Genomic DNA, 72,089 nt, shown 5'->3' on the forward strand with positions numbered 1-72,089 from the left:
TCAAATTCTATTTCTTCCTGCTCTGACACACTTTCTGTGTCAGAGCAACGAGTTATCTGCACCTGGCTATCTCCCTCGTGAGCCTTTCTCTGTGAGTTCCTAGTGTCTCCTGGACTTCGGTGTACTGACCCGGCTAGTCTCCTGATTACCCTCCAGCTTCTCTCCTGGCACCTCTGTTTGGATTATACTGTGTACCGACCCGGCTTGTTTCCTGGCTATTCTTTAGTGTCTCCTCTGGTACCGCTATTGGACTGATTACTGTGCACCGACCCGGCCTGTTTCCTGACTACTCTCTTGTACATCCCTGGTACGGCGAAGCGGAGAGATTCCTGCCTATCGACCCGGAGTTACCTCTCTGAATCATGGTTAGTGTGTTACTGCTTACATTGTGTGTGCTACTGTTACGGCTGTCCATCTCATAGAACCTTATCCTTACGTTGGTAGGCTAACCTGGGGGCCGCGATCTGCAGTTCTCTGGCAGCAAAACCCATCCTGCCTTGCGGCGGTTCTTGGAGAAGACCAGGAGGGCCGTTAGACTCCGCACCCTGGAGAGGCCGGCACAAATACCAGCGAAGGTAATTCCCGAATTGTAACAGCTCCAATGCGGAACATCTGTGGTCCTGGGTGTGGTCGGTATGGAAAGTGGATTTCCCCGAGCTCAGAGAAACAGCTAAAGTACTAGCCCATGCTGAGAAAACCATGAACCAGGAAGGGGGGGCAGTATGGCACAGTGATGAAGGAGCAGGGAGGCAGGATGGCACAGTGATGAAGGAGAAGGGTGGCAGGATGGCACAGTGATGAAGGAGATGGGGGGAGCAGCATGGCACAGTGATGAAGAAGAGGGGGGGGGACTGGTCAGTGATGAAGGGGAGGAGCAGTATGGCACAGTGATGAAGGAGAGGGGGGCTGAATGGCACAGTGTGATGAAGGGGAGCCAGGTGAAGAGGGGAAAAGCAGCATGGGGATGTAGTGTGATCGTAAGGGGGCACAACGTGGTGATGAAGGGACACAGTAATGTGTGTGTGATGACACAGGGGGCTTGTAGTATTGTTTGTGTGTGATGGCACAGGGGCTTGTTGCAATGTAGTGTGAGGCAGGTGGTGGCTAATTAATGGGTGCAATTCTGTTTGTGGGGTGATGGTGGGGTAATTTAATAGTGGGGACTATTAATTTAAGATGGGGTGGTTTGGGGGCTATTGAATATTGGGGTGAGTTTGGGGAGAATAAGGTCTCTTTATTAAATGTGACTATGAATTATTTAATGGCAGTAATGGTTGCGGGAAATAGGTATATTTCTGAAATATAAATACTGTTAATTTATTGCTGGGGCTGTTTGGAGGGAGGGAAATAGGTTTATTTATTAAATGTGAATACTATTATTTTATTGTTGGAGCTGGTGTAATTATTAATCGTGGATGCTATTGATTTAACGCCGGGGGTGGTTGTAATTTTCAAATTGTACCCATTTTCTTTCCAAATAGGGCCCACATTCCAGGATCCAGACGAGCCACAACTAAAGAAACTTGCAGCCTCAGGTGGTGAAAGTGACAAGAACAGGTAGGAGAGAGCAGGAGAGTCTGTTAAATGTTGTGATTCTAGTGGACCACTCCCAATTTTTGGTGACTGTTCAACGGTGTACACAACAATGCAGGTTTTCTTTCTGTAAGAGGGTGGCCTAATGCTTCTCACCTGGTAGCCACGTCCAATTATGTATAGCCACACCCACAATTGTATGAACACACCCACTAGCACTTCGAGGCTGCGCAATTTTTTTTTCCATTCTCAACTATGAAGTTGTTGTACCGGGGCCCTGAATTCCTCTTGGCAGCCCTACTCATGGTAAGTCAATACACTAACAGTGTATCATACATATGTGGCCAATCTATCCGATGACTTAAGAAAGAAATTAAACTTTTTATTGTATAATCACTTATGACTGAAGAAGAGTTAATTATACATTTTCATACTTTGTATTTTCAGTGAAATACATTTTACTCTGCTGTCCAAAAGCTGTAGAATGCTGATAACTCTTCTGTAATACAGATTTTTATTTTAGCAATTTTGCTTTTGGTTTTGTTAATTGATTTACAAGTGCTCTTATAAAAGAGAGGTATAAACTGCTATCGTTCATGCCAAAATACAAGTCAGCAATATTTCTGACAGTGCACTAAGCAGCATTGTTGAAGCAAAAACTAAACAAATTGGCTTTTGTTCCACAACAAGTTTAAAGCCTTTGATGTAGCACAGTAGTGTGTGATTAACACTGTTGGTGGGCGGTAGAAGGCAATCATGAGGATATAAAAGAGCAATATTCTAGAACTATAGTATTCCAAACCAAAGCCTCTGGCTTTGAATACAAAGGAGTAACTACATTTATCAGCTATTGTAGGAGGCTCTTATTAGCCTTCCTTGGTATGTTGAATCGCTAGGATAAAAATAGACCACCAACTGACTGGCCAGTAGCTCTTTCTTCCACCCTTAATAATGTGGGGACTTTATCAGACTGGAAGGAAGATCTACTATGTAGTCAAGAACAAATCTCTTCATCATCATCATCATCATCATCATCAGTTATTTATATAGTACCACTAATTCCGCAGCGCTGTACAGAGAACTCATTCACATCAGTCCCTGCCCCATTGGAGCTTACAGTCTAAATTCCCTAATATATACACACTCACAGACAGAGAGGCTAAGGTCAATTTTGATAGCAGCCAATTAACCTACTAGTATGTTTTCATCTCTTTGATTTGTTAAATTAATGTGTTAAAGTCTTGCCGATTATCCTTCTTGGACAACCCCTTTAATCATTTAGGATGTATAGTTTTACCTTTTAAAATTCTGTTTGTGGGAGCCTCATTTATATCTTATGAGTCATGAGCATTAGATGATGGGGGACAGTGTATTTCATGTGCTAATTGTACATACATTCTAATGTTTTAATTATATAATTTCTTTTATGATAATGTCAGATACTTGAATAGTACCTTGCCACGGGATGGGGTCAATCTGTCGATGCTGACTGTCGACAAATTCAGTGTGTCTATGCAGTTAAAATGGCAACATTGTGACTGTCTGTCAGGCGTACATGAAAAAAACAGACAGTATTTAACTTATGCAAAACAGAAAACTAAGTTTCACCCTTTTCATTTTAACATGGTTTTGTCCAGGAGACTTAAGTAAGAAATATCTTGCCTAAGTTCCTTAATGAATCAGGCCCATTGAGTTCATTTTACCACAGTTATTTTCTTATTTTGTCCTTATTAGAGTAAGTGTTATGCTTTTATAATGTGTGTTGATTACACATTTTTATAATTCTAATTCATAGTGAGACACTGCCCAAAATCCCTATTTGTGCTGTTTATCTTATTGTTTGATTTTCCTTTTTGTGGCATTAAGACACTCCCTCTTCAGCTGCATTGGGGACTTCTAGGAGTGCAATTAGAATTTTATTATCAATTTCTTTATATAGCGCCTGATTATTGCTTTTGTGCTATTTGTTATCCTTGCCTTGGGTGTCAAAGATCTTTGTCGGTCACTGGACTCACCCATACAAAAATAGGCGCATGATGTCATGAAAAAAAGTAACAGGGTCATTTGCACTGTAAACCCTTTTTTATTTGGTGTTCCTGGATGGTCCCTTTATATAGTAAAAATATGTGTAAATTTTCAGTATTGTAGACAATTGATCTTCAGGAAAGATGTCCCCATACTTTCGCTATCATCACGTCTTTTTAAAATATACATTTTTTTGTATTAGTTGTCAATAATATTTTATCGGCCAGCCATCACAATGTTTCTAGTTTACTAAAGGATTGCACATAAACAAAAATTTAAAAAAACATATAGTATTCTTTCAATACAACAAAAATGCTTACAGTGTAAAGAGAATGTAGAGTTCACAGTGTTACATTGAGAACAGCATAATTGGTGTCATAAAATCTATTGAACAGATCAGCAATTTAAAATAACCTTTTCAAGCCAGATTTAAATATTTGTGTAATTGAGCGTAAACTGACATTTGAAGTAGAATCCTGTGCCAGTGAAATAATTTCTTATGATGATTTTTAGAAATACAAACTTAATAAAACTAAGTGATGTACTACAGCAAGAATTTGAAATATACTGTACATTTAAGTGACAACTTTTATTTAGACTCAGATACACACATTAAAAGGCAAAACTATTTAGTTCTAAACACAAACATCCGTAACATTCCAATTTTTGTCATTGGGATGAGTGTGTGGATACTTCATGGTGGGGTCATGGCTGTGCCTCTAAAGAGTTAGGCCTTTCCTACTCCTTTTCCTCACCCTAGCACTGCCTCATACACCAGCAGCAAGTGTGTGGGGCTTCAGCTCACTGCTGCTCTGTGCCGATCAGAGGGGAATGGGACATATCTCCCAGCAATTGGGACAAACATTTTTGCTGGATGGTGTCAGGATGGTGTGACAGTCCCCAAGAATTTGGACTATCCTGTCTAAATCAGAATAGTTGGAAATCTTATATTATGATATTTTAAAGATTCTTCTATAACAATATAGCACCCCTTTCCCTAGCACACCGAAAGGGTGGTGAAATGTTCTCTCTAGCTTCAGTGCCTCCCCTTGTACCCGACCACACTAACCCTCTAAATAATAATTTACTGCACACTGCGTTTGCAAACAATCAACTGGGTGTTTATTTTGAGAAAAAATGGGAAAGACGAATTTAAATAGGGGGAAATTATAAACAGTATAAATGGGACAGCAGGTAAGATATTAATTAAAGACAACAGTAAAGTAATAACTAAAGAACAAGATGTCCGCCACACATACATTCACTGGCGCCCCAAGCTATCCCATAACGCACCCAGAGTGTGAATATATAAATCAACAATAATTACAATCCTGCCAATATTAAATAGTTTGTAAGATTAACTAATTAACTTTGGTGCACTTGGTGAAACATTGGCAACTTTCATTATATCTTTGACAGGTAACACAGTCTCTGATATATGCGCAGAATTAATAATTTCACAGTGTTTGGTGTGTTTTTGTTACTTATCTCTCTCATTTGAAGATGAGGGTCTTAACCACTGTTTGGTCATGAAGTAACTACAAGCCTGATCTTGCTAGCAGTCCCTCTCTGCTGACATGCAATTCGCTAATAGTGGGAGTCTCCCTCTATGCACATAGGCTCGCTTTACTGTGTAATCTCCCTCAGGCTGCTTAGGCGACTTGATAGTGGATTTTCTGCAATGATCCAGCTACAAGACCTATCTGTGAAAATCTACACCCAGCTTCTCTTTGCATAGCTTGGGTATCCCTCTGTTCCTCTATTCACTTCACTCCTTCTCATGTTGCTGTGGCACACTTCACACACCCAGCACCTCTTCCTGTCAGCTTTTTCATTCCTGCCTCTTGCTCTTCTCCTCACAGACTCTCTGGTATGGCTAACCACTGCTTCACCCTGCGTTTTCATAGCAACCACAGGTCTTGGCTGCTTAGTACAAGCCAGTCTGGTTACAACAATAAAATAATAATTTCATAGTAAACTTGAAGGGGGTGCAGATTAAGAAAGTGCTAATTTTAAGCAGTTCTTTCTTTAACAACTGTTTATTTTATACCTTAGCTTGATAGCAATTGGAACTCATGAGAGGTGGCTGATATACTGCAGCCCTTTGGGACAGATGTTATGAAAATACACCATTCACTTGACCTAGTTACCACCCACGAAGAGTGAGCTAGAGTCAGGATAATTTTATATATATATATATATATATATATATATATATATATATATATATATATATAGTATGTGTGTCAGGGTGTTGTGAATTCTACATTGTAATTGTACAGGAAAGGTTATCAGTTGTGTTCAATTGCAAACTGGTTTACTCACTCAGTAGATTCTTTTATCAGGGCCATCTACTTTTTATTCTCTAATTACTGTAGATTCATGTAGATTATTGTTCGGTGAAAGTGAAAATGACCACACTGTGCTTTAAAAGCTACTTATGTAAAAAAAATATCTGTTTATTTTCAACAACAGCAAATAAGATGACAATGTAGCAGAGATAACGTCGTAACATATATTCAAAACAATAAATAACACACGTATGTTGTAGTATTGCTGGAAATGGGCATTTTGCCATGGGAAGATTGAGGTAGGGTTGTACCATTTATTATTGGGTTTTTTCTATATAAGTGATTTGTGCTCGCTGTATAGCCATAGGACCTGGACCTGCCGGACCCGACGGCTTTGCTTGTTTAACCTTGTGATTGTCAATATTACTACTGATTTATGGGTCTTCAAGGTTTTCATCATCATCATCATTTATTTATATAGCGCCAACATATTCCGTAGCGCTTTACAATTGGGGACAAACATAGTAAACTAATAAACAAACTGGGTAAAACAGACAAAGAGGTGAGAAGGCCCTGCTCGCAAGCTTACAATCAATAGGACAGTGGGAGTTTGACACATGAGGTTAAGTCTACATTTGCAGTCGGCCCAGCCAGACTGCAAAGGTAAAAGTGACTCATAAGTTAAATGATCCTGTCACACAACAATGTTGGTCAAGGGGTAGTTGCATAACAGGTGGTAATAGGGTAGTGTAGTGAGGTTAAGAGGGTGGTTGAGGAATATTATAAGCTTGTCTGAAGAGGTGGGTTTTCAGAGAACGCTTGAAAGCTTGTAGACTAGAGAATCTTATTGTGCAAGGGAGAGAATTACATAGAGTGGGTGCAGCCCGGAAAAAGTCCTGTAACCGGGAATAGGAGGATGTAATGAGTGTGGATGAGAGACGCAGGTCTTGAGCAGAATGGAGTTGCCGAGTTGGGAGATATTTTATGACAAGAGAGGAAATGTATGTTGTGCAGCTTTGTTGATGGCCTTGTACTCAAGACAACAGTGACAATTACTGATACTGACAATACCTATGAAATTTGCAATACTAATGCACATACTGCAACCTAAAGACCACCTACAGACTGGTGTTAAATCTCTGAATATAAAATACATTAGCTGCATGTAAATGGATATGAAAATAAAAATATTTTACAAAATGAGACAGTATTATTTGCATTTTCACATGCATTTAACTGCTGCTACATTTCAGTACAACTTTTAAATGCTTGTTCCATTTCAGTGTTTCTAACACACATCAACACAGCTGAAAACTTATATTCACCTCCAAGGGAGTATTGTAAGTGCAATCAGATGCAGTTAAAAATAATTTATATGTTTCTACATGTGTTTGATATGAACAAGCTAATAACTATCTGTTGGTCACTAACTCATGCTTAAAATTGCAGATTGAACACTTTTTGCAAAAGCATTATCACATACATAAGGTAATATGGTTTATATGCATCTTTCATTTTTATTTGCTAAAAAAAATACATTACAAATACCACTCTGTACTTAAACTTAAAGAGCACACACTTGTTTAAAACAATTTAAAACATCCCTTCTGTAATGATAAACATTAATTCATTTGTGATGCAGGTCTACTCTTAAAGGGTGAGGTTAGGAATTTCAAATACTCAAAAGCATCTGGTATGCTATGTGTTGGTTTTTCTCCACCAACAGATAGCATTCGCAACATAATAAACCCTCCCTGCTATGCATGGTATGTGCATGTGTGTATCTAAAGTACTGTAAATTACAGAAGTTATGATATGAATTTTCAAAATCATGAATATATACTCTGAACTTAGGGCCTAATGCTGAGTTGGACCTACAGTGGATATAATAAGTATACATACCCTTATTGATATTGCAGGTGTTGTGTTGTATAGCCTGGAATTAAGATACATCATGTCAGACATGTTCAACCTTCAATGTGACCTTGCAGCCAACACAATTCAAGTGCAAACAAATAGACATTTTAGGAATAAGAAGTAATAATAAAAACCCAACCTCTTGAGTCACAGATATCTTAATATATATTTACGCCTGTGTTTTAGATGTTTAAACCCAGCATGAACGCCTTAATCTGTAACTATAATTCCCGTATTTCAGGAAGTACTCCCAGACTCCAGAAAGAGTAGGCACCCTCCCAGATCCTGGCGGAGTTGGGTCTTAATGACACAAATCACATCATTGGGCACAGTCCCCCGCTATGTGATGCCATGATTCTTGGCATTACATAGCAGTGGGCCACAGTGAGGTGATGGTGTCACTGGTTGCCATGGTTGCGCAGGGCAAAATGCGTCAGTCAAGGGTTCACTGCACATCCGCTTCATTTCCCTATTGAATCCAATAACACTGCGGTTAAAGCGGAACTAATCTATTATCTCCCCGTTTCCCACCAGACACGTATCGAGGAAGCACACAAACACATGCAACCAGCACAAGTGGAAAGATAACACACTCCCGTACAGGCGGTAATGCTTTTAACTACATCTTAAGATCAAAAAGATGTCTCTCTGCGCGATCAGTCCCAAAGCAGTCTCTTATCTTAAAATGTACAATCCCTTCTATGTACTCATACATCTATATAAAAACCTCAAATAATAAGAAAAGTTGGCGCTTAGGATTTAACATATAGAATACCCACATAGGTCCTAAAATAAATAAAGTCACTATTTCTTGATAACAGTATTCACAAGGAGCATGAGAATTCCTCTTCTTTAATTCTCTTCGTTGTGGATATTCCTTCAATGGACATATATAAAAAAATATAAAATTGACATAGTATAGCCTGTTTATGCCATTCAAATATTCACACGAAAAGACCTTTTAGTGACCCGTGTTTTCTATTATACAACAACACCACGTGATGGAAAAGATCCTCCTTTAACCCCTCATGGGTATGCACTTACTAGAGGATAGTAGGAGACTAGCGATGTAAATCTGGCATGTATATTCGTCTGTCTTCGTTCCTGATCTTTATCCCATAGAATAAACCTCCACTCCGTCACAATTATAAAAAAGAGAAGATTCCATAGTGTAAAATCCTCACAACATTTATTAATAAAAAACGCTCATGGACAACTTCATGAACGATGATAAACAGACACCGCTACACAAGGAGAGGGTGGACCCTTACCCTGCAATCTTCCAAACAAGCGTGATAGATCTTATTACAGCCGCCGTAGATGTCCCGGATAACACTTCAGCGCTGCAGGCCGTTCGAAGAGGGCTAGGGTTTCCACTTCCAAATTCCCCCGTCTAGCGTCTTACGTCACTCACTGACGTCCGCCGACGCGTTTCGATTCAACAATCTTTATCCATTGAAACTACATCTTGTTTGAATGCTGGTCCTCCATCCGGAAGGTGGAAATAAACTTTGAATACCAGTAGGAAGGTTTGATTAATTTTTTTATACTCTAGAACCAGGATTATTTCCTATTACTTTGATGAGAAGGAGAGGAACGGAATGGAGTGACTTTTATTAATATGCCAGTTTGAAATGCTAATCAGGAATATTGTTTTCTCTCCAAATTCAGAAGTGGGATCTATCATCCAGCACTAACCATATTTGATGTGGGGATATTTACATCCCTAAAGTGCTGGTGAAGGATTTCTTAGGAGAGTTTTACTGGATTTGTGTTCCATGTGAGTTCCTGCAGTGATGGAATTATTTTAGATATTAATAATTTTAGTATTTATTTTCTGGTGAAGCATTGTGATTTTTTTTATATGTTTAGTGATGTTGACAATTTATTTATTTCTATACTTTGTTATTAGTTTTCTATTCAATTTGTAGCAGAGACCAAACCCTTTAATTTTGATATTTTATATGGAATTGCTATCTAATTGGTATAGAAATCTTCACAGCACTATTCTTTTGAGCATTTGTATCTTTTTTCTATCTTTAGGGTTTACAATAGGCCCTGAATTAGCTGCAGTGCTTGAATACTATTCCATATATATATATATATATATATATATATATATATATATATCATTTGTGATGTATGTGTTCATTTAGGCTACTTTTTGACACACAGAGAATTCCATCATTATCATTAGCCACGGAGTTTGTCCCTCCCTTGCGGAAGGTTGCTGTGATGGTGTCACTGCGCTGCCTCCAGCAATTGCCACCTGACCTGACCTTGCCTCTGGGATCTCCAGGAGAGGAGGTTATAAGGGTTGGCAAATATGTCTGTAAGTGATGTCAGCGAAATCTATTTTAGTTTTTGTGCACTATACATGCACTAACATATCGATTCCTAGTAGCCTACACTTACCAAAAATATATTGTACATATGTCTAATGCATACCCAAAGTAAAGTGTTTAGAAACAGCAATTGAACTGAAAAAAAAGAGCTCTCTATCTTTATGTGTATTCCTTATTACTCTCCACAGGTGCAAGCAGTCGACATCCATACAAAGCTCTTGAGGAATTCTGTTATTTAGCTTAAATTCAATTTTTGCTTTACAGGTTTAAACACCTTCAAAGTGATCCATGAATGCATGTTTAGACCATAAAATTGTAAATGCTTTACATCTGCATTCTGGTTGAGCACAATTTAAAATACAGCAGCTGGCAGAAGCCTATATCTAACTGTGCCTGCCAAGAATTCCAGTCACTGGTGTGTTTCAGACAGCATATTATTGCAGCAGTAAGTAAAGAATGCATGTTGGTTCCATACTTCTAGCTGATTGGTTTTCTCTTGACTGAACTTATGTTTATTTCACTCATATCTTTGTTATATTTATTTGACAAGTTCTTGAACAACATCTCCTTTGAGGCACATCAAGCTGTTTTCATGGGCTAAGCTGTACTTGTATGTGTTTAATACAGCAGGGTTTATATAGGTTATGTACAGTACATATATTCAAATCTAAAGTGATTATGTTGGTAATCATATGAATAATCATAATTATTTTGCTTTGTATTAAATAGATTAAGAGGCTCTAACTCTAGAAATTACAATATGTATGTATTCAAGGATTTGCATCAATCCGGACACCCCTAGGAGTCTGCAAACTATTAAAGGAGAATTGGACTAATGTATGTATGTATGTATGTATGTATGTGTATGTATGTATGTATGTATGTATGTATGTGTGAGTGTTTGTAATTTATTTTAGTTAATGAAATCCCCTATCCCCAGTAGCAGAGCCAGTACTCTGTGAAAGAATGTTAATGCAGCTAATTAGATGACTGCTGTGGCCCATCCATAGAATGCCTGGGAAATTCCTGGATTAGGGGGAGACCTCCAGGATTTTCAAAATAGTAGCAAATTCTTCTGCAAGGTCACTTACTTGCCTGACTCAAGCTACTTCCACCTCAGTAAAAGACATGTTTATGCAATTAGGGCCACTATGCACAATGTCTCTCCCACTTGATGGTACAAATGACATCATCAAGTCACACTCTTCTCTTTGTTTCATACCCCCTATCTGCATATCCTGAAGGACAGTTGGGTCCTAGATATGTGGCCTAGAGGTAATGGTTCAAAATCTTTTTCTTGACTTTTTTTTTTTTTACTAATTCTGAGTGAACCTGATACTGAATGTTTCTTCATCCAGTCAATTGTGATTGCTGCTCAAATTAATGCTGCTGAATCTTTAATATATTTGACTGCCGAGATGGAGCCTCCGAATTTCAGAGGGTCCAGTAATGTTGCAGAGTGTCAGGAGTGTTAAGACCAAGTCTTAGGTAAGGGCAGGATAATGATAAGCTGTCTTGCATGTGAGAGGAGTGGTATGAGCATAGGTGCTCACTCTGAGAGCAACATAGGAGTTTCAAGTGTTGACAAGCCAGTACCTGAAGCCATGTGAGTATGCTGATGTGACTCACTGCATAGTGTAGAAAGAGAGAAGTGAGAAAGAGTGACAAACTTACAATGAGAGCATGTCAAGTGACTCTCTGCTGGAGGGTATAGCTTGAAGATGCAAATAAATGAATGCAAATAAACTACAAAATGTATTTAATCAAAATTAAATGGCATGTTACCCATTCATATTATCACTGGTAACTGTACAACAACACACACCTGCTACATCTGCTCCACTGTTGATCCACTTGCATGTGCAGGGACACCTGTTTGTCAACATTTGACTCACATGAGCCTGAGGTGAGAGGGACTGAGCTACAGCTGGGTGGCTAACTAGCAGGTGTCTAGCCTAAACTCCCCTCCCATGCAGACAGGGGTTACATTTAAACCTATTGTAACAGCAAGGGCAACATTTCCATTTCCAAAATTGGCATAGTGGTGACTCACCTCCCATAAATGATCCAGATAATGAGCTGAAGGTTCTATGAAGTGTTGTCAGTCTAATACTTAAAGCTAATATCTGAATGGTTGCAATATGTTAAAGCAGTTGTCCTACTTACAATATTTTATTTGATCAGCTCTCATATGATGCCCTGTGCTGCTATAGACACTTCTCTGAAATTATAGCGCTCTAGAATACTATAGCGAAAGATATATTTTGCAAAATAAAGGTATTAAAAACAAGTAGTTATTATATTTGAATGTCCAATTAATTATGAATTTGGCAGGTATAGTACAGTAACTGCTGAAATTACTGAATGGGGTTATTATTATTGTTATTTATTTAAAAGATGACACAAAGAATCCGCAGCACCGTATAAAGAGTGTACAGTAAAACAATACATTACGACACATTACACTATGAGATACAGCAAACGATTAACAGAATAAAACAGCAGTGAAGTACAAAGTAGGGGGTTGCCAGATATTACACATAATAGTGACCACATAAGCATTACCCATTCTGTATGGCTGAATTCCAATTATTTCAGAGAAATTTAGCATGCTAGCAATTTTTACGGCACAGACATACTGCATACATCTGATCTGAAATGTAGCATGTGTCTATTATATGTAGCCAATGTTACATGAGCCAATGTTACATGAATGATCTGAGAACACAATTACTGACATTGAGAGAGAGGGGAAATATGCAACCTTTGTAACCTGAAACCATATGGCAAACCATGTTAGGTTTATTTTCTATTTGAAAGAATGTGACAATTTCACTGTGTGTACAATCTAGCAGAATAAACTGCTTTTTGTCTAATTCCATGTGAACCAAGCAATGGACCTGGGCAGCTGTGGGTGAGAATGCAGACAGCATATTACAAAGTGTAGAAAGCCAGATATCTATGGTATTTCAGTAGGGCAAACAGTTCACAAGCTCCCTGCATTCACAGACAACATATTATTTTACTTAACAAAGCTCTTAGTATAACTCTGCCATCATATGAAGGTGTACTGATATATGACAACCAGTCTAAACAAAAGATCAACTTTTCTAGATCAGACGCATTAAACCTGACCCTCCCAGCCTCCACACGAGCCCTGTGTAAGTTTCTTTCAGGTGGAAACTTCTTGAAATATCTGGGCACACATTTTCCTCTTCTCTGTCTTTTCCATGGAGTTCATACTGGTACTTAACAATATAGGGCCTTACATAGAGTTGGGCACAATTTATACTTACAATGTAAGTGTAAATTGTGTCCCATCATTTGCTATATATTCAGAGCCACACATGTCTTGAGCAATTTATGCTTACAATGTAAGAGTATACTGTGTCCCATAGTTTACTATATATCCAGAGCCACACGTATCTTGAGATACATGCGACTCGGAATAGTACACAAAATTTTTGTAAGACATACTTAAAGCACATTATAAGCAAGGCCCGATAGGCCAAAATAATACATTTTAGAAAAAACATAACTAAACCAAGTGCTGCTAGGCTGGTACTGACAACATTGGGGGCTGGCTTTGCCAACACTGAAAGAAGTGTGGAGTAACCACACATTTATACTTATTTCATATTAGCAATGTTAACTCAAAAATGGCATAATTACCTGATGCCTTTCAAATCACATAAGGTTTGCAAGCCCCTAGAACATGCCTCAACACCTGTTAGATTGAAGGATTCCCCTGGCTCCCTAAAGCTTATTATCATCTATGCATTGCCTCCCACTTGCTGTATTCTCCAACCCTAAATGCTTTTACATATTTACTGGTTCCCAAGGGAATATCTTCCAATGTCTCTTTTCTCCTCCCCTCTCCTACTTATTGTAGGAACTTACCCCATGACATCCAGACATACTATTTAGAGGGTGGAAGGTTTTCATCCGTCCTAGGACCATGCATCTGAATAATCAGGGCTCTACTCTCTCTTTCTACAATAAAATCCTCTGCTACAAACCACCAACTAGACCAACGGCTATATTTGAAATTAAAAATGAATAAAATTAAAACCCAATTTCACCGCTCACCACAAGAGGATTGACATTTTTTACTTATTGATACTTGAAAATGATATTGAGGTGTTTCCATCCAATGGCTGCCAAATTCAACATGTCACATACTGCTTGTTGCTGTGCCAGACAGTGATGCTCAACTGAGACTGTCATATTTGCTTTTCATTGTGTGAAATGGTGGATTCATACACGGGCAGTTATGCCACAGTAACTGATGTCTGCATTCTCAGTGATTTTGCCTGCATGTGATCCTATTCGCATGTTGCCCTAAACTAGTGGGAACTGCTTTAGCTGTCTATTATAGAGTTACAAGTTAATAAATTACTACTTAACAGAGCTGCATTATAATGTATGGTTAACATCCAACAATATATTTTACCTTGATAGCTTGTATCTAAAACTTTTAAATGTGAGGCATAGCGCTTTAAAAAACAATATTCTAAAGGAGGTGGAGCTAAAAATCTTGATATGTGAATGAACTTGCCTTGTGTTTTGTAAATGTCAGATCAGCTCTGATTGGTTCCATGTTACAGTATATACAGGTAAATCACAAGAATATCTACAAAGACAAGGAAGGGAGCAATACGTAGACTAAATATATATTGTGGATTGAACAACAGATTCCTAAAGGCAAATTTCACTAAAAACGGAAAAATCAGTTTAGACTAGAATATTCTGATTCCATAAATTTACTTAATGGCCTTCCATTGTTTATTCAGTCTAGCAGGTCCCTGTATGTCTGGATTCTCCCACTGGCAGTGTGTTTTTGTTGTTGCTATTGTTGTTGTTTAGCATGTGGCTTGTATGCAGAAAGAGTTGGGGAGCAGAAGTAAGGGGAGCGTGACTTTGAGGGACTCTCCTTTTTCATATTAAGTCTTCATGACAGTGTGCTGACCACTGACAACATGCTGCCAGCGAGAGTGAGAAAGCAGTGACGGAAGCCATAGGAAGGTACATTTTTTAGCTCAAAACTTTATTTTCACTATAGACAGAGCATCCTTTAATACAGTCCTCTACAGTGGAGTTTACATCAAATTAAGTGTATAATCCTATGAAATCCAGAATGCAGCTTAAATGTAAGAGTGTAAGACAGAAGGATATCCTGCTGTTTGTGTCCTTGATGTGCGCTTTCCATTTCTGTTAATGAGGTAGTGGTATTGTCCATTTGTTTTTTGTGGTCCACTGACATTCTGAATTGGCACATGCTAAGGGGCATTGGACAAGCAGGTAAAGCAGGTAAGTGATATTAATATCAAGGTGTGGTGTGCAGTAGTATAAGGCAGAGTGGAAGTTGATTTTGGAGAGAGTGGGAATGGTTCAGTAGTGGCAATTTTAGACAAAAGTATTGGCTTTTCAGTTGCAAATGTAAATGAGTCTCCCAATGAAAACATACTAGTGTTGACACATTTGCCACCCACTGGCCCTTCTGAAGGTCAAGGACAGGCTGGGCTGGTGGGCAAGACAGTCCCATAATGGGCTACCTTGGGCTGGGTCACTGGACCACCTGCATTTTTTTCTTTTTAAAATAGGTGCACAGTTGAGTCTTGCCCCCGGGCTAAAATTTGCCATCCCTCCTCTGCTGAAGGTACATTATTATTGGAGGGAGAAGAAAACACGTTTCAGTCCATAAAAGGATTTTGATCATTTCAAATACTGTAATGTTTAATGTAACCATGTAGTACTGCAAACTATTTAATTTCTATTTTTAAACATACTGCATTGAGCAATCAATTTAAACTTGTTATTGTCATTTGGGTTTAAAAATTTAATAAGCAATTACCTAAGTTCATTTCTTTATGTTTTTTTAATTTCTACTCAGATGTTGCTCCGTTTCAGAGCTAAAGCAATCATGCCCTCCGGAGTGTTTAATTGAATGAGGCTATAACTCAGAGTTGCTCCGTAGCACAGATTGTATTCATCAATGATGATTTATAGAATCTAATGATGTCTCAAACATGAATGAAGTAAATAGAAATAACACATCAAACTGATCTTCACTTATAATATACCCTCCTAACTTGTAGGTGAGCATAAATATTGTCTTTTTTTATCATGCTTTTGCTCTGGTGAATTAGCACTGCTAACTCAGATGCAGCCTTATGGTTTCTATATGAAATCTATAACCAAGTAGATTTGGAATTAGGAATATAGTATGGTTTGTACATCATTATGTTTTGTGCAGGACCTGATGAACCAATAGGCTGATCACACTGGGTCCCGATTAGGGATGTGCACCGGCGACTTTTGAGGTCTCGTGTTTTGTGTTTTGGATCCGGATTTTCGTTATTTTTGGGGTTCGGATTTGTCTCGCAAAACACTTGACGAAAGGTCTCGGTTCGAATTTAAGGTTTTGGATTCGGATTTTTTTTGAAAAAAACATAAAAAGTTTAAAAATCAAGTTTTTGGGCTTATTTTCACTCCTAGGCTATTATTAACCTCAATAACATTCAATAACAAGCATTTCCACTAATTTACAGTGTATTCTGAACACCTCACAATATAGTTATTAGTCCAAAACGTTGCAACAAGGTATCTTTCTGGACTGCGTAGAGGAGTGGGTCACCACAATATATATTAAAAACCCTGAACTTTTATGAATCGCACCAATAAATGTACCTGGACTGCGTAGAGGAGTGGGTCACCACAATATATATTAAAAACCCTGAACTTTTATGAATCCCACCAATAAATGTACCTGGACTGCGTAGAGGAGTGGGTCACCACAATATATATTAAAAACCCTGAACTTTTATGAATCGCACCAATAAATGTACCTGGACTGCGTAGAGGAGTGGGTCACCACAATATATTAAAAACCCTGAACTTTTATGAATCGCACCAATAAATGTACCTGGACTGCGTAGAGGAGTGGGTCACCACAATATATATTAAAAACCCTGAACTTTTACGATTCGCACCAATAAATGTACCTGGACTGCCTAGAGGAGTGGGTCACCACAATATATATAATAAGAAAACCATCAACTTGTATGATTCGCACCAATAAATGTACCTGGACTGCGTAGAGGAGTGGGTCACCACAATATATATTAAAAACCCTGAACTTTTATGATTCGCACCAATAAATGTACCTGGACTGCGTAGAGGAGTGGGTCACCACAATATATATAATAAGAAAACCATCAACTTGTTTGATTCGCACCAATAAATGTACCTGGACTGCGTAGAGGAGTGGGTCACCACAATATATATTAAAAACCCTGAACTTTTATGAATCCCACCAATAAATGTACCTGGACTGCGTAGAGGAGTGGGTCACCACAATATATATTAAAAACCCTGAACTTTTATGAATCGCACCAATAAATGTACCTGGACTGCGTAGAGGAGTGGGTCACCACAATATATTAAAAACCCTGAACTTTTATGAATCGCACCAATAAATGTACCTGGACTGCGTAGAGGAGTGGGTCACCACAATATATATTAAAAACCCTGAACTTTTACGATTCGCACCAATAAATGTACCTGGACTGCCTAGAGGAGTGGGTCACCACAATATATATAATAAGAAAACCATCAACTTGTATGATTCGCACCAATAAATGTACCTGGACTGCGTAGAGGAGTGGGTCACCACAATATATATTAAAAACCCTGAACTTTTATGATTCGCACCAATAAATGTACCTGGACTGCGTAGAGGAGTGGGTCACCACAATATATATAATAAGAAAACCATCAACTTGTTTGATTCGCACCAATAAATGTACCTGGACTGCGTAGAGGAGTGGGTCACCACAATATATATTAAAAACCCTGAACTTTTATGAATCGCACCAATAAATGTACCTGGACTGCGTAGAGGAGTGGGTCACAACAATATATATAATAAGAAAACCATCAACTTGTATGATTCGCACCAATAAATGTACCTGGACTGCGTAGAGGAGTGGGTCACCACAATATATTAAAAACCCTGAACTTTTATGAATCGCACCAATAAATGTACCTGGACTGCGTAGAGGAGTGGGTCACCACAATATATATTAAAAACCCTGAACTTTTATGAATCGCACCAATAAATGTACCTGGACTGCGTAGAGGAGTGGGTCACCACAATATATATTAAAAACCCTGAACTTTTATGATTCGCACCAATAAATGTACCTGGACTGCGTAGAGGAGTGGGTCACCACAATATATTAAAAACCCTGAACTTTTATGAATCGCACCAATAAATGTACCTGGACTGCGTAGAGGAGTGGGTCACCACAATATATATTAAAAACCCTGAACTTTTATGAATCGCACCAATAAATGTACCTGGACTGCGTAGAGGAGTGGGTCACCACAATATATATTAAAAACCCTGAACTTTTATGATTCGCACCAATAAATGTACCTGGACTGCGTAGAGGAGTGGGTCACCACACTATATATAATAAGAAAACCATCAACTTGTATGATTCGCACCAATAAATGTACCTGGACTGCCTAGAGGAGTGGGTCACCACAATATATTAAAAACCCTGAACTTTTATGAATCGCACCAATAAATGTACCTGGACTGCGTAGAGGAGTGGGTCACCACAATATATATTAAAAACCCTGAACTTTTATGAATCGCACCAATAAATGTACCTGGACTGCGTAGAGGAGTGGGTCACCACAATATATATTAAAAACCCTGAACTTTTATGATTCGCACCAATAAATGTACCTGGACTGCGTAGAGGAGTGGGTCACCACAATATATATAATAAGAAAACCATCAACTTGTATGATTCGCACCAATAAATGTACCTGGACTGCGTAGAGGAGTGGGTCACCACAATATATTAAAAACCCTGAACTTTTATGAATCGCACCAATAAATGTACTTGGACTGCAGGGAGGAGTGGGTCACCACAATATATATTAAAAACCCTGAACTTTTATGAATCGCACCAATAAATGTACCTGGACTGCGTAGAGGAGTGGGTCACCACAATATATATTAAAAACCCTGAACTTTTATGATTCGCACCAATAAATGTACCTGGACTGCGTAGAGGAGTGGGTCACCACAATATATTAAAAACCCTGAACTTTTATGAATCGCACCAATAAATGTACCTGGACTGCGTAGAGGAGTGGGTCACCACAATATATATTAAAAACCCTGAACTTTTATGATTCGCACCAATAAATGTACCTGTACTGCCTAGAGGAGTGGGTCACCACAATATATATAATAAGAAAACCATCAACTTGTATGATTCGCACCAATAAATGTACCTGGACTGCGTAGAGGAGTGGGTCACCACAATATATATTAAAAACCCTGAACTTTTATGATTCGCACCAATAAATGTACCTGGACTGCCTAGAGGAGTGGGTCACCACAATATATATAATAAGAAAACCATCAACTTGTATGATTCGCACCAATAAATGTACCTGGACTGCGTAGAGGAGTGGGTCACCACAATATATTAAAAACCCTGAACTTTTATGAATCGCACCAATAAATGTACCTGGACTGCGTAGAGGAGTGGGTCACCACAATATATTAAAAACCCTGAACTTTTATGAATCGCACCAATAAATGTACCTGGACTGCGTAGAGGAGTGGGTCACCACAATATATATTAAAAACCCTGAACTTTTATGATTCGCACCAATAAATGTACCTGGACTGCGTAGAGGAGTGGGTCACCACAATATATATTAAAAACCCTGAACTTTTATGAATCGCACCAATAAATGTACCTGGACTGCGTAGAGGAGTGGGTCACCACAATATATATTAAAAACCCTGAACTTTTATGAATCGCACCAATAAATGTACCTGGACTGCGTAGAGGAGTGGGTCACCACAATATATATTAAAAACCCTGAACTTTTATGATTCGCACCAATAAATGTACCTGGACTGCGTAGAGGAGTGGGTCACCACAATATATTAAAAACCCTGAACTTTTATGAATCGCACCAATAAATGTACCTGGACTGCGTAGAGGAGTGGGTCACCACAATATATTAAAAACCCTGAACTTTTATGAATCGCACCAATAAATGTACCTGGACTGCGTAGAGGAGTGGGTCACCACAATATATATAATAAGAAAACCATCAACTTGTTTCATTCGCACCAATAAATGTACCTGGACTGCGTAGAGGAGTGGGTCACCACAATATATTAAAAACCCTGAACTTTTATGAATCGCACCAATAAATGTACCTGGACTGCGTAGAGGAGTGGGTCACCACAATATATATTAAAAACCCTGAACTTTTATGATTCGCACCAATAAATGTACCTGGACTGCGTAGAGGAGTGGGTCACCACAATATATATAATAAGAAAACCATCAACTTGTTTGATTCGCACCAATAAATGTACCTGGACTGCGTAGAGGAGTGGGTCACCACAATATATATTAAAAACCCTGAACTTTTATGAATCGCACCAATAAATGTACCTGGACTGCGTAGAGGAGTGGGTCACCACAATATATATAATAAGAAAACCAACAACTTGTATGAATCGCACCAATAAATGTACCTGGACTGCGTAGAGGAGTGGGTCACCACAATATATATTAAAAACCCTGAACTTTTATGAATCGCACCAATAAATGTACCTGGACTGCGTAGAGGAGTGGGTCACCACAATATATATTAAAAACCCTGAACTTTTATGATTCGCACCAATAAATGTACCTGGACTGCGTAGAGGAGTGGGTCACCACAATATATATAATAAGAAAACCATCAACTTGTTTGATTCGCACCAATAAATGTACCTGGACTGCGTAGAGGAGTGGGTCACCACAATATATTAAAAACCCTGAACTTTTATGAATCGCACCAATAAATGTACCTGGACTGCGTAGAGGAGTGGGTCACCACAATATATTAAAAACCCTGAACTTTTATGAATCGCACCAATAAATGTACCTGGACTGCGTAGAGGAGTGGGTCACCACAATATATATAATAAGAAAACCATCAACTTGTTTCATTCGCACCAATAAATGTACCTGGACTGCGTAGAGGAGTGGGTCACCACAATATATTAAAAACCCTGAACTTTTATGAATCGCACCAATAAATGTACCTGGACTGCGTAGAGGAGTGGGTCACCACAATATATATTAAAAACCCTGAACTTTTATGATTCGCACCAATAAATGTACCTGGACTGCGTAGAGGAGTGGGTCACCACAATATATATAATAAGAAAACCATCAACTTGTTTGATTCGCACCAATAAATGTACCTGGACTGCGTAGAGGAGTGGGTCACCACAATATATATTAAAAACCCTGAACTTTTATGAATCGCACCAATAAATGTACCTGGACTGCGTAGAGGAGTGGGTCACCACAATATATATAATAAGAAAACCAACAACTTGTATGATTCGCACCAATAAATGTACCTGGACTGCGTAGAGGAGTGGGTCACCACAATATATTAAAAACCCTGAACTTTTATGAATCGCACCAATAAATGTACCTGGACTGCGTAGAGGAGTGGGTCACCACAATATATATTAAAAACCCTGAACTTTTATGAATCGCACCAATAAATGTACCTGGACTGCCTAGAGGAGTGGGTCACCACAATATATATTAAAAACCCTGAACTTTTATGATTCGCACCAATAAATGTACCTGGACTGCATAGAGGAGTGGGTCACCACAATATATTAAAAACCCTGAACTTTTATGAATCGCACCAATAAATGTACCTGGACTGCGTAGAGGAGTGGGTCACCACAATATATATTAAAAACCCTGAACTTTTATGAATCGCACCAATAAATGTACCTGGACTGCGTAGAGGAGTGGGTCACCACAATATATATTAAAAACCCTGAACTTTTATGATTCGCACCAATAAATGTACCTGGACTGCGTAGAGGAGTGGGTCACCACAATATATATAATAAGAAAACCATCAACTTGTATGATTCGCACCAATAAATGTACCTGGACTGCCTAGATGAGTGGGTCACCACAATATATTAAAAACCCTGAACTTTTATGAATCGCACCAATAAATGTACCTGGACTGCGTAGAGGAGTGGGTCACCACAATATATATTAAAGACCCTGAACTTTTATGAATCGCACCAATAAATGTACCTGGACTGCGTAGAGGAGTGGGTCACCACAATATATATTAAAAACCCTGAACTTTTATGATTCGCACCAATAAATGTACCTGGACTGCGTAGAGGAATGGGTCACCACAATATATATAATAAGAAAACCATCAACTTGTATGATTCGCACCAATAAATGTACCTGGACTGCGTAGAGGAGTGGGTCACCACAATATATTAAAAACCCTGAACTTTTATGAATCGCACCAATAAATGTACTTGGACTGCGTAGAGGAGTGGGTCACCACAATATATATTAAAAACCCTGAACTTTTATGAATCGCACCAATAAATGTACCTGGACTGCGTAGAGGAGTGGGTCACCACAATATATATTAAAAACCCTGAACTTTTATGATTCGCACCAATAAATGTACCTGGACTGCGTAGAGGAGTGGGTCACCACAATATATATAATAAGAAAACCATCAACTTGTATGATTCGCACCAATAAATGTACCTGGACTGCCTAGATGAGTGGGTCACCACAATATATTAAAAACCCTGAACTTTTATGAATCGCACCAATAAATGTACCTGGACTGCGTAGAGGAGTGGGTCACCACAATATATATTAAAAACCCTGAACTTTTATGAATCGCACCAATAAATGTACCTGGACTGCGTAGAGGAGTGGGTCACCACAATATATATTAAAAACCCTGAACTTTTATGATTCGCACCAATAAATGTACCTGGACTGCGTAGAGTAGTGGGTCACCACAATATATATAATAAGAAAACCATCAACTTGTATGATTCGCACCAATAAATGTACCTGGACTGCGTAGAGGAGTGGGTCACCACAATATATTAAAAACCCTGAACTTTTATGAATCGCACCAATAAATGTACTTGGACTGCGTAGAGGAGTGGGTCACCACAATATATATTAAAAACCCTGAACTTTTATGAATCGCACCAATAAATGTACCTGGACTGCGTAGAGGAGTGGGTCACCACAATATATATTAAAAACCCTGAACTTTTATGATTCGCACCAATAAATGTACCTGGACTGCCTAGAGGAGTGGGTCACCACAATATATATAATAAGAAAACCATCAACTTGTATGATTCGCACCAATAAATGTACCTGGACTGCCTAGAGGAGTGGGTCACCACAATATATATAATAAGAAAACCATCAACTTGTATGATTCGCACCAATAAATGTACCTGGACTGCCTAGAGGAGTGGGTCACCACAATATATATAATAAGAAAACCATCAACTTGTATGATTCGCACCAATAAATGTACCTGGACTGCCTAGAGGAGTGGGTCACCACAATATATATAATAAGAAAACCATCAACTTTTATGAATCGCACCAATAAATGTACCTGGACTGCGTAGAGGAGTGGGTCACCACAATATATTAAAAACCCTGAACTTTTATGGATCGCACCAATAAATGTACCTGGACTGCGTAGAGGAGTGGCTCACCACAATATATATTAAAAACCCTGAACTTTTATGATTCGCACCAATAAATGTACCTGGACTGCGTAGAGGAGTGGGTCACCACAATATATATAATAAGAAAACCATCAACTTGTATGATTCGCACCAATAAATGTACCTGGACTGCCTAGATGAGTGGGTCACCACAATATATTAAAAACCCTGAACTTTTATGAATCGCACCAATAAATGTACCTGGACTGCGTAGAGGAGTGGGTCACCACAATATATATTAAAAACCCTGAACTTTTATGAATCGCACCAATAAATGTACCTGGACTGCGTAGAGGAGTGGGTCACCACAATATATATTAAAAACCCTGAACTTTTATGATTCGCACCAATAAATGTACCTGGACTGCGTAGAGTAGTGGGTCACCACAATATATATAATAAGAAAACCATCAACTTGTATGATTCGCACCAATAAATGTACCTGGACTGCGTAGAGGAGTGGGTCACCACAATATATTAAAAACCCTGAACTTTTATGAATCGCACCAATAAATGTACTTGGACTGCGTAGAGGAGTGGGTCACCACAATATATATTAAAAACCCTGAACTTTTATGAATCGCACCAATAAATGTACCTGGACTGCGTAGAGGAGTGGGTCACCACAATATATATTAAAAACCCTGAACTTTTATGATTCGCACCAATAAATGTACCTGGACTGCCTAGAGGAGTGGGTCACCACAATATATATAATAAGAAAACCATCAACTTTTATGATTCGCACCAATAAATGTACCTGGACTGCGTAGAGGAGTGGGTCACCACAATATATATAATAAGAAAACCATCAACTTGTATGATTCGCACCAATAAATGTACCTGGACTGCGTAGAGGAGTGGGTCACCACAATATATTAAAAACCCTGAACTTTTATGAATCGCACCAATAATTGTACCTGGACTGCGTAGAGGAGTGGGTCACCACAATATATATTAAAAACCCTGAACTTTTATGAATCGCACCAATAAATGTACCTGGACTGCGTAGAGGAGTGGGTCACCACAATATATATTAAAAACCCTGAACTTTTATGATTCGCACCAATAAATGTACCTGGACTGCGTAGAGGAGTGGGTCACCACAATATATATTAAAAACCCTAAACTTTTATGATTCGCACCAATAAATGTACCTGGACTGCGTAGAGGAGTGGGTCACCACAATATATATAATAAGAAAACCATCAACTTGAATGATTCGCACCAATAAATGTACCTGGACTGCCTAGAGGAGTGGGCACTGGGCACCACAATAAAATATATAAAAAACCTTCAACAGGTCTGCATTACACTACACATACGGCTGCTCCTCCATCCTCTCCATCATATACATGTTGGAGTTTTAGCGTGTGACAACCTCTTGTTTTTGATAATGTCAGTGCATTTTGAATATTTTTCAATTTGCCCCACACCACTGAATGTACTTTATCTATGATACGCATCTATCTATCTTGACTGCGTAGTGTGGTGGCCCCGGTACACAATTTGGTACCGAGGCCACAATATAATTAAAAAACCCTCCACGTGTCAGAATTCCACCAAAAAAGGGTATGGACTGCGTAGTGTGGTGGCCCCGGTACACAATTTGGTACCGAGGCCACAATATAATTAAAAAATGGGGCATCAACTGTCACCGTTGTTTAATATCTGATACACCTAAATATGGACTGCACAGTGGAGTGGCCCCGGTAGTAAATTTGGTGCCGGGGCCACAATACCTCCTCCAACTTCCAAGTGTAGTGTTTATAAAGACAGACAGCGTCGAAGTGTTATTAGTTGACTTTCTTAACCCTAAAATTGTCCCTGTTGCAAATATTCGTGCAATGGACAGTTACTTTTTTATTGAAAGACTCAAGCTTTCAAGTGTAGTGTTTATAAAATATAAACAACAATACAGTAGTTTTAGACCACGTCAATACCTCTTGTTTTAAATTATGACAGGGCATTTTACTTTTGGTTTAATTTCTTGAATTTTTTTAAATTTGGTTTTACTTTTTGAACATGGCAAACGACTGTTGATTGGTCATATAATGCAAAATAAAAAAGGTCCAAGATGGAATTGTCCTTGGGCCCTCACACCCACCCTTATGTTGTTGAAATAGGACATGCACACTTTAACAAACCAATCATTTCAGCGACAGGGCCTACCAAACAACTTTGGCTGAAATGATTGGTTTGTTTGGGCCCCCACACCAAAAAAGCTATTCATCTCTCCCTGTACAGACTAAACAGGCTCTACTGAGGCAAGATGTCGTCCTCATCCTCAACCTCTGATTCCTCTCCCCCTACAGTGTGTACTTCCTCCTCATCACACATTATCAATTCGTCCCCGCTGAACTTCATTGAGGAATTGATTATTCATTTTTATAAACATCATTTTTTCAACGTTCTGAGGAAGCAACCTCCTTCGCCGCTCACTGACCAGGTTCCCCGCTGCACTAAAAACTCTTTCCGAGTACACACTGGAGGGGGGACAACTCAGGTAAAATAGAGCCAGTTTGTACAGGGGCTTCCAAACTGCCTTTTTTTCCTGCCAGTAACAATATGGACTGTCTGACATGTCTACTTGGATGGTGTCAGCAAAGTAATCATCCACAATTTTTTCTATTGTCACAGCATCCAATGCAGCGAGAGTAGACATGTCTGCAATGGTTGGCAGGTCCTTCAGTCCGGACCAGATGTTATCAGCATCCCCGCCAGTGCCTCTTTTGGGAAAACTGAGCTTTTTCCTCGCAGCCATAGATGTGGAAGAAAATGAGGGTGGAGCTGTTGGCATGTCACGGTCCTCTTCAGAGGACAATCTCCTGACCAGCAGGTCTTTGCACCGCTGTAGACTTGTGTCCGCCGGAAACAGAGACACAACATACGCTTTAAACCGAGGATCGCGCACGGTGGCCAGAATGTATTCCTCTGACTTTAAAAGAGTGACCACCCTCGGATCCTGGCAAAGCGTACGAAGGGCTACATCCACAAGAGCTACATGCTTGGTGTAATCGCAATGGCTTACCAGCTCCTCCCTCACTTTCTCCAGCTGCTTCTGCAACAGCCTGATCAGGGGAATGACCTGACTCAAGCTGGCAGTGTCGGAACTGACTTCTCGTGTGGCAAGTTCAAATGGCTGCAGAACCTTGCACAACACGGAAATCAGTCTCCACTGCGCTTGACTGAGGCGCATCCCCACTCCTTTGCCTATGTCGTAGGTGGCTGTGTAGGCCTGAATGGCCTTTTGCTGCTCCTCCATCCTCTGCAGCATATAGAGGGTGGAGTTCCAGCGCGTCACAACCTCTTGTTTGAGGTGATGGCAGGGCAGGTTCATGCTTTTTTGATGTGCCTCTAGTCTGCGGTAGGCACTGGCTGAATGCCGAAAGTGTCCAGCAATTTTGCGCGCCACCGCAAGCATCTCCTGCACACCCCTGTCACTCTTGAGGTAATGCTGCACCACCAAATTAATGGTGTGGGCAAAACATGGGACGTGCTGGAAATTGCCCATATTTAATGCCCGCACAATGTTACTGGCATTGTCTGACACCACAAATCCCCATGAGAGTCTAAGTGGGGTAAGCCACTGGGAGATAATTTCCCTCATTTTCTCTAATATGTTGTCAGCGTTGTGCCTCTTATTAAAGCCTGTAATACACAATGTTGCCTGCCTTTGCACGAGCCGCCATTTTGTAGTTGCTGCTACTGATGCAGCTGTTGCTGTTGCTGCGGAAGGGGATGCATCTACCCAGTGGGCTGTCACAGTCATATAGTCCTTCGTTTGCCCAGAACCACTTGTCCACATGTCCGTGGTTAAGTGGACAGTGGGTACAACCGCATTTTTTAGAGCACTGAGGACACTTGATCGTACTTCTCTGTACATTTTTGGTATCGCCTGCCTAGTGAAGTGGAATCTCGACGGGATTTGGTACCGGGGACACAATACCTCCATCAACCCTCTAAATCCCACTTCACTGATGGCGGACACCGGGCGCACGTCTAACACCAACATTGCAGTTACAGCCGCAGTTATACGCTTTGCAATAGGGTGACTACTATCGTATTTTGTGGTCATGGCAAACGACTGTTGGACGGTCAATTGTTTTGTGAAAGACTTAGCGGTCTTACGACTTCCCCTCTGGGAAGATGACCGACTAACAGCAGCAACAGCAGCAGTGGCAGTAGTAGGCGTACCGCTGCAGGATTCCTCGGATGAATCCCGTATTGAGGAGGACTCAGTCTGGCTGCTGACTTGGGCTGCAGGATTGAATCTGATGGAGATTGTGGAGGAAGTTGACGAGGAGGGTGTTGCTGGTGTGTATCCAACTGGACCACGGGATTTAGGTGTCCCTGTACCGATGAGGGTCCTAGCCCCAGTTCCTGAACTAACCACTGAACTATGAAGGTTATTCAGGTGACGTATAAGGGAGGATGTTCCTAGGTGGGCAAGATCCTTACCCCTGCTTATTTGAGCTTTACATAAGCTACATATGGCCATACATTGGTTGTCTGGATTTGGATAAAAATAACTCCAGACCGAAGAGGTGCATTTTTTGGTCTTCTGGCCAGGCATGACGATGGGCTTTTTCATCCCATGGACATCAGCTGTTTCCCCCCCTGGTGCTTCATTTACAATAACCACATCACCATCCTCATCATCAAGTTCCTCCACAGCGCCAGCTACATCATCAATAGCCTCCTCCCGAGCCACCTCTTCCCGTACAGTGATGGGAAGGTCAGGCTTGACAACCACCAACATCCTTGGACTCGCCTTGTGGATTTGTGATAATTTCTCTTTAGAAGGCAGAGTTGTTTGCTGTTTTGTTGCTGACAGCATAACTCTCTTCAATTTTTTGTAGGGGGGGGGAGGAGGAGGAGGGCTAAGATCCGTGGGTGAAGCTGAACCACTAGTCATGAACACGGGCCAGGGCCTAAGCCGTTCCTTGCCACTCCGTGTCGTAAATGGCATATTGGCAACTTTACGTTTCTCCTCAGATGATTTTAAGTTTCTCTTTTTGCTACTTTTTCTTAACTTGGGCTTTTTGGATTTTACATGCCCGGTACTACGAGATTGGGCATCGGGCTTGGAAGACGACGTTGATGGCATTTCATCGTCTATGTCATGACTAGTGGCAGCAGCTTCAGCATTAGGAGGAAGTGGGTCTTGATCTTTCCCTACTTTATCCTCCAAATTTTTGGTCTCCATTATATGTAGCACAAGATACTGCAGAATGTGTGAACTTGGTAATATTGCAGTACCAATGGACTTATACTGCTGTATTGGTTTTGCAAATTTGGTTATAATTATTATATTTTTTTTTTTTTTTAAATTTTTTATTTTTTTTTACTTTTTTTTTATTTTTTAAAAACTTGGGAATAATGGGGAAATAACTATGCCCTTAGAAGCACAGAGCACAGGACACAGCACCACTGGACTGAACAGGACACGGCACAGGACCCAGCAGCACTACGGAACTCAGCAGGACAGAGCACAGGACACAGCACCACTGGACTGATACTGCAGAATGTGTGAACTTTGTAATATTGCAGTACCAATGGACTTATACTGCTGGATTGGTTTTGCAAATTTGGTTATAATTATTATATATATTTTTTTTTTTTTAAATTTTTTATTTTTTTTTACTTTTTTTTTATTTTTTAAAAACTTGGGAATAATGGGGAAATAACTATGCCCTTAGAAGCACAGAGCACAGGACACAGCACCACTGGACTGAACAGGACACGGCACAGGACCCAGCAGCACTACGGAACTCAGCAGGACAGAGCACAGGACACAGCACCACTGGACTGATACTGCAGAATGTGTGAACTTTGTAATATTGCAGTACCAATGGACTTATACTGCTGGATTGGTTTTGCAAATTTGGTTATAATTATATATATTTTTTTTTAAATTTTTAATTGTAATTTTTTTTTTACTTTTTTTTTATTTTTTAAAAACTTGGGAATAATGGGGAAATAACTATGCCCTTAGAAGCACAGAGCACAGGACACAGCACCACTGGACTGAACAGGACACGGCACAGGACCCAGCAGCACTACGGAACTCAGCTGGACAGAGCACAGGACACAGCACCACTGGACTGATACTGCAGAATGTGTAAACTTTGTAATATTGCAGTACCACTGGACTTTTACTGCTGAATGTGTGAACTTGGTAATATTGCAGTACCAATGGGCTTATACTGCAGGATTGGTTGTGCAAATTTTGTGGTAATTAAAAAAAATTAAAGTAGTTTTTGGTATTTTTTTAAATAACTTTTTTTTATTTTTTTAAACACAGGGGAATATTGGGGAAATAACTATGCCCTTAGAAGCACAGAGCACAGGACACAGCACCACTGGACTGAACAGGACACAGCACAGGACCCAGCAGCACCACTGACCTCAGAAGGACAGAGCACAGCACACAGCACCACTGGACTGATACTGCAGAACACAGCACAGCACAGCACAGCACAGAACTAAACAGCACAGCACAGAACTAAACAGCACAGCACGAGATCTACCAGGACAGAGGACCACCTAACACACCCTCCCTCTACCCTGATCAATGCCCGAGTGAAGATGGCGGCGACTAGCGGGGAATTTATAGGATCCGAGTATCGCGAGATCCGACAACGGGATTATGAGTCAGAGCCTCAGTTTCAGATTTGAATTTGGCGCCAATACCCGGATCTGTCTCGGATCCGACTCGGATCGGCAACGTTCGGGTGGGCTCGGATTTCATAAATCCGAGTGCGCTCATCCCTAGTCCCGATGGGGTGAGACACCACCAGCATTTAAAGTTATTTTTCATATATTGCCTATATGTGCCTGTGCTATGGAATAGTTTTATCTGGCCATAATGGAGTGCTGTGTTTGAAATAAAGAGCTTAATCATTTAGGATTTGTTATCATTTTGCATTATAATACAATTTTTGCATATTTTCAAATCCGGACCCAGACTTTCCAGTAGCCAGCTAGAAGACAACAAAGCTGTAACAATAAGCAAGGGAGAAATGCAAAAACAGGTAAAAGAGAACGACATAATCTCTCTAAAGTTGAATGCTGGAGAATACTCCTGAATATTCATATATGAAAGTATTCCCATATGCCTATACATTGGTGGTGATTGTTTGGGAGAGGGGGGGGGGGGGGGGGTTATAGGTGTATTATCCTAGGGTGACCAGTACCTTTAATCTTTAATCAGGCACTGGTTTTGTGGTTATTTGCTAGATAGGAAACCTTAAAGTAAAATAAAAAGTAATTACTATTGTCTCAAGATCAAGTTAGGGGTGCTGTCTACTGGGGTAAACAGCAGCACTTCTCATGCATCAGCCAAGAAATAGCACACTAGTCCAATAACTCAGTACAAGTAGCAGCAGCTAGTTTTAGCAGCATCAAAATAAACAAAGCATAACATAAGTCTCAGCCTGTCCAGCTCTAACTAACTTAATAAAGGATTGCCTCTTTAAGGTGGCAGGATCTAATGTCCCACACACAATAAAACAGAACTTATAGGTAAAAATTGCTGTGACTCTCAGCAGGTCTCTGACCTGTTCCTCGGGCAGTGAGAGAATGAGGAAACAGCTTCACAAACCTTTAACTATACCTCACTGGTGCAACTCATAATTAGACAGAAAGTGTAAAACACAAAATGGGCCTAATGAAAGGACTCTGCCCTTCTCTCTCCATTCATAATCTGGGGACCCTACACCTGTTCTTCCTGCAGCTGAAAACAATCTTTGTGAAGCACTTTCCCAAGCACAAGCAAACTTCCAGGGGTTTTAAAACAAATAAGACAGAAACCTGGGGCTCAAAAGGGGTCTGGCCATTTGGATAGTTATGGGTGGCATAAAGCATTAGAGAAGTTTTACAGTATTATCTTGTAGTGGCCAAATGACTGCTTTAAATGGGACATACATTAGAGATAAGTGTATCAAGCCCCAGAAATTCTGTTTGCTGAAAAAGTGTCAGAATTTCGTCTCAAATTTACAAATTGAGATGCATGTTGCTCAGATTTGAAATTGAAAGAAAAGCAAATGGCCTTAGTCCTGATTTTGATTTCATAGGGTCAGCGCTGCTTAAAGGAAAAAAAATTAGCATTAAATAATTAAAAGTCCTATACTTTTAATGGCTCCGTTCTGTGGAGAACATGTTTGCAGATGCACTTGTCACCTGTAATAAAACAGTTCCCATACACAGTCCTCGCTACTTTAGTAAAAAAAACAGCCCCAAAACCAGGGGTATAAAAACAGCACACACTCCTCCCAGAGATTGCCAACCTGACACGCCATTTGACTTCTGCTGACCCATTGGGATGTGAGGGCCTAAGTAATAAACAAGATGGAGCTACTTGCCATCCCATAGGTTTTAGTATAATGGGCAGGGGCCCCTAAGACCCCTGCCCATTATTGTGAAAGAGTAAAAACACATGCACACAATTTTAAAATAAACTTGTATAAAAGACTACCCTAAAATAAATTTGTAATTTCTACTTTCTTTGTCCAATGTATATCTAAATAAGAAAAAAAGAAAAATCCCCATTAAACAATGACCCACTCATGCATTAGCAATGACTGTCACTTAATGATCAAAGCAGAGAGCCCCCAAGTTACTCCTTTACCAGCAGTCAATCACAATTTGCCAGAGTAGGAAAACTCTTTCAAATGGCTAGTGGTGAATAAGGAGAACTCTTGCAATTTTTCAACTTCTTCTTTTCTCTTCAACCAGTGGTCGAAATGGGGGTATATACAATGGTATGTTATACCACCACTTACTTCTCCTACTGCCTTCATTGTAAAACTATCAAATTCATTCACTTACATTCCCATTACATTTTTCATACCGTCACTACTAAAATTCCATACCGCCACTTCTGACATTAAGATCATCCTAATAAATGTATTTCATTGGGGGAAATATATATATATTTTTTTTTAACTGTTTTGTCATGAATGCTTGTATTATTAACAAGTAAGATTAGTTCAATAGTTTATTTTTTGGCTGTGCAGTCTTTTGCAAATATTTATTGCACACAGGCATTGGATGTATCCTGCAGTGTCTTGTGTAGTAGAATAGTACAGACCTATATCCGAATTCATCAGCACACGTATCTTCAGATTTGCTTCTTGTTGAATTCAGGAGACCGCAGAGCCGATGTGCGGTTTTAAACAAACTCACGTTGCGCTCAGTATGTGTGCGTTGATGAATTAGGCCCCATATGTTAATATGTTTTCACCCCCCAATGCTCCCCGTTGTTCCCTGATTGATATTAACTATTTATATTTCTTATTGTTCTTATTGGGGTTTTTTAAAAAAGTTTTATATAAAATTTCAATTAACTTTATTAAGTAAAAAAAAAAGAAAAATGGATCCACATTCTTCATATACAAACGGAGAATTCTTTATTGTAACTTCATGCAATAAAGTTTGTTATTGTAAAGCTGCCAATGTGGCCGAAATCTAGATGTGGATTCTTCTATGAAGTGAGAATGACCAGTGTTATGTTTATTTAGGCAATCAGGTAAGCTAGTATTTATAAGAATTTATAAGAAGAGACATAGAAAAAACAAGACAAAAAAAATATATTGCTTATACTCTTATGAGGGCCACTGACTCAGCAACTTGTGAAACAGTGCAGGATTAATACCAGGCCTGATGGAGCTTCAGGTCCAGGCCTCCACACTTAGACAGGTCTATTAGGATCAGTACCTAATATATATTTTTTATATTAGATGCTGTTTAGCAGTTGAATCATTCAATCATCCTGGCCAGGCCTGGGAAATCCATCCTCAGACGGGCCCGATATTTATGAGTCATAGTTATGACTCATAAATTGTGTATCTGCTGTCTGTCTGTCTTCTCTTTCATTGAAGTAAATCACCAGCCCCGGCAAGTGACGTATATGACAATGACATCACACACCGTCACGCCGCCGAGCTCCAGACTGGCCACCACTGACTGTACCATATCCCTGTTCCCTATAGTTGCCATTATTACTCACCAATTTTAGGGGATCTTCCCTGATATCTCTTGATTTCAGGCTTGCAATTCCTATTAGGGTGTGTACATTTTTGTTATCTACTTTCATAAAAAAAACACATGCTCTTAAGTTAACTTTACAAAAGTGTTTTCTAATTAAGCAAAGATCTTCGTATTTCTTCTAATAACAATTTAATTGCTTTGGTCTGGATTAATTCACCGGATATAATGTGTGTGTTACTGTAAGGGATAAGGAAAAGGAGATGGAGGTGGCTGGAGAAAGGTGTCACCCATGGTCTGTTTGCTGTATTGTATATACTGTGCTGCATTCATAGAGTGGTTAACAGTGGTCAAAGTGGAACTTTAGAAGTGGCAGTATGGAAATTGTAAATTAATGGAATTCCATAGTTTTGCAGTATGACATACCATCATATACTAGCCCACTTAAACCACTGGTGGTCACAATACAGAACTACATACATACAAATAAAAGAATTTGCATTTTATTTTAAATAATAACTTTAAAAATAGAAAACCTATGTTTCTCAAATTTTATCAGGTCTTTTTTCTCCAAATCATATCTTTCAAGTTTTCTGAAACAATGATGTTTCCATGAAATTGTGCACAAATAAAACCAAGTGATAATCTTATAGATTAAAGGATATTTCTGTGCTGTCATATTTTGAAATAAATCTTAATAATGACAATCATTTCTGCTATATGAAGACAAGCAGCACATAACATAAGGGCATTTATCATGAATTTGGTAGCATTACTTTATTTAACACGTCAATCATAGAGTTACAGTAGCTGAGGATATAAATGAAAGTACTAGAACATAATTGTTCTATTATCTAACAAGCTGGATGTCACCTTTCTTTTATGTAGAAAACCTTTATTGAATGCTACTTTTACAAGTAAATGTGTTCCCTTTTATGTGCAGTGTGACTTTTAACTCCAATAAATATTCACTATTAAAGTACAACCATGGTAAAATAAAGCAATATCGGTACAGGATAGCATTGTGCTATGAATTATGATAAATAGTTTGTTTTATGCCAACAATAGGAAGTGGTTTAAACAGTGGTGAAAGATAAATATCGTAAATTCAGGTATGTCCATTTTAAGTGCATACTGCTCTTCATTACTCTGAATACATGTTTAGGGGTATATAGGAATTAAACAAAACACTAATTCCCATTTGGCTCCCATGTGAAAAACAGCGGGGTTGTTAAGTTGCTGATATGTTATCCACTAGCCATAGTATTAGGAAAGCATTATGGATCCACATTATCCTTAATCTCAGCAACAAGTTAAAATACATTCAATCAAAGAAAGAGACACCTAGCTATAATAATGTCAATAACATAGTTGCCAACTCTCCAGGATTGCCCGGGAGACTCCCCAATTCTGGGTAGGTCTCCTGACCTCACGGGAGAGCTGGTAATTCTCCTGCATCTGCCCACTTCCAAGTGAAGTGGGCAGATTTCAAGCCAACATGATGCAATTCTCTGGGAATCGCATCATTTTTGCCCACCCCCTGTCGTAAAATGACGTGTTTGCGTCATTACGTCACAGGGGGCATGGCCAAAATGTTGCGATTAACGGATCCCCTCACCTCACGCTCACCTCCACACCAAGACTCCTAGAGGCCAATCTTCAAAGGTTGGCAACTATGGTCAATAAGCATTTTAATATTAATATAAGCAAGTGTTATTCATTGTGCAAAAAACAAATCGGACAATTCAATGTGACTTCTGGGTGACTAGACTTCCCAACACTTTTGAAAGTTAGGTGTAAGGATGGAACAGGCACAACATAATTCTGCAATGTCATCTTTATCTTTTGTTTCATGTTGTATGTTATTTGTATGTGGCATGTACAATGTACATGTACAGCTCTGCCTAATATGTAAACATTTTGCAAATAAAAGCTAACAATAATGTGCCACATGATAGAGAACATCTGTTGATATGTGTAAGTGGAACAAAACTAGACAACACCTTTGCTGCACACTAGTGAATAATAGGCCCTGTTTAAAAAACCCTTACTTTGCTTTAATGAACTAAGCAGGAATCCCCATCAAGTTCAATCTTATTCTCTGCTTTATGACTTGCTGAACTTCACCTGCTACCTCATCTTTTATTAAATAGATAAAGGATGTTTATGAGATAAATATTGGGACTGCATGTGAAGTTTGTCTGGGCATAAAACAGAGAAGTAGCCTGGGGGCCGCAGGTGAAGGCTTGGCACCATATGGTGACCATCACTGGTCTAGGGATGGAAGTGCAGGGTCATCGCTATCTAGGTGGTATATTTACTAAACAGTGGGTTTGAGAAAGTGGAAATCTTGCCTATAGCAACCAATCATATTCTAGCTGTCATTTATTTAGTGCATTCTACAAAAGGAAAGCTAGAATCTGATTGGTTACTACAGGCAACATCTCCACTTCTTTAAACCCGCAGTTTAGTAAATCTAGCTTCATTTGTTAAACATACTTGCCCACTCTCCTGGGTTGTCTGGGATACTCCCGAATTCCGGGTAGGTCTCCGGACTTCTGGGAGAGCAGGCAAGTCTCCTGCATACTATAAATTGGTAGACAAAATTATGCGATTTGTAGGGAATTGCGTCAATTTGACCCCGCCCCCCGCAACAAAATGATGATTCCATTTTGGGGGCAGGGCCAAAATGATGCGATTCAACGCACCCCGTTCCTTTCCATCCTTCCACCACACCCCCCTCTCCAGGATCTCCCGGAGGCCAACTAAAGAAAGTTGGCAAGTATGGTGTTAAAAAAACTATTCCACATTTAGTATTCATTTTTAAAGGAAAAGTAAAATACATTTACAGTTCACTTTTAGGCAATGTTTGTCCCAATAGAGACAGTCCTGGAATGTAAACACAGTAATTTCCGGTAGATAATGAAGTCAGATAGGATCTATGTGATGATGCTGTATTAGTAGATAATCAATTTGTCACCAGCAGTACAATGTTATGCACACACACAGCATTTTTTTCATTTCTAAATAAATTATTTAATTTGCACACATTTTTTCTTGGGCATTTTGATCCATAACCAATTTACGCTAACATGGAACAATTACATTCTCAGTAATCCAATCAGTTCTTTCAGAAAGAAATGAATGGTTCTCTCACAGATAAAATATTTTTAGAAGAGAAGATGTGCAGTGTCCAGTACGATAGTTTTCAGATTAATCAAACAATGCACATGGTTCAATCTGGCTGTTCATGCTCGATTTTCAGCTTCATTTGTCATATATGTCTGGCCATACTTTATAGTTATTCACCTACAGACATAATGATCTATAACAATTGTGCACAGTGACCAAAATGATAAAAATGTGGCCAGCACAACGCTAACAATGTGGCCAACTTATCACTACAGCGATAAATATATCATGTTTGAATGATAGGCTTTATTTTGAAATATGGATTAAGCGCTGAACTTCGGTGTAAACACATGAGGTCATTTATAATCTGCAAAACACCAGTGGTTTTAAACAGTGCGCATCACTGACCCTCAGATCAGGGTGCTTGCCTCCGTAAAACAAAAGTATGTCTTGATGTGGATAAAAATCTTTAGTTGCATTGATCAAAAGTGTAAATTTCACATCAAAGTATAATCTCCACAGCTTTCAATTAATTTTTTTTTCAGTTTTTCCTATTAAAAATACTACTCATCTTAGCCTTATCTATATCTTAAATTTGTATGGCCTGAGAGGACATCTGGACTGTTATTATTACTTCTGCTTTTGCGTGTGAAAGAGATTTATCACATCTCTTCTTTGCCGAAAGCATATACTTTTAATGGCGTCCATTTAGTGGAGATGCACGCATGCAGACACACTGACCAACTCTAATAAAATAATCTACATGTGCAATGCTCTTATTAGAATAAAAAAAATAATATAATGGGCAGCACTCCCACCTTCGCTGCTGCCAGACACCCCATCTACCATACTCTCAACTCCCTGCTGCCAAACACCCCATCTGTCACACTCCCTGCTGTCTGATATCCTCACTCCTCCTTTACTGCTTCCTGCTGCCAGACAGCCCAAATGCCACCCCATTTGCCACACTCCCCATCCAAGCTGCCTAATACCCCAACTGACACATTCCCCCTTTCTGCTGCCAGATACCACTTCTCCACTCTCCCACTCCCTGCTGCCAGATACACCATCTGTCACATTCTCCCTTCCTGCTGCCATAATGTTAGACACCTCAACTGCCACACTCCCCATCCGAGCTGCCTAATACCCCAACTACCACACTCCCCCTTCCTGCTGGCAGTTACTCCATCTGCCATTTTCCCACTTCTTGCTGCCAGTTACTCCATCTGCCATGCTCCTCCTTCCGGCTGCCAGGCACACTGTCACGTGCAAGCTAATTTTTAGGCATAAATCTGCAAATATTTGTTTGTGAATTACTTGCTAGAAATAGTGTGACATGGTTCTCTTAGAAGCTGCTGCCACTGGTCCCACCAACACATTGTTCCTCCCTGCTGTATCTCATCTGTCACAATTGTTCTATAACAGACTCTAGGTAAATCTCCCTACACAACGCTTCCATAGCGGAACTGGAGACATCAGAAGAGATAAGACAGAAGACAGAAAGAAAGACGAGATCATCTTTGATATAGGTAAGAAAAGTATTTTTATACTTTTATACATAACTATTATTCTGAAAATATCAATGTTTTATTTTTTTAGAAATAAAATGAGCTTTTCAGGTGGAAAATATTTAAAATGTAGATATAATATAACCTCTATAAAATATTTTAAGTTATTTAATTGAATAACATTTTAATTATAAAACAAATGTCACTGAAGCTCGCACGCACTTTGCTACTTACACCTGAGCTGCTGTTTTCAAAACTTCCAATGCCTGGCTGACATGACGACTTATTCAAAGGCTTGAAGCCAACAGAGAATGATATGAAATAAGTGGAAAAAGTTGTGCAGCACTAAGGAGCTACAGTGGCATCCGTATAATTAACAAGCACCAAAATAAATAAATGTATTTTGTGGGATAGCCACGCTCTCTCTAGTGACTGACCTTGCCTCTCTGGTGGCTGGTCACACACCTCCGGTGGAGTCGCCATGCCACTTAAGGGGCGCACCTTGACTTTGCAGCACACACACAATATTTCAAGGGCCCCTACCACTACATTACCCTGGAGGGTTCTTCGTGCCCCAGAGTGATGCTGGCCCTGGTCACAAATCAAGTTGCACAGCAGTTCCAAAACACTATTCTTGCTGCAGAGTGGTCTGTTTGCCCTTTGTAAATGACTTGGCAAGGCTGGACCAAGGAGGTGTGGCAGGGCAATACGTTGGTCACTGCCCTAACCACCATTTTATCAGGGCAAACCAATAAACACCATAAGAGGGCACTGCCATATGTGTAATGGTAAGAAAAATCAGATGAGGAAAGCACCAATGTGTCTGAGTGTTACATATTTATCAATTCTTCTTAAGCAGACACAAATGAGTTATGCATTTTTATTGGACATGGTAGGCTTTGAAGTATCTAGTCATGAAATTCTTATCTGCCTTCAAACTTTACATTTCCATGAAATATCCAAAGACTGCTGTAGTTTGTTCCACTTACATAAGAGTTATTAGTTGTTTACTAGTACAAGAAAACATAAATTGCACATTATGTGTTTTCTCCCATCCATCCACTGTCTTTTTTCAAAGTTATTGTGTTTTATTTTTCCAAAGCTGTCTTTCTATGTCTACAAGAAAGACAGCACTTCAAATTCATCCAAAAGATTGACATGTAGAAAGTCGTTGTTTAGCAGGGTTGTGAAATATATTGACGTTTTGAACTTGTGACTCATGAATACAACAGCCTGGGTTATTTGTGTTAAACCCTATAACAGAAATGCTGTCTTCCAGTCACATATTTATACATACTATATGACAGGAATATATCTGTCTCAAATGTTATCTCAGTGAGACAAAAAGACAGAATTTTATTAAAGATTTAGTTGTTTCAAATTTGTCATTCTTTTTTATCAAAAAACTTTACAGATCCTATTGTTATAACACAACTCTATTTCTGTTGTTTTATTTATTTATTATTGTTTATTTATTTGGCTTCACCATGTTGTACAGATAATATTATATAGTATATTCCTGACCATGGCCTTATCTGTGTGGAGTTTGTATGTTCTCCCCGTGTTTGCGTGGGTTTCCTCCGGGTGCTCCGGTTTCCTCCCACACTCCAAAAACATACTAATAGGTTAATTGGCTGCTATCAAAATTGACCCTAGTCTCTCTCTTTCTGTCTGTCTGTGTGTGTGTATGTTAGGGACTTTAGACTGTAAGCTCAAATGGGGCAGGGACTGATGTGAATAAGTTCTCTGTACAGTGCTGCGGAATCAGTGGCGCTATATAAATAAATGGTGATGATGATGATGATTATGATAGTGTGTTCACATCAATCCCTGCCCCATTGGAGCTTTCAGTCTAAATTTCCTACCACAGAAGCACCATTTTTGTCTGCAGTTAATTAACCTTCCAGTATGTTTTTGGATTGTCAGAAGAAGCTGGAACACATGTAGGAAACCCACGCAAATACGAGGAGAGCATACATATTCCACACAGATAGGGTACTGGATGGTTTATTCCTATAGTCCCAGTGCTATGAGGCTCATTAAAAGGGGTACAAAAATGTAGGTAGGAAAGGAAAGGGAGGTTGAGGGTGGGGATGCACAGAAAATAGTTAAGCATTAGTAATGCAAACCATTTTTTATGCTAAAAGGAGTGGGTGATATATCAATAGAAGCAGTAGTGTAAAGTGGCAAGTGCACATAGGATACACAGCACAGTGGTTGTACAGAGCTAAGCGACTTCTATTTCTGTTGGGTCACCCAAATTCTCCAGGAACACACTTTGTCAGAGGAGCAAAATAGAAAAATAGAGTGTCTCCATTTCTTACATAAACTTCGCCATGGAGATATTTTTTCTTGAATTTCTTGAATTTTCTTGATTCAGCAGTAAACAATTTAGTGGCTATAAACATATGACTGTTTATACTGTGTATTTTATACTCTGACTTTATACTCTCCTTTATTTGGAGAGTAATTTGTGAAATAGTGTTAGTTATGGGTTCTTGGGGACCTGAGAGCAACATAAATTAAATATTTACTGGAATGCCTGAGCAAGAGTAGGGTTATTTTTGGGGCAGTATCAGAAGATATGTGTTACTCCCTTTTTGTTGCCACAGTTTCTTCAACAGAAAGGGGCAAAGGATGAAAATATTATGTGGGTTTTGATTGGATCTAGGTACCATGTTTAGAAAAACAAGATTGGACCTGCATTAAATATATGAACACAAAATTGTTTTTCTCAAACTATTTATGAACAACAGTGTCATCAATGTGATAAAATATATAACAAAACAATGTCAAGCTAATTATTGTTGATAATAAATTAGCTTGACATTGTTTCATTGTGATGCCATCTGTACAATATTATATAATTAGTCTCTGTATGGTTGATGCAGCCAGTGCTGTTGAAAGTGTGTGTGCACCATTAATCTGTCTCCACTGAGATGCCCGGTCTGCTTTGCACTGAGTCATACATAGGAGTTTGATCATGTTAGTGTTGTTTAGAAAAATACACCATCAGGATATAGAACCTTTATATTGTGGAGCTACAGTAGTGTAACAGTGAGTGGGGCAAAGGTTGTTGAAAAGGGTTAAGAGTAGATAGGAGGACTTGTCCGGTTTTAAAAAAAAATCAGAAATCCCTCATAGGAAGTTAAAAGTATAAGCTAATCTTTGTAAAGGATGTCAGTGTAGTGCTAAAGTATTAAATCAGGCATAATTAAAGCTAAAACATCCATGTGAAGTGTTTTAAGAGCTGTTTTTCCTGTATGTGGTGGAATCCCAAATCTTAAAACCATAGGTCACTATTCAAGGGCATCAAGGAGGTAGGGGTATAATTGTTTGGGAAGTCATAGGAGGTTTGTAAAGGTCTCTTAAGATTACTTCATACATTTGACCCAAGCTACATATGGTGGAGAAATTCTGTGGTGGAGGTGGTGGTGCTTACTTTATTATAGGACACTTTCCTGTATGCAGTTAGTCGGACCTGCCCATGGTCAGAAGGACATTCTGCCCTACAATTGTGAGTATGTGCTGAACTGCTCATAAGAAGCCACTGTGCTGCTCTTCAGAGAACAGAGTGGAGGTCTTGGATTGGTAACCCAGGTTCCCTTCACATCTCAGCCCTGTAGTGGAATTTTCTGTTTTAGTTTTCCTTGCGCTATAATACAGTGATGTACTGCTGGCAGCTTTGGCCACTGAGCATTCAGCTGCGGCCCACTGGATCCTTCTAGTTTTATTCCCTCACTTTTACTTATTCTTTGCTTTAAGTGCCACAAAGCTTCACTTGTGGCTACAGCTCTAATTGAAAATGGCAGACGGTGAGTCTCAGCGTGTCATAAATCAGATAATAAAACTGAATGTGATGAATTCCGTATCACGTGACCTCCTTTGTGTGGTGCAGGGAGAAAAAGCAGCACATTTAAGTTAACAAGAGGATGAAGGAGTGCAGTATGCACTATATGATTCCTGATAAATTGAACATTGACAAGGAAAACAGGATATTTTAGGCAGGGTCTTATTTATAATATACTTACTACAAATTAACCACTAATTAATAATAGTTTTGGGTGGTCAATGGTACTCACATGGAGGGTTGAATTGGGCATGTGGAGGGCGGATCTGAGTGTCCAGTGTGGAGAAGTAGGGGTGTGAGTGATGCTGGAAAGACTGAATAGAGTTTTGGAGCCCACATGGGTTCTGAGGGAATCTGGGGTGTTTTTAGGTAAGTGGGAGTATTTTGTGACAAGTAGGAAATCTGAGTGACATGTGAAGAGTCTAAGGGGCATATAAAGGCATTTTGGGATGAGTGAGTGGCTTTTGCTTATTACTGATATTAAAGTTAATGTCTGTTGCAGTATATCAGCTTGCACATCACAGCTATAAATACTGTGTAAATCAGCAATGCTACTAGGAATCTTAATTAGTAAGGCCACTTTATATATCTATATGGGATATATTTTGACTATGCTTATGTACAGTAGCAATAGTATTAGTATAGTAAAGTATTCACACATTTGAATTGTTTCATTTTAGTTTGTTATGTAATTTAAAAAAACTGGATTTATTTGAGAATTCTTGCCACTGAACAAGACAAAAAGTTACCTATTCAAATAAAGAAAAACTACTGTAAATCTTTTTCTTAATCACAATGTGGGGAGTTGTGATGATGATAATGTATAATCAATTTGCAACAAAACCATGTTCCCAAATCATACAGTACTTATAGCGTTTAAAGCCTTTTGTTGCTAGCACTCACAATCTGTTCTCACTTTAATAGAGCCTACACAACACAGAACATATTACATAACCTTCAGGTTAGGAAGAAAATTGTTATTGCACAAGTATAAAATGGAGCTCCCCACCACATGGAATGGTTCTTTCAATATGCTTGCTTGCAGGGCTTCATAAGCAACTAAAAGACATTAACTTTGAATTTGGACTACTAAAATCCTACACAATGGCAACCATGGGAGACTTATGTTGGCTGCTTGCATCATTCCTGGAGCCATCATATAAATAAATGAACAGAAATCCTCAGGTTTGACCAAGCTGAACTGGTCAGAAAGACCTACAGATTCATTTGATTCTGATTTGTCACCACGGAAAACTAATTGACTCATGTGTTGAAAATAAATGATGCTGGACTCCATATTTGTTTATGCCGGTTATTAACTGGCAATTTTGAATTCTTAAAGTAATGCTTAATTACCTTTCTCATGCTGAGCTATAAGTGTTCATCTTGAATATCTAAATAAACAGATATGTAACAAAACATATTTGCCTGTGATGCATAGTTTAAATAAAATAAAAATTCTGAGGACATAACGCGATTGGGGTATAGGCTGTGGATGGATTTTGACTTCACACCAATAGATATAACAGACAGAGAGGAGAAGAACAGGTGCAGCAGGCTGTTAGAAACAAATTTGAACAAAAGGTTATGTGGAAGTAACATAAATAGGTTCACTAAAAAATAGTGTTAGGTGATTTTCAAAGGATATCTTAGCATGATGATATGTATTGCACCACAATCTCAAACAAAAAACTGCAATCTTAATGTCAAAGGCAGAACCATTATGATCTCCTTACAGTCCACCAGTGATTTCAAGAGCAAAAGGAAAAGGGAGGAAAGAAGAAAAAATAAGTTAAATGGTGGCAGTATCTAAGTTCATCCAATATGAATCTCAATTGGATGAAAAATCTTGAGATAGATTTAGTAACAGGAAGCACATACAAAAGCAGCTGAGATGCTTGTAGATGTGTTCAGATGACCACCTGTGACTCTAATTAGTGAAGTGCAGCAAGCTGGTACAATCAAAATGCCTACACAAGACAGTCTGGTGTATGTCCGGATCCAGCTCACCTTTGGACAGTGGCGGATCCAGGGGGAGGGCGATCGTGGCAATCGCCCCCCCTAGCAGGGGCTTGCTGCCGGCGACTGCACACTATGTGCAGGTCCGCTCAGCAGTGACAGTGTGCTGCCCGGCTGCTCTGATTGTGTTTTAAACACAATCACAGCAGCCGGGCAGCACATTGTCACTGCTGAGCGGACCTGCACATAGTGTGCAGCCGCCGACAGCCTTAGATGGCAGAAAGGGGGCGGGGCCTAAATCCCCCCCCCCCCCCTAAATCGCCCGGGGTAGAAATTGTTTCTAGATCCATCCCTGCCTTTGAACAATGCTTTAACACAGGTGTAACAACCCATGAATGCCTGTGTGCACACAGCACCAATCATTGTTCCATTCAGGGCAATCAGAATTGCCTCCCAATGATTCTTACTGTTCTTTCCTATTTGTCTATGGATTTGTACTCTCAGTGATGGTGGTGAGGGTGCCTGTAGGGGAGGAACAGGAACATGAGTGTTTCTAGATGAAGATCAGAGTTCTCCACCACAGGGACCAGCACCTGAGCTTAATGCAATGCTCGGAAGTTAAGGCACTCACCTTCTTTGAAGTGCTGTGGTACTTGGACCTGAAATACTCTCTAATGAAACAGAGATGTCAGGGCCATGCCCTTTGTCATAATTCTATAGCACCTTTGGGTGAATCCTGCACAAATGTTCCTGGAGATTAGTGGTCCTCAGGTGGAACTGTTTTGAATATTTCCACCATAGTTTAGGTAAACAGACTTAAAATTATGTGTATATTCTAGTTAGTCTATACATAAGAGCATACATTCATTAGATGGATATAGTTAAATGAGAGGCATCATTCCTGAAACCCCTGACATGTTGCTAATCAAATTATGTCTGCATATAATATAAGGTAGACAGCTATTACAGGAAGGAAGGAAGGAAGGAAGGAAGGAAGGATGTATGGATATATCACTGAGCTTCTGAGTCTGCATGTATTTCATTTCTTTTTTATTTTAATCACTTGAATTGCTTCAGTTTAAAGATTAGGACAGAGGACTGTAATGAACTCATTTACAGAAATGGACAGGACCTTGGATGTGACATTATTTGATACCCATGAGAGTGGTATGAATAATCCACGCATCAGTTCTAATAACCAGAATATAGACATGCTTCTATGTCGTACCCATTCAAAATTTTCGCAGTGAGGTACTTATGTGTAAAGACTAGAGCCAGTGATGAACAGCTGTACATAACCTCTGAGAGATTAGTCAGTTTTTACACTTATTAGGAAATATGAATCAAACAGAGAATTGTTTAAATTCTTTCATTATAATTTGTCCATAAAGACCATTACCCTATCTTTGACAGCTTTACAGACAATTAATGTATTATCATTATTATTACCAGTTTTGGCATGTGGTTTAGCATCTGTCTGTATTCTAGTGTATTCTTGTTCTTATTTGATCCATTTCCATCATTGTGATAGAAGCACAATGCTTGATTCATAGAAACATTGAGATGAAAGACTGCAGTAAAGACTTCACTTCTGGAGGATCAATCTGACATTTTAAGGTGTGTTTTGTTAGGATCTGAGAAGGTTTTTGTCACAATTTCTATCTCCAAATATGCCCACAGTTTTGAGCTTTGAAGCATGAGGTAAAAGAACAACCTTCAGCAAATCAGGTTACCAGAATGCTTAAGGCAGCAGAGTATTTAGGCGATGAACTGATTGGATCCTTTCCCTGAAACACACATTTCTCTGTGCTGAGACAACCATTTATGAAATTAAAACTACACAAATAAAGACACAATCTACAGAGCTGGTGGCAGTGAAATGTTATAATCCCACCCATATGTACCCATCATACCTGAGGAAGTTAGATGTACTAGTTTCCATAAGGAATACACAGTGGGTCTGATTCATTAAGGAACTTAAATTAAGAAGTTTCTTATTTAAGTCTCCTGGACAAAACCATGTTACAATGCAAGGGGTGAAAATTAGTTTTCTGTTTTGCACATAAGTTAAATGCTGACTGTTTTTTCATGTAGCACACAAATACTTGATAGCTTATTTGTACACTGAAATTTAAAGTTGATATTTGTGTGCTACTTGAAAAAACAGTCAGTATTTAACTTATGTGCAAAACAGAAAACTAATTTTCACCCCTTGCATTGTAACATGGTTTTGTCCAGGAGACTTAAATGAGAAACTTCTTAATTTAAGTTCCTTAATGAATCAGGCCCGGTATCTTCTTCCTGTTCTTAAATAGATATATATCATAGCAAACTGAATGCACATATGATATCATCTACAATGTTCCATTGACATCATATAAGTAATTACCAACCTGTGGTCTTACACAGGTACAAGGTTCCATTGAAGTCATATAAATAATTAACAGTCTACAATACATGGACTTCCACAAAACATGTTGTTATGAACTTGCCCTTAGAATTGCCCTCATCCAATATGGCCATTGCAATTATTAGATACTTCTACCCAACCTTAATCTGCCTTGGGACTATTAACTTCCCTTGTTGGATACTTTAGATTTGTATATCAAAATAAATCCTGTTTACTTTAGAACTACCTGTCGATTGGATTCCATCTGTGATACCAGAAGTGTCACACATATATTCTTATCTAATATCAACTAACATAAAGGGTTTAAATGTGGAGATCATTTTAATCTCAACAGAAAGTAATAAAAAAAATATGAATTCTTGGGTAACATTTTCTTTTATATTAATTTTAGAGGAGGGTCATACAGACCACTGAAAGACTTAAACACATTTACTGTATTGAGGGATTTTATTTTTTGTTTTTAAAATATGTGACACTGGCAATTTTATGACCAATTTGAGCATTTTATTGTGGTTCTTGTTCTAGAATAATGTAAGACACTTTGGATGTACTGTATATAAGTAAATGCAAGATCAACTAAAATAAAAGCAGTAAATATAGTCCAAGAAAAGATCATTGATATGTACAAACAACTGCTGTAATAGTACAGTTGTGGGCTTTTGGAAACTGTAATGATAGAATAAATATATAAATATATATAAATAAATAAATATACATACTTGTATAATAGACAAGTATGTGAGTCTGTTGGTACATGTGGTTAGAAAATAGTAAAACTATTGACATTTCAAAATCTATCGAAATACCTTCTTCAAAATGTGTTTATCTCAATTGGCGTTTGGAAGTGTAGAAAGCTTAAAGCATATAATTGAGCGATTATTATTCAATGCTTTTTTTTGACAGCTTTTTTCTCATCAACACTGTGTATTTGGAATGTTATATTAATCTGTTTGTTCATTTTTTTCTGTGATATTTTAAAGACAAATTATACAGAGGTCACTCTAAGCACACAAGAAATACCTTTAAAAAAAAAGCGGCTCCCCTTTACATGACATACTTAGGCACACGCATACCTATGGATCCTAAGCTAGTCATTGAGTGTGATTATCAGCCACTATTGGGGCAGTTTGATAAGCTTGCAAAGTCACGGACAAACTATGAGATATCTTGGATTGGTAGAGTGTCAGCGGTAAAGATGATGTTGTTCCCGAAGATACTGTATCTGTTCCGCTCTATTCCCTTTATAACTCCTATCTCCCTCCTTAAGAAATTTTATACTATTGCGTTCAAATTTATTTGGAACAACAAGAGGTCTAGGCTCTCTAGAGAGAGAATGTTTCCATCTAAAATAAAAGGTGGCTTAGCCGCTCCCAAACTGGAAGCATATCAACAGGCGGCTATTTTGGATCAGCTTAGAGATTGGCAGGCCTCCCCCCCCACTGAAAAAAACATGGGTGGACATTGAACAGCATAGTTTCTCTCCATTCCCATTAGCAGATCTATTATAGCTGGAAAAACCTAGAAGACCTAATCCAGTCCCCACATTAGGGAGCAAACCTGGGATAAGATGATGTCCCTTTTCCCAGACTACCAGCTCCCTTCCTCTAGCCTCTCTACTATAGCACTTTCGCAGCTAATCCCAGACCTCCGTCTTGAATCTTGGATCAGGCAAGGAGCAAGACGTGTGCAGGACCTTCTGGAGGGAGGGTCTCTTTCCCCTTTCTCTCAATTACAAGCTAAGTATGATCTCCCTGCCCGCGATTTTTACAAATATCTTCAAGTAAGGCACTGGTTACAAACACGCCCCTCGCATTTGGGGGTGATGGGACCCCTCCCCCCTGGTATCAAGGTGATTCTCTCCCCCACATCCAACGCAGGTGGTATTTCCCTATGGTACCGGACACTCTTAACTCCTATTGACAATCGTGTTTTACCGATTCAATCTGTCTGTGAATCTGACCTACATATCACTATTTCAGAAGAGGTATGGGGGAGAGTCTTCCTAAACATATATAAGATGTCAAAGTGTATTAACCATTCGGAAATGTTGACTAAAATTGTTCACAGGTTATATCTTACTCCAGGTAAACTGCATAAAATCTGGCCATCAGAATCTAAATATTGTTGGAGGAATTGTGGTGAAATTGGTATGCTTATGCACATCTTTTGGTCTTGCTCGAAACTTCAGCCATTGTGGACCGAAATCTTTCATTTAATTTCTCAGGTCTCCGAAAATAATATCTCTCCTTCCCCAGATATGGCATTACTTCATCTGTATCCTAAACATCTCCAGCGACACAATCATTATGTCACTGGACATATTCTTATTGCAGCAGCCCAGAACTGGAAATCACCTCTAATTCCAGCACTCCCTAAAATTATTAACAAGATCCAACATAGCTACAAAATGGAAACCATAGGTTTTAATCAGTTTACAGGGGCTTCCTCCCCGCTTGTTAAGTGGTTTATATGGTATATGTACATTACGGATCATAGTTCAATCTCTGATCCGTGAGTACTGTGGAAAGGTTTTTGAGTTAAGTTGGGTACTTGGGCTAAACCCACAGGCACACTTTCTATAACTGGATAGTCTCTTGTCTTGTCTTGTCCCTCCCTCCCCCCCTCTATCCATCTGTTTTTCTTGTCTGTTCTCTTCGCCGTCTTCGGCTTATGTACCCTGGGCCATAAGATGTGTTTTTTGTTTGTACCAATATTTTTTCTCATTTTTATTTACTTGTTTGATTGTTTATCTAAGCAGTGTGGATTGTTCAATATAACTGAACTGCTGTATGTACTCTGCAACCACTGCTATGTTTGTATTATGCTTTTATAAAAAATTCAATAAAAAGCTTTTGAGTTAAAAAAAAAAAAGGCGGCATATCAGTCACCAGAGAATATTAGGCAGGCGGTTTTTGTACATTAAAGCTCTACATAAACATAAAACAAAGCTGGAATATTTATAACACAAGTGTAATAATTATTAAAGTTGTAAACTATGTCAAATAATGTAATTTACACAATGTGAAGATGTAGAAAACATGCACATGTTCTGAATGACTATTTGAAGGACTTCAGGCCCTGATTGAAATGAGCATTATGTGGGAAAAGAGACACCAATACTTTCTTTTCATAGCTATGGACCCTATTGTAATTTGAATGTTTTTTATGACATTTTCAAAAATGTTTACTTATAGGCATCTGACTAAAAACATAAATAAAAGCTATACAAACAACTGAACTCCTTTACCCCTAATGTGTAGAAATCATTGACTTTTACTGGGATAAAAAGATTCTGTGACTATCAGATAAACTGGTATCACCCAGTGATGGAACAAATGTCACTGCAAGAGGTGCATGAACTACAGGGCTTCTAGAATTGGGCTTCATTGCACATGTGCTGACACCTGCTCATGTTAAGAAATGAGGGCCTTTCAAAGAGGTGGACCGGTATCTCCAGGCTCCATCTCAAATTTTACTATGGGGCCCAGCAATGTCGTGTTCTGTCCCTGGTAACACCTGCCATATGTGCCATCTCCATCTCTTGATACTCATATAAATATCTTGTATTGCATAATTAATTCTCATTTTTCCTGTGGGTGCGAGATGAGGAGCTTTCCTGTGTCTACCCCGCACATAACAAGGATGCACTCGATTTACCCACTTCCCTCACATTCCTACAGTTGACACAATCTTGGATGAAACCTTGATATTCTTGCACTTTCATTGCACCTTTTAGCAATGAGCACCAATTAGAAGTATTTAGTTCATACTTGCCCACTTTTTGATGTTGGTGGGGTATGTGGCCGGAGGGGGGTGGGTATTGGTGAATCACATAATTTTTGGCCATCCCCCGTGAGGTAATTACGCAAATGCAGAATTTTACTGTGGGGGCAAAAATGATGCAATTCCCTAAGAATTGCGTCATAGCACCTCTAATCCTGCCCACTTTATTAGGAAGTGGGCAGATGGGGGAGACTGACCTACTCTACTAGGAGTCTCACAGACATCCAGGAGAGTTGACAAGTATGAAGTAGATAGTAATTTTTTTTCAGTGATCTGATGTGTAGCACAGGCAGTGAAGTCTAGGTCATTTGTCTTTCAATATATCATATCATCAGATGAGTGGATAATTTACAGGATCTCTAGGTCAAAATATAGGAGTAATTCTTGGATGAAGAAAGAAGTATGTACAGAAAAATTTCAGTCAACAGCATTCAAAACTACCAGCATAATATACAGTGTACTGAAAATACATAAAAAATATATCTGTTAGCAACTTCTAATATAGCTTAGATAGAGTATATGAGCAAGGACCAGTTATCCAAAAGAGTTTAATTATATCTTGTTTTGTTACATTTTTTTCCCTATTTGTACTCCTGAAGTCATCATTGCAGTGAAGGCTTGTAAGATGAGTCAAGATTTCAACATTTGATATTTGAGTGATTTACGAAATTCGACCACAAAACTCAATAACGATACTCGAATGTCTGTGAACATATTTGTCTCCACTAGTTACAAAACCATTTCCCAAAGAGAGTTTTGACAAAACGAGTGTGATATGCTAATCATTCTGTTTCTCGTTTCTCACATAATGTGGATTATAGCAAATATTTTTTATAGCCCTTTGCTTTGTTCCCCAGTTTACCAGACTACAACTGCATTGTCCAATTACATGTGGCTAAGGGGACATTGTAGCTCAGTGTAAATATGTATATTGTGTATTATATATTGATGACTTGCAGTAAGGTTATTCATTGTCTTTAACGTGAAGCCAGGGGGATTATGGGTAGGGATCAGGTTGCCAGGTGCTGGAGTAGGAAAATTAATTAGTGTCCATTGTTCACACCAGGCTAGTCCAGACAGGCCATCTAACAGGGGAGGTTCTCTGGAAGGACAGCTCATCTTCACTCCCCTCTCCAACCCCCCCTATTTCAGCACTGACCAATGGTTAAGAAGATTAGACCCAGGGGTTTGCCCAGGAAGGTGAAAGACTGTGGAAACTAGACTCAAGATATAAGGAGCGACTCCAGGGGGGAAGGGTGTTCATTCTGGGATTTCATTGATGAAGTGCAAGATCTAGTTTTGAGTTGTCGTTCTCTAACTATAATCTATATATGCAGCTGAGAGAGATCCATGGGTCGTGAAGTCTGGACAGCCAGGTGACTATAACTCCTTAAACTAGTGGGGTAAGGGAGAGATGATGTGGTAAACCTGCTTGGCATTTATTTACTGTGTGTACATAATATTCTAGTGTTGTTTGTATGACAATAAATATACTGTTGCATTCTTATAACTGATTGCCTGAGTGACTATACGAATCCTAGAAGGTACTGGGTAGACTTCCCTGGCATAGGAAGGCATCCGTGGGAGGCCAGCCAGCGTGAAGTGGGTAGCATTGGGCCAGATAAACCCGGTATCTTCACAAGAGTGTTTGTTCAAATAGTTTTCTTCAATCACATATATTTCTCTCTCTGGTGTGACTAATATGGGTGAGAGTTACTGAGGGTGTTTACCAGCATTGTTGTTTTTAGCTTTTGCTGCTTACCTTTGTATTGCTTTTGTTTTTACAATTCATAAATTTTTCCTCATTTTATAGATACCTAAACTAAGTCAAATTTGATTCTGTTGAGTATAATCATTTTATTAAAATAATTTTGATCATACCTACTGTGATACTTATGTGAAAAGTAGGCTTTTTTGGGTACTATTCGTATTAATTACATTCAAATTTCAGCTAAAGCTGTTATTTGTTTTAAGACAGTCGATTTCTGTCAGTTTTAGAATAAATAATGTTCAAATATTAAATGTTAAAATTTTAAGCTACAGTCAAAGTGTTATGTGTTTGAGTGTAAAGGCAATTATAAAACACATATTTTAGTGTTATTATTAGAATCCTGCATATTTAAGGAATTTGAGCTACAGCTATTGTACTGTATGTACTTGTATGTACTTGAAAAAGAAATGTAAAAGACAATTTAGTATCCTAATTACAAAAAAAGTGTATTAAAAAATATTAACTACATCTAGTGTTATATTTATTTGAGTGAAAATAAAGAATATTTATTGGGTGAACAAATATGTTTGAAAGTCTAGATTCAAAGAAACTAGCAATGTTTTGTTCTCTCATGCCATTCCATACATATTTGTCCATCATTATCATCATCATATCACCTTGCTTTACATATTAACTAATGCCTTCTCTTTGCAATCATTCAAGCATAGCCAGCAGGGACAAACGCAGGATTTTTAAGTGGGGATTCCCCCCCCTTCTCCATTTCGGTGATTCTGAATTGTACAGCAGCCGCGGCGCTGTCAAAGAAGCGTCCGCGGCAGTGCTGTATTGTAATACAATTGTCACGGGCACTAGGAGTCTTTACCCAGGGATCACCAGGTGGTAGGCTTACCAGAGCAACGTAGATGGTAATAGAGTACTCTGGTAGCAGGGTGATCACGGAACAGGCAATAGTAGATGATGAGATGCTCAGGAAAGTCTATGACTAGCAGCACTGGTAATATGGAGGTATAAATACACGAGGAACTGTATGGACAAGGACACGTGAAGGTAGTCAGTGGTCTGCGATAGCAAGTTGTACCACTGCTATAGTGAGGAGGAATGTCCAACAGCAACGAGGAGGTGATGAGAGTCAGCGGTCTGCGGAGAGCAAGTTGTACCGCTGTCTGAGTGAAGGAATGGAATCCAAGTGGAGGTATCCGGGTAGTCAGTGGTCTGCGATAGCAAGTTGTACCACTGCTATGTGAGAGGATACTGGAACAGGTGATACAGGAAACAGGGATCAGTGGTCTGCCTTCAGCAAGTTGTACCACTGAATATATATGTGAGGAGGTGTACGGGGAGAGACTGCAACACAGGATGTACACGGGCACCTTAAACACGATCCACAATAATATGCACAATATATATAAATGACTGAACAGTCTGCAAAAATAGAAAGTCTCTTGAAGTAATCCAGCACAAGATATCACAGTCAATGATGGCAATAGACTCAGCGGATAGCAGACTCCAGAGGAGAACCAACACAGTCCAGCAAGGTATGCAATACACCAGCACAGTCAATGAGAAGTATGCATACCGTGGTTCAGAAGTAGGCAGTCAGATAGGAGTGCAGCGATACCTGAGCGGCAGGAGGCCGGCAGGATGAGAAGTCCCTGGAGAAAGAGTCTAGTAGGTGCAGCGCACAGGTAAGTAGACCAACAGGGACACGAATCCACAGGAATCAGTAGAACGTGGAACTGGACTCATGGAGGACCCAGGAGAATGGAGATGATCAGCAGAGGAGTAGTTGATGAGATACGAATCCAATGCTGACAGGAGGGTAGAGACCAGCAGGACACAGGAAGGCGTGGAGTGCGGATCAGCAGCGGGTGGACGATAGCGCTGACAACAGCAGCAGGGCTCTGCGGACACACGGAGGTAACCAGTAGCAACCAACAGGTACCAATAGCGATGGAACACGGGAGAGCAGAGTAGACCAGGAGCTGTTGATCACGAAGAGAAGCAGATGGTAATAATAGCAGCAGTCTCGAGGAAACACAGGAGAGATGAGATGAGGCTGAGGTGCACAGGAGCAGCGGATAGGAATCAGCTAACAGTCACGATGGTGAACACAGGCGAGTTGCAAGCTGAAGGCTGTAGTGCACGGAGGCAGCGGATAGGAATCAGCTAACAGTCACGATGGTAAACACAGGCGAGTTGCAAGCTGAAGGCTGTAGTGCACGGAGGCAGCGGATAGGAATCAGCTAACAGTCACGATGGTAAACACAGGCGAGTTGCAAGCTGGAGACTGTAGTGCACGGAGGCAGCGGATAGGAATCAGCTAACAGTCACGATGATGAACACAGACGAGTTACCAGCTGGAGACTGTAGTGCACGGAGGCAGCGGATAGGAATCAGCTCACCGACTTGATGATGAACAGGTGAGTGGATGTGGAGAGAAGGCTGTAGTGCACGGAGGCAGCGGGTAGGAATCAGCAAACAGTCACAATGGAATATGATAGCGTTGAAGTGGTATAGAAGACAGTAGTGCACGGAGGCAGCGGATAGGAATCAGCAAACAGTCACAATGATACAGTTGATGTTAGAAGTGGTATGGAAACCACAGTAGTAGAAGTGGTTTGGAAACCACAGAGGTAGAAGTGGTTTGGAAACCACAGGAATCAGCAGCGCTGAATACACGAGGAAACATAGGAACACCTTCAGAGACTCATGGGGAATGAGACTCCAAGATCAGGCAACGTGGTGTTGACCACAGGTGCTTAATATAGGGAGTGTTGCCTGATCTGCCAATTGAGTTAAAGGGACATACACTGAAGTATAGGAAAGGGCTGCGCATGCGCAGACCCTCAGGATGGAGGACGACCACGGTTCCTAAATGTCCGGGAAGAGGCACTCACGGTCCGGTGAGTGACAACAATACAGCACCGCCGCGGACAGAAACTCCCCCTGCGTGCGCCCCTGGTCAGGGTAAATATCCACCTAGTTGGAAGAATAAACATCAGATGATGTTGTGGAAAATTATTACAACTAAACGGAAGATCTGTGAATGATCATTTGAAATGTGAATTTATCTTCCTTTACATTGATCATATACTCTCTGGGGCTCATGTAGAGTAGGATACATTAGCGGATCTAGACTACTCAGTCAGATACACTTGAAGATGCATTCAGTTATACAACAATAGCATTTGTGCAGGTGTATGTCAAGAGTAAGGCTAGGTACACACTGGAGAACTTTTTGACCGATCTGTTACCTATAATGATGGCACTTTTGACTAAAGTTCCGATCGGTTGGTAGATTCATGCGTACACACTAGAAACGTTATAAACGATTTGTGGAAGACTGACTGTCCAGCCAGCAACTTTTGACAGGCATATTGTCATCTTGAAAGATTTTGTTTTCATACACACTGATATGACATATGGGGTCCCTGCAGCAATATATAAAAAAAATTAAATAAAGGGCTGAACATTGATTCTATTGAAATTGTTAACAAATAAATGTGTTGGATTAAAAAAGCGTGGTTTCTTTGGTGCACTTGCAAAAAATATATAAATATGCTTAAAATAAACTCACAAGTATTCAATTTCAATACACATGTTCAATACACATGTATGGTCTAATCCAATACACCTCTATAAAATACATAGCTATGAGCTTTTGTTGTAGATCTGATGTACATGGGTGTTTAATAATGGTAGCAGACATATTCAAAACACATCTTTTGTTTTCACATCTATTTGCTTTTCTTCTAGACTGGACGGACAAAGGTGTATAATCATGCAAGCAGAAATTTGCTATAGACACATATATACAGTACACAGCTACTATTGCTTTTCCATTAAAAGCACATAATTGACATTTGACTCACATGTGCTCTACGCACCATGTGGGAAGGTTGAAGACATCAGAAAATTACATTTGCACGCCCCGAAAGTGGTCGCAGTTTGAGGAACTATCGGCAGTTGGTCGTGGAATCGGTCATGAATTCATACGCACTACATGATCGGAAGGTGATTGGAACAGTACAACCAACCAAATGAAATGATGAATGATACTTTGGAACAACTGTTGTACAACGTGTAAGCATACTAATGCAATATCTGATGTCATATGTCGGCTGATTGGCCCCATAATTGGCTGAAAAACCTCCAGTGTATACCTAGCCTTACAGATGTGTTTACCTTTCCCCCATAATAGCATAGAGATAGTGTAGACACGTGGCTTGACAGTGTTAGTAGTAAATGTGAAAGTTGTACTCTGGGCCGGATTAAGATACTTTAGGCCCCTGGGATAGGGGTACTATGAGGCCCCCATTTGTCAAGTAATGTATACCCAGTCTGATATTACTGGGGACCCCCAGTAATATCAGATTGAGCATACGTCTCTAGACAAATGTTTATTTTAATATACCTACTCTGTATTTTCAAAAATAAAAAAAGATATCTATGGATTAATGCACCTTATGTATGTTCAACAATTTGTAGGAGTGCAATAGTTTGATAACAAGTGGTGATTTATTAAGGTTAAAACAATGCTAACTGGTTTTAGCATAGGTAAATAATAAATGGTTATTACAATTATAACCAGATATATATATTAATATAATCTGGCCCTGGTTGTACTACACTATTTGTACACAATATAACAATGTAATGAAGTGCCATATGCATAAGAGAGAATTGTATATGGACAGTGTTACTAATAAATGAAAAGATTGCGTGTTTCATATAAAATGTAATTACTTACAATCTTAAATACAAAACAGAAATCCCACAAATTTAAAATACAAATACAATTTGAAAAAACAAATGAGAATCACATATCCTGATGTAATCAAAATAATAAATGTCAGTTAAGTAATGTGAATAGATGGCAACAACTTCATATAATATAGCTGCAATGCTAATGGCTTAAGTACCATCACCTGGAGGGGTTAATATGCAATGAACCAATCTGAAGCCACTAGATAGTGCTACTGATAATCATCATCATTATTGTGTACTGTTGCAACAACCCTGCAGCACCTGCAAGAGATACTCCTACTGATAGGCATATCCAGGTCTGCATCCAGGTCTACTTGAGTCGCAATTAGTCGTAAGTTTAAATAAACCTTTAAACCTTAAATAAATCTTTTTTTGTTGTAGAGTTGCAAAAATGATTATGAATTTTTCTTAAGTGGACAATTTATTTTATTAATAAATTAGTGGGCCAAATGAAATTATAGAATAAATGTAAGGTTTATTTTATTTTATTTTATTTATTTTATAATGTGCGCTCAGTCTTGGCATGTCCTTACTGTACATTGTCTATATTAGTCCTCCCCTTCTCCTCCATGTTTCTATCTTCAAATCGTGGCAATTGGAAGTGCCATCAATGTGCTAATATGAATTTCGGTAGTTGACATAAGTTTCCTTAATGAATCAGTCCAGCTATCATAGCCAGTCTCAATGAAGACATAGATATAGTGGCCTGATTCATTAAGGCATGCAAAACTAACATAAATTGTGTTTTTCTTTTAAAATGCATGTAAATCAGGCATACGCAAATCTGAATTGAACTAGGAGTGGATCTGAAGAAACGGCTGTTGTTGATTACGGGTTTAGATAGGCTCTGGTCTAACAGACCATACACTGCAGGATAAGTACAATACATATGTGGAATATAAAGTCCCAAACGAATGCACACAAAAAAATAAAAGTATTCAATGACTGTCACCAGTTAATAATATAGTCAATAGTTGCATTTTTATCAATTGTTTTTCACTCCAATACATTTATCATGATGTTATCAATGTCTACTGTACAAAAAATGCATTATTACAGTCGCTCCTGATTGCAAACCCATGTTCCAGCACGCATACACAGCTGTCATCACTAGTAATCTAAACTTACACCCAACCTGTAGCCAGGGCCGGTGCTAGGGTCCTTGGCGCCCTAGGCACATTTGCAAAATTGGCGCCCCAGCCCCATTTTCAAAATCGGCGCCCCCCCGTCTTCTCTTACCTTAACTTGACGCCTCTCTGCTCCGTCTGCTCCCCTCCACTCACTGACACTGTCGGGCCCTGATGATGATGTCACGGCCCGACAGTCTGTGAGTGGAGGGGAGGAGACAGAGCAGAGAGGCGGCGGTGGTGATGATCAATAGTCCCTCCCCCCCTCCCTGTGGATGTATCTGAAGCTGTGCGGCGGCCATGAAAGGTATGGTCAGCGGTCGCCACACAGTTTTAAAGAAATTTTTAATCTGTGGCGCCCTCCAGAGCCCGGCGCCCTAGGCAAGTGCCTAACCTTACCTAATGGGAGCGCCGGGCCTGCCTGTAGCTGGTGCAAATGATACAACAGAAAAACATGTACTGTTGAGATGCCCAAAGCTTGAATCGGTTGTTCCCGCGTGCACTTGAGCTAGGCATACACTTACTGTACATGGCCTATGTGCATAGGCCCAGTCCTTTCCCTGTTCCGTCTATGAAATCATAGGATATCATAAGGATTCTTTGCACTCAAAGAGGAATTGGATGTTGCTACGTTCACTTGCTGGTTCTGGGCATGCGCAGAGCGATTTTATGCAAGATACAACACTTATCGGCATTTACATTCTTTAATCAATCTGGCTGAGTATCTTTTTTGGGATTATGATTACAATTTTTATTTTTTATTTTCACAACAGTTTTTATCATGTCATTAATGTATGTGTAAAAAAAATAAACATAATTTAATAATTGTTTTAAATAATGGTACGTCTCACAATATCATTTAGCCATCATCATTTATTAATTAAACTTATTATTAATAAAATAGTACTACATATTTTATAGCTAAAACAAATGTATTATATTGGAGTCAAATACATTTGCACATCAGGCGTCAAATATTTTACACTATAGCATTTAATTTCCATTAACATCATGTTTCTTTTACACATACTGTGATATGTGCTTTAATATGACAACCCCCCTAATTTTCATTCAATTTTCGTTTATTTGGCAAATCAATTTCATTTTTTATTGAATGTTTTTTGTCTGTAATAGCCTAATTAAGTAACAGCTAGTTGACAGCATAATATTGCATTATACACCTAAGATTTATCCTTATTTTTCATTATTTTATATATCACCAACAGAGACATTACATTGTAGTGATTAATAATGGGACACTAATCAGTGATGCACCGAATCTGATTCGTTTTGATTATGAACACAGTTATGAATATAAATATCTGTGTGGGTAAATATATAAGACTACTAGCACACACTTTAATAATAAGCTCTATATTTGCATATTTTTATACATTTACACATTTATATATTTTCATGTTTAAATATATGCCAATTCATCGTATGTATTTTAACCTATTATTCCTTCCTTTTTAAATGAGCTTTGTTTCAAGTTTATGTTACTGACACTTTTATTTACCATAATAGCAAGTGATACTACTTTCATTGTTTCTATTCATGGTGTCATATATATATATATATATATATATATATATATATATATATATATATATATATATATATATACATATATATATATGTATATATATATATATATATATATATATATATATATATATATTAAGGATTATAACATTTTGAACCAATTACTCTTAGGATCTGACCACTGAGATATTACTTTAGTGGCTTTTAAGACACCACTGTATATCCAGATTGAACTCTTCCAATCTTCACTGAAGTCACTCACTACCTTTGTAGGTTTCAAATATATTTTAACACACATGTACACTTTTGCTTGGATTTTTACTTATTGATGTAGACTACATGGACAAAAGTATTCGGACCCTTGACCTTTACACCAACAGAGACTGTAATGACATTGTATTTAAATATATATACTTTATTAGGGAGTTGGTCCCCCTTTTGCAACAATAACAGCTTCCACTCTTCTTGGAGGGCTTTCCACAAGATGTTGGAGTGTCCCTGCTTTGTGCACTAGGGCACAGTCATGTTGGAATAGTAAAGGGCCTTCCCCAAACTATTGCCACACAGTTGGAAGCATAGCATTATACAAAATGACTTGGTATGCTGAAGCATAAAGATTTCCCTTCACTGGAGATAAGGGGCCTAGTCCAAACCCTGACAAACAGCCCCATACCATTATCCCTCCTCCACCAACCATAATGCAGTCAGGCAGGTAACTTTCTCCCAGCACCCAACAAACCCAGACTCGCCCATATGACTGCCAAACAGAGAAGCGTGATTCGTCACTCCACATAACACGTTTCCACTGCTCCACAGTCCAGTGTCTGTGTGCTTTACACTACTCCATCCGACGCTTGGCATTGGTGTTGGTGATCTGAGGCTTGTATGCAGCTGCTAAGCCATGGAATCCAATTCCATTAAGCTCCCAACACACAGTTTTTGTGCTTACATTAATGCCAGTGAAAGTTCGGAACTCTTCAGCAATGGAATCAGCAGAGTGTTGGCTACTTTTGCGACCATGTGCCTTAGAAGTCGTTGACACCGTTCTATGATTTTACGTTGTCTTCTGCGTCGTGGCTGAGTTTCTGCTGTTCCTATATGTTTCCACTTTCTAATATTATCACTTACAGCTGACCGTGGAATATCCAGCAGGGATGAAATTTCACAAACCTTCTTATTGCAAAGGTGGCACCCTATCACAGTACCACGCTTTAAGCCACTAAGCTCTTCAAAACGACCTATTTTGTATCATAAATGTTTGCAAATGGAGACTGCATGGCTAAAGCAGCACAGTGGCCTAGTGGTTAGCACCTCTGCCTCACAGCACTGTGGTCATGAGTTCGATTCCCGACCATGGCCTTATCTGTGTGGAGTTTGTATGTTCTCCCTGTGTTTGCGTGGGTTTCCTCCGGGTGCTCCCGTTTCCTCCCACACTCCAAAAACACACTGGTAGGTTAATTGGCTGCTATCAAAATTGACCCTAGTGTCTCCCTCTCTGTCTGTCTGTGTGAGTGTGTCTATATTAGGGAATTTAGACTGTAGGCTCCAATGGGGCAGGGACTGATGTGAATCAGTTCTCTGTACAGCGCTGCGGAATTAGTGGCGCTATATAAATAAATGATGATGATGATAGGTGCTTGATTTTATACACCTGTGGCAACGGGTCAGATTGAAACAACTCAATTCAATAACTAACAGGTGTGGCCAAATACTTTTGTCCATATAGTGTATTTGCAAGTAAGAGTGATAAGAGTCATATTACTACTAACAACTTCATGTAAACACATCCATTTCTTTTTATAGTGTGGTATTTTTGTACTCCTCATCTGCTGCATTTTTTGCCATTTACCTTAATTGATATAAAGAGTCTATCACTGTGCTTATCAAATGTACGAACTCCCTTTAATGAAATTGATACAATGTATTAATGTATTATTTATAATTTTTTACCAATCTAATTGTTCACAAAGTGCCCCTATTAAGATTCCTTCTGATTAGTAATTAAACAGATAAATTATTGGCTGCTATAAATATACAATGTAATGCGGGAAGCCATACCCCTGACAAAGTTGCAGAATGAATTGCGCGTGGTGACCTTCTGCATCATTAATGCTCCTTCCACTGCGCATGAGAAGGGAAAAACCCTCCTGCTTGGTGCTCCACTTAGCATGCAGCTACTCCATGAAAAAGACTCAGATTGCTATAATGTCACAAACCACTCATTCAGATAAGACTCCAAATGTGTGTGTGTGTGTGTGTGTGTTAGGGAATTTAGACTGTAAGCTCCAATGGGGCAGGGACTGATGTGAGTGAGTTCTCTGTACAGCGCTACGGAATCAGTGGCACTATATAAAATAAATGGTGATGATGTGGTGATGATGATATATATGTGTACGAGATTTAAACCTTTACATTTTTACAAATGTTATTTGTACTATTATATGGTAGTTATTTCATTATTTATAAGCACGATTTTGGAAGTATTGGCTAGTGACTGCCTATTAGAACAGCCTGAATTGCTTTATTTAATGGAAGCACATTGTTTACTGAGGACACTGTTTGAAAACTACAATGCTGCACTATAAGGTAATATGACCATTAGCACAAAATAATTATTTTGCAGACATAATGCGACATTTTAAAAAGCAAAATAAACCCTGCCCACGATCTGTCTAAACAATGTCCCAATACCATACCATTTTTGGCCATGTCGTTTTTGGAGTCCAAAACTCAGGATAGTCCTCCCTAAAATGAGGACTAATAGGAAGTATAGATCACACACTGACCCAGATAGGCAGGCAGCCCAACTCACATCCAACAAAATGATTGATTTGGAGACTTATGTTTATAGCTGCCTGGGCCACTATAGCTCAATAAACTTTCTAATATGTGATAGTAAAGTATGGCATAGTACTCTGCTATTATATATAGCACAATAAAATGCTAGGAAAAGATAAATATCAGTAAACACACTTTACCAAACAATAATACACACTGGGTGAAGAAACCTTTTAATGCAAAAAAAAAAAAAAAGTCAAGTGAATGTATATTTTACTCTATTCCAAAAATTCACAATATGCAAAAATTACATTATACTTCAAGTACTTAGAAAATGATGAATAAATAATGGATGAATAAAAGCAGATATGGGATTATAGTTGTCTGAACATACCTACATTACAGGATTGAAAATTAAGTTAAAGCACATAGCAACAATGCTCCAACATCAGCACATGTTAAATGCTTCCAATTGGTTTATTGTCACTTAAGTGGTCCCACACAAAAATGGATGGATCTCTAGTTTTCATAACTACAATTAAGAATGTCTTCACACCCCATTGATTCTTTATCAAGAGAATGTTACTTTTAGCCACACAAGATTTTATATACTCATTGGTTGTTAAAGTTATTAGTCCACCAACTGTATGTACTATTCAGAATCTGCTGTAACATTATGTTTGCAATGTGTTTGCATTCAAATTAATAATTTAAATGACACATTTTTAGGCATGTCACACGAACATACACATCTTTGAAGTGCAAGCACATGTGAAGGGATCAATTCATGAACACACATAAAATACATTTATGGTTTTTCTACAATTGTTATGTAAATAAAATTTAAATGGTCTCTATTCTGCTTTCATGATTTGATCCCTACATGCATCTGATTCTTTCACTTACAGTCAGACACTGGCTTCTTGTAGTGGTGTATAAAAGTTCCAACTATTTTTTATTGCATTTGATGTGTTGGCAAGGTCAGGGTCTGTATAAGATTGGACAAAATTGATGTTTGCAAAAGAAGGTGAAGAGAATAATAAAAAAAAACTTGATAAAAAGAATAGTCTGATGAATTAAACTTTTATTTAAGATAAGAGGTATAAGGAGAGTTTAAGGGCTAGATTTACTAAGCTGCGGGTTTGAAAAAGTGGGGATGTTGCCTATAGCAACCAATCAGATTCTAGCTGTCATTTTGTAGAAAGTAGTAAATAAATGAAAGCTAGAATCTGATTGGTTGCTATAGGCAACATCCCCACTTTTTCAAACCCACAGCTTAGTAAATCTAGCCCTAAGTGTGTACTGAGGATTTTTAATATGTTTTCATTATTATCAAGAAAGGTCTTACATAGCTCTTTAAAATAAAGTATATACAGGGGGGACAAAATGAGATGGTGCAAAAGGATGGTATTAAGTTGCTACATACCAATCCTCACTCTGTTTCATTAAAGTGGCATAACTTATATTTATTAATATTAAAATTAATGACATATGTGAATCAATAAAAATACTGCAGACATTACTTCAGCTTTGATTACTTTTGTCCGAGATCATTCGTTTCTCAGGATATGGTAACAGAAGAAAATTAATTAAAAGCTATTTTCAAAGGCGAATACTTTTTAAATATTTTAAAAAATATTTTAATCTGTTTTTTTTACCATTTAAATTGCATTGCTCTAATTAGTGAAACACTGAAAGGCGGGTCACATAACCCCTCAGACTGGCCTGTCAAATTGGTAGTTAACTTTTACTAGTATAAAAATATAGCGTAGATGCCACAGGGAGATTTTAATAATTATGGCAATCAGTGATTTTATTTAGCTAAATAATAATATATAGATCCATTGTAAAGCAACAGGTACTGGATTCACAAAGCCACAGACTAATTAATATAAGACAGGAAGGCACAAGGTCATACATAAAAAGAGGTTAATAAGGCATAAGACACACAGACTGGGACTAGAACAAGCTCATTGCAAGACACAGATTAAAAGACCCACAATAGGCATTGACATGGGGACACTGACACAAAATGGTCCTGCAACCTTCAGTGTACTAACATATACTTCTGGAGATTTCTGCATACTCACTACAGATGTACTCCTCAGCACATAAAAGACAAAATAGGTACAAAATCGACAAAACAAGAGAGCAGGGAGAGAGACAGACACAGTCACTGCTCCTATAGCCTAGACAGAATTGGCAAGAGTTTGTTACAAATCTTATATATAAACATCATTGGTCTTTTTGTCTGTCCAGTTATGCATTCAGACACCCCTGATAAAACCAACACGAGGTAGTTCACTTGGAGCCTGGACAGATTTTAGGGGGGTTATGGTCCCAGTTGGACCTCCCGTTGGTATATGCTGGCCAGAACTTTCACCCAGGATCCTGCTCTGAGCCTGCATTTGAACACCCCTGCACCAATTGGGATGAAACCAGATTGGTGGTCAGATTGGATCCTGGTCATATTTTAGGGCAGTTATGGTCCCAATTGGACCTCCTGTTGGTTTACAATGTGTAATGTTCATTTTGCCGCTACCAATAAACATTGTCCAATGTGATTATAGTGGTTCCAACGCACAATGAGATTTAATAGCAAAAGATAGCAGGATTTACAGCAAGTCATGATGATGCATAAAAGATATAACAATAAACAGGAAAGTATAAACCAAATACATTACATTACGCAAGCGCATCCTGGACCCAGGTCCATATTCAGCCTTGTAGTCTGCAGTCAGAAGAAGAGAGCTTTAACAGTGGCCCAGGACTTGCTTATATGCAGTTTGAATTAACATAAACAGTGATGATGTTACAAATATACACAGATAACAATAAGAGAGGTCTTCATTGGTCCAGGGTTAACAATGTTCCAGTAGACTTCTGGTCATAGGTCGGTTCATTTGATCTCTTCTCAAAGGAGGGAGCAACTTACTCCAACTGTTGCCTACGTGTCTTCCTGTCGAATAACCAGTTTAATCTGATCCATAAATAAAGTACTTTTGAGTATTAATCTCATATTGCTCATAACTTGCAACCGCTATAAACGATTGCGACCCTGTTGAAATCGGGATAATGCTGGTGAAATAAGCTTTAATATGAGACCAAACTCTTTACCTTTTAAAGGACCTGAACCATAAATACCTTCAGGGGCGCACCCAGGGGGGGTTTCCTAGTCCCCAGAAACCCCTGTCCTACCTGTGATGCTGTATGATTACAGTGGCTGGCCCCTCTCCCGGGACCAGCCACTACTGCTTGTAGTTTGGGAGGATCGTCTCCCAGTCATTCCCCTGCTGTGTGAGCACAGCTCTCTGCCGGCAGTGTGGCTCCGCCCCTTCCTCCCACACAGGCAGCATGGGTGTAATGCAGGAGGCAGCAGAAGAAGGTAAGAATGTGTATATGGCAGTTTACATATCTGTGTTTGTGTGAGTCTGTGTTTATCTGTGTATATGGCAGTTTACATATCTGTGTTTGATCCTGTGTGTGTATGTGTGTCAGTCTGTGTTTGTCTGTGTATATGACAGCTTACATGTCTGTGTTTGATCCTGTCTGTGTTTATCGGTGCTTATCTGTGTATATGGCAGTTTACATGTCTGTGTGTTTGATCCTGTGTTTGTTTGTGTATGTGTATGTCTGTGATTATCTGTTTATATGACAGTTTACATGTCTGTGTGTTTGAACCTGTGTGTGTTTGTGTATGCGTGTGTCTGTGCTTAACTGTGTATGTGGCAGTTTACATGTCTACGTATTTGTGTATATGTGAGTCTGCTTGTCTGTGTATGGGACAATTTACATGTCTGTGTGTTTGACCCGATGTGTGTTTGTAGCCACGCCCCTACATATGCTGGTCACGCCCACTGGTATCGTGGCATGGAAACCCCCCTCATCGAATCCTTGGTTTGCCCCTGTCCTTTACTGTAATATCATTTATGCATTAATAATCTCTAATACATTTTACTAATAAATAAATGTGTATTTGTACCTTAATAAATGTGTAATATTTACAAGTGTAAGTGTGAATGTAAATGTGTGTGTTATTAATACATGCGATTGCGTCAGTACACAAGGCATACTAATCGCAATTGCATGGTAAATCAATATTAATTAATTCAGCCGACTTTGTCCAATTATTTCACTTCCACAGCTGGCCAGAATGTTGACCCGGGACCCTGTTCTAAACCTGTATTCTGACACCCCTGTACCGATTGGGATAAAACCAAGGCAAATTGTTTCAGCTGGATCCTGGCCAAGTTTTGGGTTTAGGGTCCCACTTGCACCTCCCATTGGTGTATCCTGGCCAGAACTTTGACCCAGGGATCCTGCTCTGAACCTGCATTTGGACATCCCTGCACCGATTGGGATGAAACCAATGCTAGGTGGTCCAATTGGATCCTGGCCAGGTTTTGGGGCAGTTAGGAACCCAGCTGGAACTCCTGTTGGTGTACACTGTGTAATGTTAATTTTGTCGCTACCAATAAACATTGTCCAATGCAGTTATTGTGGTTCCAACACACAAAGAGATTTAATAGCAAAAGATAGTAGGATTTACAGCAAGTCATGATGATGCATAATATATATAACATTGTAAAGGAAGCTATAAGCAAAATCCATTACATTACACAAGTGCTTCCTGGGCCCAGGTCCATATTCAGCCTTGTAGTCTGCAGTTAGGAAGACAGAGATTTAACACTGGCCCAGGGCTTGCTTATATGCAGTTTGAATTATCATAAACAGTGAGGAAGTCACAAATATACACAGATAATAATAAGAGAGTTCTTCATTGGTCCAGGGTTAATGATGTTCCACTAGACTGCTGGTCATAGGTCAGTTCATTTGATCTCTTCTCAAAGGAGGCGGCAATTTACTTTACTCCAACTGTTATCTACATGTTTTCCTGCCGAATAACCAGTTTAAACTGATCCATAAACAAAGTACTTTTGAGTATTAATCTCATATTGCTCATAACTTGCAACCGCTATAAGCAATCGTGACACTGTCTAAACCGGGTTAATGCTGGTGAAATAAGCTATAATAGGAGACCAAATTCTTTACCTTTTAGAGGACCTGAACAATAAATACCTTTACTATAATATCATCTATGTATTAATAATCTCTAATACATTTTACTAATAAATAAATGTGTATTGGAACCGTAATAAATGTGTGATATTTACAAGTGTAAGTGTGAAAGTAAATGCGTGTGTTATTAATCAGTGTGATTGCATTATTACACGTGGCGTACTAATCGCAATCGCATGGTAAATAAATATTAGTTAATTCAGCCGACTTCATCCAATGATTTGACTTCCACAGCTGGCCAGAACTTTTACCCAGGACCCTGAGCTAAACCTGTATTCTTACACTCCTGTGCCGAATGGGATGAAACTAACACAAAGTGGTCCAGTTGTATCCTGTCCAAATTTTAGGCCATTTAGAGTCCCAGTCAGACCTCCCATTGGTGTATGCTCGGCAAAACTTTTTCCTGGGGAGCCTTTTCTGGGCCTTCCACTGAAAGGATTAGGATGACATTTGATATAAAAACAAAAACGACTCTGGGCACCCACCTCATGGTGTGTTGAAAGAGCTGCTAAGCTGCTAATTCTTTTTAAAATGTTGACAGTTACAAACAACTCATTGATAACTTAATAACTTCAAGAGTTAAACCTGGGAAATGCTGGGTACTTCAACTAGTTTCGAATATATGTGAAAAGGCTATGAAGTGAATTTACAAATGAATCTAATCTGAGGAACATCACCAACCTTTCTACTGTCCTATATAAGTTAATAACATAATATTTATGCAATACTCAATAGTAAGCATATTTTTGTAAAATATATAAAAAATTACCTCGCTTACTTCATAGATACTGCCTACAATAAGCATTTTCATCTGCCTTTTAAAGGACAATTGTAATACCCCTTTTTAGGGAGATGGGATAGTGACTTGAACGTTATAAATGAATGGGTTCTGAAGCCTTACAATAAATCTTAATCTGAATGTACCCCTGTTCTCATTTGCTAATAGTTAGGGCAAGTATATTAATGGTAAATTGATCCATTTAATAAATAAGCTGCATTACAACATCACATCATTCTAATATAAAATGAGTTCAAATTCCTCAAACAATAACAACTTCTCACAACAAAAAAATTAATTCCCCAAATCTCAGAACTAGCATAAGTGGGAGTGCAAGTGCCAATAGTTGTGCCCATAAGCTGGTGGTATAAGGTTTTGTTGAATTTAAAGAGTAGCTAAAGAACTTATTAATGTATTTGTATATTATTCTGTATAATATATTGAATTAAGGTTTGTGAGCCAAGTATCCACAGTTTAAAGATACCTTGAAGAAAAAAGGTATTACATACCTACACGATTTCTCAGTCAGATAAACAATCTCCAAAACAATCAGGTGTTTTGGTGTTTTAGGGGTCTATTTACAGCTGCAGTTTACTATGCCAGGACTGCTCTGGGACCACCATCATAGATACCCCTTTTCAGCAAAGAATTTTCCCTCTTCACTAGCAGCCTAACGCTGCTGGCAAATGGAGAAAGTGTCATCACAGTGAGGTCAGATAGACTTCAGCTGGATCCCATTGAAAATCACAAGTAACGCATATTCTAAAAAGCAGTTACTTTTCTATAAAAAGCTTTGCTTTTCAAAGCTTAATGGTTTGACTAATACTGCTGTCCCCATAGAGATCTATGGGGACAATGGTAAGCTCCAATAATTGTTAATGCTGTAGAAATCTCTGATTTCTCAGATGTCAACCCTTTGTTAAATCACAATTTTGCCAGTGATAATGCAGGCATGTTGGGTCTTCACCGCTTCTTAAGTTTGACACTTGTGAATTTTTGCCAGTGCGTAGAAAGTAGAAATTGTGGCACTTTATTAAACAGAAATTTATATTCTTTCGCAATGCAACATTTTCTTTGTATATTTTTATCCTGCAGGTCATTAAACTCCTTTAAATACATTGGTTTAGATTTGATATGTCTTTTGTTGCTAGGGATTGGGGTGAACATTGTCAGATAAAAATCCCTGTTAACAGCCAGCACATCTATCCTCAGCTATTTGCAAAGTTTTAAGCAATTCATTGCTAGCTACTACAATCACAGAACCATATGGTCCGTCAGAAACCTAATGATTACTGATGTGATACAATATTTGATAAACCATTGGTTAGTATCACACAACAAATGGTGAAGAGGTGTATATTGTTAGTAGTTTTCACCCTTTTATACTATTAATCTTAACTAAGGTTGTCACAGTGTTGGAATCACACAATTCTCTAGAATATCTTTGCATACTGTAGCATTAATATTTCCTTTCACTGGAACTAAGGTCAAACCTTTAAAAACAGTCACAGGCCATTTTTCCTCCTCCAGACTTTACAGTTGGCAATACCCTATTGGGTAGGAAGTGTTCTCCTGGCATCTGTCAAACCTAGATTCAACTGTCAGGCAGCCGGATGGCAAAGCACAATTTGTCAGTAGAGAACACATTTCTACTACTCCATAGTCCGATAGCAGTGTGCTTTCCACCACTCTGGTTGACGTTTGGCATTACACATGGTGACCTGAGGCTTATGCGCAGCTTTCTGAACATGGAAACCCAATCAATGAAAATCCAGATGAACAGTTCTTGTGCTGATGTTGCTTCCAGAGGCACTTTGGAACTCAACAGTGAGTGTTTCCACAGAGGACAAACAATTTTTTGTTTCAGTACTCAGTGGTCCCGTTCAGTGAACTTGTGTGTCCTATCACTTCATGGTTGCACTAATGTTGCTCCTACATATTTCCACTTCACAATAAAGGCACTTACAGCTGACCAGGCAGCTCTAACAGGGCAGAAATTTGATGAACTGACATGAAAAGGCTGCATCCTATGACACTGAGCTCTTTAGTATTGCTCATTTTTCTGCTAATGTTTAATGGTGGAGATTGAATGACTGTATGCTTGATTTAATGCACCTGTTAGCAATGGGTGTGGCTAAAATGGTCAAATACACTAATTAGAATGGGTGTCCATACACCTTTGACCAAGTAGTGTACATAGTTATGCTCTGCATTTTTCACATAACATTTCAATGAGCACTGGATGTTTCTTGTGCATATGGTTAATAAAATACGGTAGAAAACAGAAAAATTTAATTAATCCTTACTCAACACAGTTGTGGCATGTTTTTCACAAGCTAATGTCTAAATAAACTTAAACACTATGGGTTTGATTTATTAAGGAATGTAAAGAAAATAAAAGGAGTAAGGTTTCTCCTGGACAAACCATGTTATAATGCAAGGGGTGAAAGATAGTTTATTATTTTGCACATAAGATAAATACTGGCTGTTTTTTCATGTAGCACACAAATACTTGATAGCTTTACTTTTTACACTGAAATTTAAAGTTGATCTAGGACCTGCCCTACCCAAACTATAAATCTGTCCCATCATTTTAAATTAACCTCCCCCTCCAAAGCAACACAGTTTTGCCGAGGTGCAAAGTTACTCCTTTTTTTTGCCTCACTTTCCTTAATGAATAATGTCCTATGTATTTTATATATATATATATATATATATATATATATATACACATATATATATAGATATATATAGATATATGTATATATGTCTCAAATTATGTATAAATATAGGGATTAGTGATAAAATAGGATGGGTGCGAGTCATAAAATGATGTGTGGGAGTCTGGGAGTCGAAGGAATTTTACTTAAGGGTTGGACGTAGAGCAACTTATGTTTAATATCAAATATGTCAGGTTGCTGCCCTGGACATTCTCTAAAATGACTAAAGAGGGCTACAGCAAGCTGGTTTAATACAATCAGAGTAGTAACATATGTTAAGAAAGTTGCAGGGATATGGTTACCTAAAGATCTGATGTCACTGATTTTTAAATGTTATACCCTAGAGCATGTTGAGGAAGACAAAAGAACTTGGTTGCTATTGTTTGTTCATATGTTGGCAGCTGTAAATTGTGTCACAAATAAATGCAGAACAATCCTTCTAATTAACTGTATTTAGTTGAGATGTAGCTGAGATTCTGAACAAATTGTTGTTAATAGATAATTAATTTTTGAGAGACATAAAAACCAACACACCATAAAAATTGTTAGGAATTGGAAAGGCTTTATAGAGGTATAATATTTATTATTATTATTATTATTATTATTATTATTATTATTTTATTTTTTTAAATTTGCACACCTTGGTTTTCACCACAAATCATCCATTACCCTGCCTTTCAGAATCCAGTCTCTATGGTAGCCTTTGTCAATCAAGTAACATCCGCTCTAAGTGGGCATACCAGGTCTCCTACACTTTCTCTGAACTCAAAACTTGCTTCGACAGCTCAGATTTAAGTGAAATCCTTTCCTACTGCCAGGGTCAGTAGGAAGTTCAGAGAAAATGTTGGAGATCTAGCACATCAACCGACATCAAGAGTCATATAACCATTTTCAACATTTACTGAATGTGCGATTTGTAAAGATATTGGCTACAAAATCAATGGACAAAGTTTAGTGGGTCCACTATAAAAGAGATTATTTTCCAGTAAGTGTAAACTATATTTTGATCATATTGATCATATTAACCACACCTACTGTGAGGTTTATTTGAGTTAAAATTGTTGTGTCTTTGGCTATCTTCAATACATATCGGCCTATTATCCTTATCATTCTACTATCACCAAGATTTAAAACACAGTTTGAAGATATATTTGTAATGATTAGCAG

Source organism: Mixophyes fleayi, chromosome 1 (genome assembly GCF_038048845.1).
Source record: "Mixophyes fleayi isolate aMixFle1 chromosome 1, aMixFle1.hap1, whole genome shotgun sequence".
NCBI classification, from domain to species: domain Eukaryota; kingdom Metazoa; phylum Chordata; class Amphibia; order Anura; family Limnodynastidae; genus Mixophyes; species Mixophyes fleayi.